The sequence below is a fragment of the Perognathus longimembris genome, chromosome 13 (assembly GCF_023159225.1).
Source record: "Perognathus longimembris pacificus isolate PPM17 chromosome 13, ASM2315922v1, whole genome shotgun sequence".
Taxonomy (NCBI): domain Eukaryota; kingdom Metazoa; phylum Chordata; class Mammalia; order Rodentia; family Heteromyidae; genus Perognathus; species Perognathus longimembris.
The window spans coordinates 51623428-51690205 of record NC_063173.1 but is presented as its reverse complement, the minus strand read 5'-3'; the positions used below and the strand labels follow the sequence as shown (position 1 = coordinate 51690205).

Below are 66778 nucleotides of genomic sequence, written 5' to 3'. Positions count from 1 at the left end.
ACTAAACTCACCAGACCAGCCAGATAAGAGCCCAGCATGAGAACAAAGCAGACACGGTTGGACATGAGAGTGGTATAGTAAAGGGGTCGGCAGATGGCCACAAAGCGGTCATAGGCCATGGCAGCCAGGACATAACATTCAGCATCCACGAAACCCACAAAGAAAGCAAACTGAGTAGCACAGCTGGAGAAGAAGATGACTTTGTGTTTTGTTAGAAAATCAGCCAACATCCTGGGAGCAATGGCTGAGGAGTAACCCAGGTCCACAAAGGAGAGGTTGCAGAGGAAAATATACATAGGAGTGTGAAGGTGAGTGTCTGTTACAATCAGGATGATCATGCCAATGTTTCCTACCACATTGACCAGGTAGACGATGAGGAAGACCACAAAAAAGATGATTTGCAGGTGAGGGTCTTGAGTGATACCCATAAAGATAAACTCAGTCACTGTTGAGTGGTTCTCTTTATTCATGGCTCCAACTATATATCTGTTTATCTCAATTCCTTGTCACTGGTAACAGTGAAGCTAAAGATAAGCAATCATAAACCTGTGATGTTATATGTGCTTCAATAATTGAAGAAGATGGTTCAGGGGGATTTTCAGAACTCTTTAAATTAGTTAGATCTGATGATTAATCAGGTGACTCAGATGACTCTGTTGGAGTTAATGGATTGGTGTCTTCTGCAGGTGCCCACATGCAATGTTGCTTGTTTGGAATGGCAAGTTATGCTTCTCTAAGACCTATGGTTCGAGGTTATTTATAATGTGGCAACAGATGTTTGACTGGGTCTGGCAATTACTTGTCTCATTCATTAGTTTTTATGTCCATTGTGATGTCCATTCTGTCTTTCTAAAGCAAAGTGAATATGAAAAAAGATAATGCACAGACATTAATTCTCAGGGTAAGATGAATGTGAAGAATGTGAGAAGATGTGAGATTCTTATATTTAAAGAGTGAAGAGTTACTATGTGCTAGAGCTTATTGGAATATTTTATATATTACATAATTTTGTTTACATAGTAGAGCTTATTTCAGAGTTTTATATGTTATATAATTTTGTTTTTGCAAACTCTCTGAGGAATGCTTCACTGCTATTTTCATTTTGTCTCCAAAAAGAGCAAGAATAGCCATTAAATAACTATAACAACGCCACAGACCAGTAATTGGCTAAGCATGGTTTGACTCTACAGTCTGTTTTACTTGGTCACTGCCTGACACATGTGATTTGATGAAAGGTAAATCTGGGGTTGTGTCTACCTTTCTGTTCTATATTATGCTTGTCATGCATGGACACAGACTAATACGTTCTCTGGTCTGGAGAAATCTTTAAGATTAAAGAACGGTGCACTGTGTGGGTGAAGTCACATCTATCTTCACTGGAGATTTCTATTCACTAGCCAATAGGCTAGTGAGTTAGTGTTAAAAAGGCAAGAATCCTTTCTAAGAGAAAATAGAAAAAAAGTGTCCAATTGGGAGTTCACATGGGTCAACAGTCATGAATCTGTTAAACATAGGTTTCTTGCTGGTTAGATGTATATCTCCTTAGTAGCAGAACTAAAGTCAACTACACCGAACCAAAGCAAATGAAACGTAAGGTAACTAAAAATTAAGTAGTATCACATACATAAAGCTGAAGGGAGAAGACAGGCTGTATCTGCTATAATTGGTTAACAGAACTGAAGAGAAAATAAAGCACTACAATGTGTCATTTATGGAAGTAGGGACCTTCCTAATGGGTTATTATAAAGCTTAAGTTTAGAAAGGATGGAAGTTGTGACCTTAGCTTTCAATTTTGCTATGGAATATAATTAGTCACAAAAAGAACAGGGATCTAATCAAACCAAATATTGTCTCAAGTATTTGCAATTTACAAAGCACACATCTTTCCCTATTTTCCAGAACTTTGTTATGAATGCATACATAATTTATTTCACAAATTAAGGCAATCAAACACAAAGAACAAAAATGTCAACCTGGGAGAAATGATTTGAAAATTTTCTTTCTGCTAAAAGTTTTCTGTCTGTCCAGTAAGAATGGCTCAGTCATTTTTATAAGTACTTGCCAAATATGATATGCAAATATCTATTAAAGAAATGAAAAGAAATACTCAAGTGTTCATAATGGGAGAAAGTAAATTCACAGTGAAATGCACACATATTAGAGTGACTGTTATCGTAAATACTGACAAGTGCTGACAAGAAAATGGAGTTGTCACTTTTATCACTGTTTGCAGCATCATGAAATACTATATCACCCTGGAAAACACTGACACTTTCTTGTCCAGTCAAATCCATGTGCACGAATTTAATCACTTACCCACTAAGAGCTAGAAAATGCAAATCCCCATTTATAGGTGACAGGAGAAATATATTGCAATATTTCTGTGAAAATGGAATATTACTTAACAATTTTTATGGATGTATCATGCCAGTTATGACAGAAAAATCTCAAAATAACTAAAAGAAAACATGTTTGTTAAGAAATGTATGCACTGCCTTACATATGAAAATATAACTGCTTTCACAATAAATAAATTTAAAAAGCACAAAAAAGGAAAAGAAGACACGAAAAATGATAACTTAGAAAATGTAAGAAAATCAACAATGACAGAAAACACATCAATGATTGCTTTTGTAGAGTTTTTGATGAGGAACCTGGGGAATGTAGGAAAGACTGAGGGCCAAGAGGTTCAAGGAAAATTTTTGGTGTGAGGAGTTATTTTTCAGTTATATTTATTTATGATTGATTCCTGCACATGATATACCAAAACATGTCAAAACTCCTTAAATGTGTTCTATTCATTCTACATAATTTATACTTCCATATAATTATCTAAAATGAACACTCCTTGCTTCTTTTTGAGCTCAGTTCATCCTTGCTACATGACAATACTTAGTATTTAGAGGAGAAAGAGATAACCTTGTAAGAACACAGCAGAAAGAGTTAGGACTCTGATCAACAACTGTGCATTTGCCACTCAATTTATGTTACTCAATTGAAAAAAAAGTTCTAGAAAATCATTTTTTCTCTTCTTACAGATTCAAGGTGTTGTTCAATAAGCCAGTGGATGACTAGGTGCTAGCTTCTTCTTCAGTCCTAAAGTACCCTACCTGTTCATTTATTAATTTATTTTTATTTTGTTTGTAGCAGAGAGAGAAACCCAGGTTGGCCATTTATTACCACTGACTTTCTACATCCCATTTATCTCCTTGAAGTGTGGGTTTTTATTCATGGATTGAGGTTTAGAACAACTTCCTTAAGAAAACTCAGCAAAATTTAGTTAGGCTACACATGAAATTCTGAACTCAATGACTGCTATGTGATAAGTACTTACTGGATTTCATAACTCATAAAATATTAAATTCTTATTGTATAGGAGTGATGTACACAAATTGTCATAAATTTAAGGAGGAATGGTATTTCTCTGAAATGATATTACAAGTAGATTCGAGGCTATCCTATTCCAAAGTAGAGCTTGACTGAGCCAAAATATAAGGGAAATAATACTACTTTTCAATCTCCTGTAGTTTAGGTATGACCTGTCTGACACAAGAAAATGGTAGAATATTGAGAAAATAAGTTTATTCCACAAACTGAAGTATTTAGCAGAAGCACAGCAAAGATATTATCTCATGGAAATAAAGAAAGCACAAACGTATGTTAGGTTCCTGGGCATCACCTGAAATTGATGCTTACAGGAAGAATGTTGGAGCAGTATATTCATTTCAACACTTCCAAATACTGGAGAGTTTAGCTATTTTCTTCTCTGTGAACTGTTGATTTTGATGCATTTTCCTTAGCTATGAATTGGATGGGATGGAGAATAAAATTTCAAGAACCCCTCAACTCTAGAATTTTCTGAATTCAGATTTCTGATAACTAAAACCACAAAAAGGTTACATTTCTTTCCCCTTCTGTCCCCTAACTGACCTGGCCTCTTCTTGTTTTTTACCTGCTGGTGACAGGTTGAATGGATCTTCCTATATGAGTAGGACTGTGGAAATATTCTTCAATGGTCCAAGTGGTTGTTTCAGAGCTACTGCTCATGCCAGCCATGCTCCTGAATTCAGGAGTCATTTAAATGTCAGAGTCACAAATAATTTCCCAGAAGAAATATGATGAAATTAGTCTCAGCATTCACTGGAGAATCAAAGACTGTCATTCCCTAAGGGATTTCCCTTGCTCTTCCTTCAATCTTAATGATTAAGAAAGGAAAAACAGGAATTTAAGTTACTAATGATAACTCAGTCTGTCATAGACAACACCTGGCTTGTTTATTCGAGCTTAAAGATGTGTACATGCTATGATTTGGGGAGTGATTGAGAGGTCCTATTGATTGTATCTATAGGCATTTTGAAAAAGGCTAGAAGTTGATATTCCAATATAGATATATTGGGATATAAAAGCTATAATAATATGAGATATATAAAATTTAAAATTGATAACAATAAAAATTAAAACAAAGTGAAGTAATGATCAAAAGAGTAAAAAAAGTACAACCAAAGATAGTTATAGTTTAAGTATTTCTTATCTGAATTATAATTGCTGGTGATAATGCATCTTATAAGTCTGTGTTCTAGCACTTAATAAAAATGCATTATTTAAATGATGCTAAGAGATTAATTATAGTGTTATGTAAGTAGTAAGCCATCAGAAAACACTGATTATCTTTTGATCAAGGTGTTTCAGACCTGGTGTCCTCTGCATGGAAGGTATCTTTAAACAGCAGAGCATTATATCAGTATTAATCTGGACTACCTAAACTGATAAAACTTTCTTACTCTTGATGCTGATGAAGTGTCATATGGTGAACTTATCTCTTACTAACAGAGTATTTGTACTGGATGTGGCAGTATCCTTTCACCCATTATGCTCACTCAAGAGTCACCCGGTGAAATAGGCCTTAAGGAGAAGTTGTGGAATATCCACAGCCACATAATCACTGATGAGAAGAGCCAGGGTTTCAAGCCCTGAAGCTTCCATTGTCCTACCTTCCTCTATCTACTTCACTGACAGGTAGCCCAACCTCTTATACATGCACAGCAATTGTGTGTAGAATGTGTGGCCAGAGGCAGAGCTAGCTTGCTATTGTGTGGGGAATCTCTTAACATTTTTCCCAAATAGAAGTAATCCCAGTTCTCAGGGGAAGCAGGAGAAAGATGATTCATGGTCCTAAGTAATTTGGGACTCAAACTTCATCCAACACTGTCTCAGCTATCCCAAGAGTAAAGCAAAAATAAAAATTAAAAAAATAAAACAAAACACCAAACAAACACGCATGAGACTGGTGATTTTCTTAATGTGAGAAGGGAAACCAAGTGGATTATAATAATGAGACTTGAAGGATAGTCCCCTGAGACCAAAGAACAAGAAGTATGTCTTACTTAAGGTAGGTCAGGATGCTCACTCTAGTCTGTTCTGAAGATTGACATAGGCAATAACAACCACAGTGCAGCTGCACTGACAGACCCTTTATTTTGAAAGGTATTTCATTTTCCTATGATGCATCTGGGTACTTATCCTTAGGAAAAGTGAAATGAAGTCAGACTTCTTTCTGTTGAATGTAGAGCGAGGCTTCAGTTTTCCTGATTCCATAATTCTGCCCCCTTCACCTAAAAGAGAACATGTCTTCTTTAACAGGAAGGATCCGTGTGGTTTTCTTTTCTGACTATTTTTTGCTGTATTTTTGTAAATTTAGTCATAGAACAAGAGCAGTCAAAAACATCACATAGGAGTCTTGAAGTTATATAAGGTAAGAGAAAGGTATAAAGAATTATTTTTATATACTTACTAAATGGAAGAAAAATGTACAATTCTGTTAATTTCTTTATTTACTCATTGGCCTAAATTTACTCAAGTCCCTGAGGGCTTAAGAAAATATAATAAATAAATAATACATCTATTTGTATTACTATATTTGTAAGTCATTAGGAGAATTATAAGCAGCTGCAAATAAGACAGATTGTAAGGCCCTTTGATCATCAGCAATATCTCAGTGAATAGTATTATTTTCAGAAATATGTAGAAATTTATAGTCCAGAGCAATCAATATTCTGTTGGATTGGAGCTTGACTGCCAAATCTGAACAACATGAGGGAACTATTGTAGAAAAATAGAGGATATTTTTTCCACAATAGAGAAAATTGGAGAACAGGTAGACTACATACCAAGACCCTCAAAAAATCGAGGAGACAGCGTATATAATGGTTGTCATGTAATGCAGAGCAAATAATATTTTGCTCATAATACTTATTAATAAATTAGAATTCTAAGAAAGACAAATTTCAGAAACTGTAATCACAATTTCTCAGCAGAAGTATTGTTGTTAATATTCTGAGCAGTACACTCTTTGTGTTATGTGTTTCAGTGTTCAAATCTATTATTATTGGTAGGGACAGTCTAAATGATGGCAAATGTTAAAAGAATATGAACTTCATTGACTTGGTATACATTTAAACTACATTAGGATAGTTCTGTAATTCTTGGTTAATTATTTATAATGTATTGAAAACCTTGTAAAGTATTTATCCCTGTAGGATTTGACGTGCTGCTATAAACATGCTTCTACAAGTATCTGCAGTATATGTTGACTTGGGTTTCTCGTGTACAGGGATACACTAGATCATATGGTGAATCTATCTTTAGTTTTTAAGGAACTTATTAATTTACATAGTGGCAATATTCAGTTAATCCTACCAACAGTGTGTAAGGGACCCCTTTACCCACAACCTTGTTGTTTGTTCCCTTAATGATAATCACTCTGACTGGGATGAGATGGAATCTCGATGCTTAGTAACTTCTTTATTTCTTTATTGAATATTTCTTGTTATCTTTATTGGGTGTTTGTGCTTCTTCCTTTGAAAGCTTTCTGTTAAATTAATTTGCCCATATCTTAACTGGATATACAGTGGTTTGGGTACATTTATATTGTAAAATGCTTAAATCAGATTAAGCAAATCTATCTCTGCACACATTTATCTTTTATGGTGAAGATATTCACTATCTTTTTAGAAGGTTTTGGAATGGCACATACATTGTGGCTATTATAATCAAACTACTATGTAAGAGTTTATGTTATGATCCTGTGAATCTGATTGTTAATGGCCTTTTCAGTACCATGGCTAATTATTTAATTTTTAAAATCAGAGATATTTATTCATCTTTAAGTCTTGATAATCTAGTTGTTGAAGTTAATTGTGAAAAATTCTAAATATTTAACTGACATAATTTTTTATTCAAGATGGTGAGTTAGGGAAATTTAGCATAAGGTCCGGACTCTTTAGGTTGCATGAGTGCCTATTTTATTTTGTTCCTGCACCATAATATTTTAAAATGCCTCACATTTGAAATTTAACTATTTCTCTTGGTTGATTCTAGAGATTTTTTTTTCTGCTAGCTCTCAGTATTGTTCATTATCCCATTAATTGAGAAAAGGTATATTCAATGGTATAATTTAATTGTGTCAACTTTCCCCCAAAGTAAAGAGTAGGTTAATTTGTCAGTTAAAATACTTATAAGATGGGTGCCAGTGGCTCATGCCTGTAATCCTAGCTACTCAGCAGGCTGAGATCTGAAGATCGTGGTTTGAAGCCAGTCCAGGTAGAAAAGTTCCTGTGCAACTCTTATCTCGAATTAACCACCCCAAAACCTGAAGTAGAGCTGTGACTCAAAGTGGCAGCCCAAATCTCAAAGACAGTGCCAAGGTGCTGAGAACAAGCTCCATGGCCCCCAAACCCCACAACTCTCCCCTTCCCCCAAATTCCAAAACCTTATCATGAAAAATGAGCCCAGTTTATTGGACATCAAATTCAACCCAGTTTTCCACTATGCTATTTACTTGCTTATATGTGTTAGTAAAATATTTCTATAGATCTACCCTGCATTGAGCTCACCAAAAGCATCGATCTATGTTTTCTTTTGCTGCAGCTTAAATGATCAGATACATGCAAGAGGTCCAGGGTCGAAATCAAACAGAAGTGGTGGAATTTATACTATTAGGACTCTCAGACAATCCAGATCTTCAAGGTATCCTGTTTGCCTTGTTTCTGTCCATCTATCTGGCCACCATGGTGGGTAATTTGGGAATGATTGTCCTGATTAAGATTGATCGCTGCCTCCACACCCCCATGTACTTCTTTCTCAGCAGCCTTTCCTTTGTGGATGCCTCTTACTCCTCTTCTGTCACTCCTAAGATGCTGGTGAACCTCATGGCTGAGAGGAAGTCCATTTCATTCAATGGGTGTGCTGCCCAGTTCTTCTTCTTTGGCTCCTTCCTGGGAACTGAGTGCTTCCTGTTGGCCATGATGGCCTATGATCGCTATGCAGCTATTTGGAATCCCCTCCTTTATCCTGTTCTTATGTCTGGGAGAACCTGCTTCTTTTTAGTCGCCACTTCCTTCCTAGCAGGTTTTGGAAATGCCGCCCTCCACACAGGGATGACATTCCGGTTGTCATTCTGTGGCTCAAACATGATCAACCACTTCTACTGTGATACCCCACCCTTGCTCAAACTCTCTTGCTCTGACACGCATATCAATGGCATTGTGATCATGGTTTCCTCCAGCTTTAATGTCATCAGTTGTGTGATGATTGTTCTCATTTCCTACCTGTGCATCCTCATTGCCATCCTGAAGATGCCTTCTGTAGAAGGGAGACACAAAGCTTTCTCTACCTGTGCCTCCCACCTCTTAGCTGTCACCATCTTCTTCGGGACTATTCTTTTCATGTACTTGAGACCTACATCCAGCTATTCAATGGAGCAGGATAAAGTTGTCTCAGTATTTTATACAGTAGTGATCCCCATGCTGAATCCACTCATTTATAGTCTAAAAAATAAAGATGTGAAAGAGGCCCTGAGGAAGATCTTACAGAAACCTGATCTATAAGGACAGGTTACCCATCCTTTTGTTTTGTGGGAGAAAAATATATGTCCACGTAGTTGGATTGTCTGATGACTTGAGTTCCTTTTCAATGTTAAAAAATTATAAAGGAATGTATACTTCTTAATTTCACAGTGTCTTTTTTCTACTGATTCTTATTTGACCTGAAATAAACATTAAAACAATACTTAAGTTGGGAAAAATTATTTCACATAGTTACATATCAATAGAAACAAAATCTTTATACAACTCTCATTGAAGTGACTAAGTAGTTGCTGGCAGAGGGCATAATCAGTGTAGAAGAATCTAGATATCTAAAACTGTGGCTTTAGGACCTACACAAATGGTTCATAAAATTAAGCAGAACAAGAAAGATACAAGCTCCTAAGAAAGGATAGGTTTGAGTTTTATAACTCTCCACATTATGTCTCAAAGTGCTTGCCCTAGTGAAAGAATGTATTTCAGTTAAAAACTGTCAGAAGAATCAGTAAATCACAAATAGAAGATTTTCATCATGTGATGAAACAGTCAGGGACAAGCCCATTCCATGAAGTTACTCACTCACTGAGCAGAAAAATTCAATGTATTTCTAGTAACTGTTAAAGTGGTTAGGACATACCTTGGAATATAAAACAAAGACAACTAAATTGTATATGTAACTTTAGTATGTACCTGTTTGTGTAATCTAATAATAAGTAGGGGCATTGTATTTTCAACTCATTATGAACATCCATATCTTCCTGTCAGAGTGGAGTTTTTGGTAAAATAAAACAGAGAAATTTCAATTTTCATTGTTTTCTTAATACGTCTACCTCAACTCTCTTTCAAAGCAACTATATTATGTCCCTGTATATTTACATATATTAATTTTGTGTGTGGGTATCTCTACTGTGCACTGACTGTTAACTTGGACCCAGGCATGGAAGCCATATACCACAACCATCTCCATTTATGTCCGAGAGAGTGACAGATATACCAACCCCTTTCCATAGTGTATAATGCAGTCCCTACACAAAGAACTTGAGTCTAATACATGTAAACATGGTAGGATAAAAAGAATCTTAAAAGTTAATAGTTGACTCATATGTATACTCACACAAACATATATGTTCATATAGAGACATTTATAACTTACACAATATGAACAATATTTATTGCACATATGACATCAGTGTTCTGCATATATATGCATAAATAAGAGGCTTAAAGAATGGGTGGAAAATTTTTAAAAAAGGTTTTTAAATTAAATTTAAAATTAATTAATTTTTTAAATTTCCAGTTCTGGGTATTGTCCTTGAGCTTCTTTGCACTCAAAGCTAGTGCTCCACCACTTGAGCCACAGTAATACTTCCTTAATCTGATTTTAGAAATAGGAACATCATTTTAAATGGCTACTAAAGTCATTATTTGAATCATGTAACCATAACCACTCTGTACATTGCCTTTACAATAAAATAAAAAAAATCAAAACTGTTCACTTTCCAGTTCAATGAAGTTCAAGGAGTGAGGAACAAATGTCTCCGTTCTGATTTCTTATGTTTCTCCCATGTCTCCCGTTTCATACTGCAGATGAGGCATAGGGTCTGAGCTGAGGTGGATATGGGATGGATTCACTTTGCCTCCTCTTTCTACACAGTCAGTGTAAGAATACAGCTGTGGTCAGTACCTGCAGGCCTCCATTCTGATTTTCAATAGTTTACTCCTTCTTACCCACTACAAATTCTGATCCATTAGTCACAAGCAACCTCACGTTTGTGTTTATAGAAAAAGGAAAACCAAGATTTCACACGAAAATTATTCCATCTTGACTACACAAAGTTTATCTACACAATGAAATTCTATGCTTCCACCAGAAAGAATGACATTGCCCCATTCATAAGAAAACGGAAAAAAAACAACTCTGAAAAAAATTACATTAAGCGAAGTAAGCCAGACTCAAAGAAACATAGGTTGCATACTTTCCCTCATTTGTTATCATTAGAATGTGGCTCTAAATCTACAAGTAAAACCAATGGATAATAAAAGACAAAAAAGGGGCTGGTAATATGGCCTAGTGGCAAGAGTGCTTGCCTCCTACACATGAGGCTCTAGGTTCGATTCCCCAGCACCACATATATGGAAAACGGCCAGAAGGGGCGCTGTGGCTCAGGTGGCAGAGTGCTAGCCTTGAGCGGGAAGAAGCCAGGGACAGTGCTCAGGCCCTGAGTCCAAGGCCCAGGACTGACCAAAAAAATAAATTAAAAAAATAATAATAAAAGACAAAAAAAATTACATTTGGGACATGTTAAATTAAATGGGACTCTACATATTCACGCAGGGAGACCAAAGGAGGAGGGAGCACAAAAGCTCAATAGGTATGTGCCTACGATCATATAAAGTCATGTTTATCGAAATGAGCTCCAAGAAACTAATGCAGCAGTGATACTAAATAGACATTATGTTGGAAATAAAATATACACATGGGGGGAGGGGGTTGGAGATCATCAGGGAAACCTGAGAGAAAATGAGGGAAGAGGTGACACTTTAAAAAGAAATGTATTCAGTTCCTGGTTTATATAACGGTAATTTATCTGTACATCACCTTTACAATAAAAAATTTTAAAAAACCTTATATTCGAATAATTAAAAACATGTTAGCTTGCATATTTATTGAAAGTGTTGGTTTCATTTACTATCTCTGTAGATCTCTCTCGTTCTCTCTCAAACACACCCCCCCCCCCCACACACAAAACAAGCTCTTCAGGCAAATGTAAGGTAAAGATTTTGGCCTCAAAGGAGATTCCAGCTCCTGAAAACATCAAATTAGGATTATTCTTTTGAGGATTAGTATAAACTTTAATTGTATCTTTGCAATTATTCTGAGAACTTGGGGAATTATGCAATATAAATACATCAAACTTTTCTACCTTGATTTAAGTACATGGTGGACCATTATTTACAGGTAAGTTAATTTCTGTACTGGTTAACTGAAAAAATACATCCTACAGTTTACATTGTGATTAGTGTCTTACAACCATGAAAAAATATTTTCATTTATTGGTCTTGAACATTTTATTTATATTGTTACTTTGATTATTAAAAATATTATGTAAACTCTTTTGATGTTTGAATGACAAAGAATAGTTTTAGGATTAAATGCTTGACATTGACTCTTGTATTTTAACAAAAATAGAAGCCACATCAAACTAGTAACATAATCACATTTAGAACTCTATGCAGCCTTATGCAAATTTTAAAATAAATTGGTATGTGATATCAAAGTTAGAAAAATCATTCTTTCCTCCCTCTGTCCCTCCCTTCCTCCCTCCCTCCTTCCCTTCCTCCCTCTGTCCTTCCCTTCTTCCATCTCTCCCTCCCTCTCTTCTTTCCTTATCCATATTTCATTTTCTTTCTTTCTTCTTTATTATTTTTACATAGTTGGACAGAGGAATTACCATTTAAGAATGCAATTTATGAATGCAATAGATCTTGATCAGTATCACCTCTTTCTACTTCCTCACCTATCCTTCCCCTACCCACCCCCTTCTCTCACTCTTCTTAATGTTGTAGGACATAGGTTCAAATTTATCTGAACTTTCTCCCTGTCCTTGATCCCACCCCACCATTCAAGTACCCACTTCCTGGTGTTTTATTTTGCTGAACTTTGATTTTGGCTTTCTAAGGAATTACAATATTTGAGATCTCCCTTGAATCCTACCATATTTTAGTTAATATACACTGCTTTACCACCAAATGTATTGACTTATGACTTTTTAAGCTAAATCTATCTTCCACATATAAGGGAAAACATACTTATTTTCACCCCACGTATGGCAATTAATTAATGTAGCATTATTTTAGTACCTGAAACTCAGTCTGTGGTGGGGTCAATGACAGAGTATGGAATTTGTTTATTGTTGTAAACACATATTGTAGAAAAGAAAAAAAATATAGCTGTGCAATACATCCTAATAAATGAATGATTTAATTTCCAGAGAAGAGAAAACAGTTCCTGTTTTCTGTTTTTTGTTGTTTTCTGGTTGGGCTTCTTTTCCTTTTCTCTGTAGAATTTTTGGTCCACGTAACATAGAATTTACTATGTAATCCACACTGGCTACAACTTCCAGTTCTTCTAATTCCACCTGTCGTGAATTGGAATTAAAGGCATATGTCATTATACCTAAGAGAAAACAAGACTTCATTCTGAATTTATACTGTAACATATCTACATACAAATTTACGAAATGCATTGTGCTGTTAACGAAGTAAACTCAGGAAAACAATGATTTTTAAGGGAAAACAGGATATTTTATATTCAACTTTAATTCTGCTTCTGAAACAGTAGGATATTATATCTGAACAGGTCCTAGAAATACAAGTTCATTTGTCCAAATACATGATTGAGATGTCCTATTATTGTTCACTTTAAATTATTTTCTTAACATCAGTTCTACTTGTCAAAAATTTGGAAAAACACTCAGCATAGAAATTGGTGTGTAATCAAAAAGACATTTTTGAAAATATGTAAAAAGTAAGTGTATGTAAGTGTACATCAGTGAGAGATAAAACGTGTGAGTATGTGTGTGTGTGTGTGTGATGTTTGGGATAGGGAGAACAGAAAGGTAAGTAAAGATGTAGTGTAAAGATGGACTGTTTTAATTCACCTTCACTTCTGGGAAAGGATAGGAATTATAGCATAGATAATAAGAGAAAGAGATGAAAGTATGAGTGATAATATGAATGGAATAAAAGCAGAATTTGGATTAATTAATACTCCCAACATTCTCATTTTCATTTTTCCAGGGATAAGAGGATGTCCTCTCAAAACCACACAACAGTAACAGAATTTATCCTGCTGGGACTCACAGACAACCCAGTGCTGGAGAAGGTCCTGTTCGGGGTGTTCCTGGCCATCTACCTGATCACACTGGCAGGAAACCTGTGCATGATTGTGCTGATCAGAACAAATTCCCACCTCCAAACACCCATGTACTTCTTCCTGGGCCACTTGTCCTTTGTGGACATCTGCTACTCCTCCAACGTTACCCCGAATATGCTGTACAGCTTCCTGTCAGACCACAAGACCATTTCCTATGCTGGGTGCTTCACGCAGTGTCTGCTCTTCATTGCCCTGGTGATCACTGAGTTTTACATGCTGGCTTCCATGGCTCTGGATCGCTATGTAGCCATCTGCAGCCCTTTGCATTATAGCACCAGAATGTCCAAGGACGTGTGTGTGTCTTTAGTCACCTTCCCTTACGTGTTTGGCTTCCTTAATGGTCTCTCTCAGGCCTTGCTGACTTTTCGCTTGTCTTTCTGTGGGTCCCTTGAAATCAATCATTTCTACTGTGCAGACCCACCTCTCATAATGCTGGCTTGTTCTGACGCCCATGTCAAAAAGATGGCGATGTTCATCGTTGCTGGCTTCACTCTGTCAAGTTCGCTCTTCATTATCCTCCTGTCCTATGTTTTCATCTTTGCAGCTATCTTGAGAATGCGCTCTGCTGAAGGCAGGCACAAAGCCTTTTCTACTTGTGGTTCGCACCTGACCACAGTCACCTTATTTTATGGGACCCTCTTCTGTATGTACTTGAGATCTCCTTCAGAAACTTCTGTTGGAATGTCCAAACTAATTGCAGTGTTTTATACCTTTTTGAGTCCCATGCTGAACCCTTTGATCTATAGTCTGAGGAACAAGGATGTCATCCGTGCTCTGCAGCACTTGATCAAGAGCATTTTCTTTCCAAGAACTATAGTTTAGTGCTTGGGATAACTTAGTGAATTCATCTCTGGAGTGATGACTTTTTTCTTATTGGGAAATCTCACTGACAATGTTATTTCTTTCTTCGTGAAATCATCGTCTTCAAGACATTGATTTAATAAAATCTACAGCAGCAGCAGAAGTTGAAATTGAACCACGTTGTAGAGTAATCTTGAATAGGAAGCCATTAATATATATTTCCTATAAGCACTCAGTGTCTTGATTTACATAGATGTTTATATTGTAGCTAATTTACTTTCAAGGGAATAATGTAATCCCAAATGTTTTTTAGGCTTTGATAGTATTCTTACAGTTATTTTTTTCATAATAAAATTATTTCTCTTGTATTGTCTAGTCCCAAATATCGGCTCTGTTTGTTGATTATGATTGGATCTACCTTGCAGAACATTTATATTTACAGATACTTTATGACTTCAGTTCTTGGTTACATGTTCTCATGTAACCATCATTTTGTACTAATGAATTTTGAATATATTATTTAATTTGAGCAAGAAATGAGTCCAATTGATCATAAACATACTTGTCTACTTTTCAGTGGTGAATTCCAGCTACTTTATTATTATCAATATTTTTTTACCATTAATGATTGTAAACCCAAGAAAATCCTGAAGAGTGGGTACAAAAGATGAAAGGTGTTCACATCATTGTGGGAGAAAAATCGCCAAGCTAGAATTGTTTAAAAGGTTTTATTTTAATGCATATGGATCATACCATACATTTACTTTTGGCAAATATTTAGATCAACACCAATTGGGAAGAAAAATCCAGACGTAACTTCAGAGTCCCTCAAAGTAGCAAATTTTCTGTTTCTCTTTCAATTTGAGGACCCATATCATTTAAACTTTGAGACTTGTATAGATCAGATAACAATTTTGCTTTGGGTTGGGAAAGGATATTCTGTTTCACACAGCCAAAATGTTATCATATCAGAGGCATATCATCCCAACCAGAAAAATCTGTTTTATAATATAGGCTTTCCTGCATTTACTATATATGCTTCTTTCAATTTTCTAAGCTTGGTGGCCTATGGAAACTCTCTCAACATTGGCCTTGGGTCTTTTCTTTATTCCAATTATGTCCCAGTTGAATTTGGTCTTTTGTTACTTGCATTTTTGTGTCTTTTAATTTTTAAGTTAAAATTGTTATAAATGTGCTGTATAGATGGGGTTACAGTTACATGAATCAGGTACTGAGTACATTTCTTTTTTTTTTTTTTTTTTTTTTTTTGGCCAGTCCTGGGCCTTGGACTCAGGGCCTGAGCACTGTCCCTGGCTTCTTCCTGCTCAAGGCTAGCACTCTGCCACTTGAGCCACAGGACCGCTTCTGGCCGTTTTCTGTATATGTGGTGCTGGGGAATCGAACCTAGGGCCTCGTGTATCCAAGGCAGGCACTCTTGCCACTAGGCTATATCCCCAGCCCCAGTACATTTCTTTTTGAAGTGTCACCCCTTCCTTATTTTCTTCCAGTTTTTTCCGTTTGTCACCTCTCTACCCCATGTTGTATAGTTCATTTCCATATAGTGTCCAGAGAGTATCACTGGTAAATTAAATCACCCTTTGTCTCACAATTTCTTTGCTTCCCCTTCCCCTCCCCAAATCAGATAAACTTATATACAAGACAAAGTATACAGATATAAAAAACAGTGAAAAAGACAAAAAATAAACCAGAAAAAGGAAAAAAAAAAGAACTGTAAACAGTACAGTAAAAAGCCTCCTGTTTTAATTTCTTGGAGTTCATTTCAATAAACATCATTTTATATGATCATGTGCACATAACCATTTGAACGCATGTGATCCTTTCCTAAGAATGTCCTCCTTTGGTCTCACTGTGTGACTGTGCTGAGTCTTGTTTAATTTATCACATCCAAGTGTGACTTTTTTTGTCTTTTACTATCGATTGGGTTTACTTGTAGATTTATAGGTACATTCTAATTATTATAAATGAGAGAAGCTATGCAACCTATGTTTCTTTTGGTTTGGCTTACTTCACTTAATATAGTTTTGTCAGAGTCTTTCCGTTTCCTTATGAATAGGGTCATGTCATACTTTTTGATGGGAGTGTAGAATTCACATATCCATATCTATATCTATATCTCATTTTCTAGATCCATTTGTCCATTGAGGGGCATCTAGGTTGATTCCATATCTTAGCTATGGTCAACAATGCTGTGATGAACATGATTGTACTGGTAGCTTTAGTGTAGCCTGATTCGTGGTCATTTGGATAAATGCTCAGGACTGGAATTGCTGGGTCACAGGGACAATAACCCAATAAATAAATGGGCTAAAGTCTGAAAGAGAGACTTCTCAGAAAAAGTAGGAATGACCAATTGGTATAAGAAGAGATGTTCAGCATCTCTGGCCCTAAAATAAATGCAAACCAAGACACCATTGAGATTCCACCTCACCCGTTTAAATGGACATTATCAAGAAAATTAACAATAACAAATGCTGGTGGGGATGTGGCCAAAAGGATTCAACCAGAATGCAGTATAGAAGGTCTTCAAAAGGCTAAACATAGAATTTTAAAAATTCTAAAAAGTTTTAAATTTCTTAACTTTTATTGTTATGAGTATTTTTCTTTTTTAACAATGTCATCCCTTCCCTTGCTCCCTCCCAGTTTATCCTTCCCATCCCCAACCACAAGCTGTAAAGTTCACTTTCCATATCGCATCTAATGAGATTCACTGCTGACAGGTCTTCCCACTTCTTCTCCCTAAGGCAAGTAAACGAACACCATAGACCAAATAAAAAGACATCTAAAACAGCAACAAAAACAAAATAAACCTCATTTTTCCATTTCCTGGTGTTTATTTTGACAAATATCATTTTATATGATCACATTAATATTATGGTGCAACTCTGGTGAATTTATAAAAGGCACCTCATTTTGAAAAATAAATAAGAACATAAATGATCAGATACAAAAATAATTATGAAAATGTTCTAATAGGTTACTGCCATCTTTAATCATTAAAAAGAAAAAAGTGAGAGCGTTATCTCTAGGACATGTGAAGTATTTGGCACAGAAATCAAATTACTTATGCTAAATAATTCATGCACAAAATACCACAAAGGCAAATCTTTTCATTCCAAAAAATTTTAACAGCAAAACTATTTTATTTGTTTTTCCAATGATAATTAGAAACAGGAGACATCACATGATTCACTACCCAGAAAAATAAAGTTGGGTACATTACTACAATTATAAGTGTAACCATGATATAACATGCATATATATATATATATATATATATATATATATATATATAAATATTCTGTTTTTCAGATTTGTACTGCACTACCAATTAAATGTGCCACACACTCTGCAAGTTCTGGATGGGGGTTGATAGTGAAGAACTGTGAAGGTTACTACTCCAGATGATATGATAATAACTCTGGTGCCCAAGATATGCATCATAAGAATGGTATCTAGAGTTAATTTTTATGCATTGTAAATAGAATTATTGTTTCAGGTAGAAGGAAACTTAATATATGGCAATTCTATTTAGACTTCACTTTGTTACTATATTTTACAAAATTTAAATGTACATAAAATTAAATGCATGCTCTACAAATTCAGAAAATTGAGAGTAGAGGTTGGGTTGGGAGGGACTGGAGACAATTAGTGACATTGATCAAGAAGCACTGTATTTATAAACTGCTTTATTGAATAACTACTCCTTTGTACTACTTAAAGGTAATACAAATATATTAAAAATAAAACATAAGTGTACATTCATTAGTTATTATAACTAGAAATGAAGAATGGGTATGAAGACATAAAATTGATCACTCTTATGATCTAAAGCATGGACACACTATATCATAGTTTTTTAAATATATTTTTATTATCAAACTGAATTACAGAGAGGTGACAGTTTCAAACATTAGGCACTGGATACATTTCTTGTACTGTTATCTCGTCCCTCATTCCCCCCTCCTTCTTTCCCTTCCCCCTCCCCCCCACGAGTTGTTCAGTTGTTCAGTTCATTTTCATCAAACAGTCTGTAAGTATTGCTTTTGTAGTTGTTTGTCTTTTTTTTACCCTGGGTCTCTCGTTTTTGGTATTCACTTCCAATTTCCTGGTTCTAATACCAGTATACACGGTGTCCAATATACTCAGATAAGATACAGAGATAGTGTGGGAAGGTGATACAGGAATATCATCAATAATAGAGGCTAAAGTTACATATGGCACGTTGAAAGTAGTTACAACTGTGATATAACAATTGTTTCCCTAACATGGAGTTCATTTCACTTAGCATTATCTTATGTGTTCCTAAGGGTATAGCTATTGGGCTCCTGTGATCCTTTGCTGTGACTTGCCTAAACCTGTGCTAATTATTCCCTATAAGAGCGACCATAGAGTCCATGTTTCTTTGGGTCTGGCTCATTTCACTTAGTATAACTTTTTCCAAGTCCTTCCATTTCCTTACAAATGGGGTAATGTCATTCTTTCTGATAGAGGCATAAAATTCCATTGTGTATATGTACCACATTTTCCTGATCCACTCATCTACTGAGGGGCATCTGGGTTGGTTCCAGATTCTAGCTGTGACACATTGTGCTGCGATGAACATTGTTGTGCTGCTGGCTTTTGTGTGATTATGTTTGTTGTCTATTGGATCATTATCTCTAAATGCATACACCAACAAACTGGAGAAACAGCAACTCAATCATTTAAGGAAGCACCTTAATTTCCTTGAAAGAGAACAACAAGCCAAACGCCAAGTCAATAGACAGAAGCAAATAATTAAAATCAAATTAGAATTAAATCAATTAGAGATGAAAAAAACCATCGAACAAATCAACAAAACAAAGAGTTGGTTCTTTGAAAAAATCAATAAGATAGACAGACCCCTAGCAAACCTGACCAAAAAACGAAGGCAGCACACTCAAATAAACAAGATAAGAGATGAAACAGGTAACATCACCACAGAAACAACCAAAATTCAGACCATAATAAGGGACTATTTTGCAAACCTTTACGCCAACACATTCTAGAACTTGGAAGAAATGGATGATTTCCTAGAAAAAATTCATATCCCCAAACTCAACCATGAAGACTTAAACCTTCTAAACAGACCCATATCCAGTATTGAAACAGAAAAGGCAGTAAGTGATCTCCCAGCCAAGAAAAGCCCAGGTCCAGACGGATTCACAGCAGAATTCTACAAGGCCTTCAAAACAGAATTGACACCAATATTTCTCAAACTCTCCAATGAAATTGAAAGAGAACGTGCACTACCAGACACATTCTATGAAGCCACTATAACGCTCATCCCAAAACCAGGCAGGGATGCATCACAGAAAGAGGAATATAGACTGAATTCCCTGATGAATATAGACTAAAAAATTCTCAACAAAATTCTGGCCAATCGACTTCAACAGGTCATCAAAAAAATCATACATCACAATCAAAGTGTATTCATCCCAGGGATGCAAAGTTGGTTCAATATACACAAGTCAATTAATGTAATCCACCACATCAACTTGAGCAAGGTAAAGAACCACATGGGTATATCAGTCGATGTGGAGAAAGCGTTTGATAAAATCCAGCATCAATTCATAGTTTTTATATTTCTTCTTTTGTGCAAATTTCTGTGCAAAAATGCTACAGAAATAATAAAATCAGAACCCTTGATGTATACATAGCTAAGTCAATATTTATTTTCACATCCAAGTATCATTCTTCTTTGTATATGTAGGTTATATAATTCAGTGGATATCATTTAATGTGGTGATTCCACCTGTAATATTAAACCATACTGTTCTTACTTGCAAATATAATGCCCACTAGTTGTAGAAAGAAATAGTTGAAAAAATAATTAAATATGTATGGAAGAGAATCAAAGATCACCTGTATTCTGTCACTGGAGAGCTACCCTCAGAATTGTGATATGTTTGGTTATATATTTGGTTTCTCCTGAAACTCCTTAAGCCATTACATCAATATAACCAATATTTTAATGGCTGGCTTGTATGCTTTTGTTTTTTACATAATCAGATATTTTGTACATCATCAGATTTTTCTTTTCCTTTAGAATACATTTCTGGAAGCAGAAAGTTGATTTAAATATTAAAGTTATTTATTCTCTTGTTGAATTTTACTATGGATATTTTTGCTTCTAAATGAATGATTTATTCTTATATTACCCATGTTGAAAACTAAGCAGTCTAGTGTACATTTGTCATTATCAGAAATATTTAACATAATTTTCTATCCTTTCCTTTCAAATGAAATTCTTAGGAAAGGAACCTATTTCAATGTCAACAGAGGAGTTGGAATATATATTTAAGAAACAAAGAATTGATGTATATATTTATATATACCAGTTTTTATTGTTTATGTTATTCCCAACAACTTATAGATTATAATATGTTATATGAAAAGTTTTTAGCTTTTGCTTGCTAATCATTCCACCTTCTAAAATTGAATAGATAAGCACTTAAATATTCTTTTTTTTTTTTTAGCTTGGGAAGTTCACATATCTATTTATTTAATGAAAAAGAATGTGAGACAAACTGTTTAGATTTGCTAGGGCTTCACAAGACAAATTATTTCCTCGGGACAACTTTTCTGTTTTAAAAGCTGAACATAATAATGACTTTATCATGTACTTGTCACTACTAATTAATATATTGTTAAAAGGATCAAGCATAGCATACACTTATTCTTTACTTTTCTTTCCCTCAGAAACATTTTCCTGTGATTCTATCATAAGATTTGGGGAACCATCTAGGTATGTGATCCAGATTTTTTTTTGTATTTATTATCAAACTGAATTACAGGGAGGTTACAGTTTTATACAATAGGCATTGGATACATTTCTTGTACTGTTTGTTACCTCATCCCTCATTCCCCCTCCCCCTCCCCCTTTCCCTTCCCCCCCATGAGTTGTTCAGTTCATTTACACCAAACAGTTTTGCAAGTATTGCTTTCGTAGTTATTTGTCTTTTTTTACCCTGTGTCTCTCGAATTTTGTATTCTCTTTCAATTTCCTAGTTCTAATACCAGTATACATGGTTTCCAATATACTCAGATAAGATACAGAAATAGTGTAGGTACAACCACAGGAGGGTGATACAAGGAGATCATCAATAATTGAAGGTACAGTTACACATGGCATATTGAAAAATTCTTGAAATAATCTAGACATAATATTCTCATTCTTTGTAACATTGTATATAGCTTTCTATCTTACTATTTTTTGTATGTGCCTTACAGTTTACTTGAACTCAAGACCTCTTTCTCTTGCTTGCCTTTTGGCTCAAAACTGGTGCTCTACCACCCGAGACACTCCTGTGCCTCATATCTGAACTAATTTCCTTTCAGTGTTCATTGAGCATGGCATTGTTTCTTAAAAGTTAGTGAAATTAACTTTATTGTTCAATAAATAACTATTTCTGGCCAATTTTACCCCGCTGGCCACATTGCACTTTGATTTTTCAGTCTGTTTCTTGAGCAGTTTTATTAAGGAAAAATGTATAGGCATAAGTCGAATAAAATACACTAATTTTAAACATACAGTGCTTTCATTATTAATCATTCTGTATTATTATTTTGGGGGAGGTACGGTGGCTTGAATTGAGGGCTTGACTGAACTCTGTCCCTGAGCTTCTTTTTTTCTCAAAGTTAGTGCTCTACCACTTGAGCTACAGCTCTACTTTCAGCTTTTGAATAGTTTATTGAAGATAAGACTCTCATGGATTTTTCTGCCCTGGGTATAGGTTAAAAGTGTGATCTTCTGATCTCAGCTTTTTGAGTATGTAGGATTTCAAGTGTGAGCTAATAGTGCATACCAATTATTCTGTATTTTGAGAGAAATAGAATAATTTGCTTCCTTCCTGCTTAATTAAACAATGCACATTTCTTTCAATATGCCTTAATTTGGGTTAAAAAAATTCCATGGTCATTATTTTCTCCTCCAAATTTTTCTTAGGGAAATGCAAACTACATGCGTCTAGCAATTCAGTATATCTAACCCAGAAGTTATACATTACATGTTTTGAACTAGATGTAATATATATTCAGGGCTGTGAATAGTAGAACAATAATAAACACAGATGCACAGGTAACTCTACAGCAAGGTGACTTTGTGCCTGTATGTGTGTGTTTACACTTGGCTTCACAGAATTCACAATTTACTGCTTTCTGTGCCATGTAGAATATAGTACCCTGTGGGCACCACCAAAAATGAGGTCAGAGGTGTTTGAATAAAGTTCTTCTACTGGTTTGGAATGCCATCCAATTTTCAAATTCATCAAATCAAACTAAACAGTAAAAAGGTACTTTTATTATTATTACAATTATTATTAATTATTGTTTAACAAACCATTCCCTATTTCCATTTTCACATATGTATATTGAGCATTATTGCTGTCTTTGGCCACCATTAGTCTCCCTATTTGTCTATTCTCCTCCTATTAGGCTTCTAATGCCACCACCCCCAGTCAAGGCAGATCTTAGTTCTGATTTTCATTTTATTAGCCAACTAACTATTTGGTGGGGCATACCATACTTCAGTCAGTTTGATTTTATATATATATATATACATATATATGAACATATATATGCATGTGTGTACATATGCATCTATATCCATATCTATATATCCATCTGTGTGTATGAATATCTATGTACCTATGTATCTATCTAAATATCTATATTTTTGAAACCAATATCCTATCTCTCTCTTTATTAAAGATCCTGACATATACGTTTAAAATATTGTGCATATAAATTTCAGTTGAAGATTCTGGTCTCCAGGGTGACTTAGCTCCTTAAAGCATCAAATTAAGGGCATGCCTTAGAGAATTAAAAAAAATAATTGGAACTTGAGCATTATTTTTAAAAACTGAAGAGACTGGGTAAAATGAAAGTATTATAAAGCTCCTTTGCCTACTATGTAGGTGGTTTCACATTTTCAGGTAGGTTACTTTTTACATTTGTGATCTTATCAGGAATATCTAAAAGCAGTTTTCTTCATTACAAATTGATTTTATTTAAAGACACATTAATCAGTGTTTTGTTTATGTGTGAAAGATTTGCTCTTTCTACAGTTAAATGTGTGCTTTAAACATATTATATGACACAGAAAAAAATCCAGCTCTGCACTACCATTGAACAAATGGGTGGATCAATGAAGAGAGAGAAAACTCTTGATTCAGAAGCTGGCATCATAATGTAAATTAATGTACATACTTTCATAATTCTCTGAATGACAAGTATGGGTTTTAAGTAAAATGTGATGCTAAATGTAAATATTTTATTCTGCATTCCAAATATAGGATAATGGAGCTGGGAGGACTGTGGAAATCCAACATCCTTCCTCATTTTCACCATGGAAATAACCTGGTAAATGAATTTTAAAAATTTATCTTCATGATAGGCATTTTAGGGATATTTGAAAGAAACATCAAATACATAGGTTATTAAAAAGACATAACAATGTGTGCATAGACATAAAACACACTTGCATATTCATATGTACATACTAAAGTATGGAAGAAAAACAATGTGTGTATATATGTGCATATGTGTGTGTGTGTATGTGTGTGTGTCTGTGTCTGTTTGAGCCAAAAAGCAGAGAGATAACTGTAATGGAGGGTGAAATTTTTATATAAAAATCCAGTACGTTTGCTGAGACTAGGAAATTAATTGTATACAGATCAATAACTATAAAGGTGGGATTCAAAGCATGAAACAAATGCAGAAACAGCATCAGAACGCTTTCCTTTGCAGTGCTGCTAACGTTTTTAAAGGATAAGAGGATGACCTCTCAAAACCACACAACAGTAACAGAATTCATCCTGCTGGGACTCACAGACAACCCAGTGCTGGAGAAGGTCCTGTTCGGGGTGTTCCTGGCCATCTACCTGATCACACTGGCAGGAAACCTGTGCATGATTGTGCTGATCAGAACAAATTCCCACCTCCAAACACCCATGTACTTCTTCCTGGGCCACTTGTCCTTTGTGGACATCTGCTACTCCTCCAACGTTACCCCGAATATGCTGTACAGCTTCCTGTCAGACCACAAGACCATTTCCTATGCTGGGTGCTTCACGCAGTGTCTGCTCTTCATTGCCCTGGTGATCACTGAGTTTTACATGCTGGCTTCCATGGCTCTGGATCGCTATGTAGCCATCTGCAGCCCTTTGCATTATAGCACCAGAATGTCCAAGGACGTGTGTGTGTCTTTAGTCACCTTCCCTTACGTGTTTGGCTTCCTTAATGGTCTCTCTCAGGCCTTGCTGACTTTTCGCTTGTCTTTCTGTGGGTCCCTTGAAATCAATCATTTCTACTGTGCAGACCCACCTCTCATAATGCTGGCTTGTTCTGACGCCCATGTCAAAAAGATGGCGATGTTCATCGTTGCTGGCTTCACTCTGTCAAGTTCGCTCTTCATTATCCTCCTGTCCTATGTTTTCATCTTTGCAGCTATCTTGAGAATGCGCTCTGCTGAAGGCAGGCACAAAGCCTTTTCTACTTGTGGTTCGCACCTGACCACAGTCACCTTATTTTATGGGACCCTCTTCTGTATGTACTTAAGACCTCCTTCAGAGAAATCTGTGGAGGAATCCAAAGTAATTGCAGTGTTTTATACCTTTTTGAGCCCCATGCTGAACCCTTTGATCTATAGTCTGAGGAACAAGGATGTCATCCGTGCTATGCAGCAACTGATCAAGGGCAAGTTCTTTCAGATAATTGTTGTTTAATTCTGTGTTCTTGGTAATCACTGGGGTACTACACAGTAGTCATCTTCAAAAACATTTGTCTAGTCAATAATACTGTATATATGTATTCATATATATCTGTATATACATTTGAATTAATCTGCCTATACTTTCTTAAGAGTTCTTAAATTTATATGTTTAACTCAGTCAATATAATCTTTATGTATGTCATTTATTCCTTTGAAGTAATACATAATAAGGGCAATTTGGGCTTATTCATTTGCTTTAGTATGCTAAAGTATACAATGATCAGTAAATAGGTATACACATGTCCTTCTTTATATGAAGATCTGCTGATCACTTTGAGCAACAAAATTGTTAGAAAAACATAAATCCATATACTTATCATCAAAATTACAGGTGAGGGATTCAATATCAAGGAAGGCTCTGTGAAGATATAAGTACTCCATTCATCCTAATGAATGTCTTACTACTCATTTAAATGGCTATATAATTGGTCATATTTTACTCATTTTTAACTTATATACATTTATTTAAGTATGGATTATAAGCAGTAATGCTTTACTGTATGTATAAAATCTAAAGTGTTATTATTCTGAAATGTAAGAACAGAAAATAAGATCCACATTAGGATTCGTAGTAACTATTATTTTACTAATTATATATATTTTAGAAATGTGATAAGTGTTTTTTCTTTTATTGTCATCTTGAAAAAGTTGTACACGTAGTTTCTCATAGCATGTCAATTTAATGTACATGTCATCTTCAATAGAATCACCCCTTCCATCACTCTTTCCTTCCCAATTATTCTTTTCCCTCCACTCTTCATTAAACTTCCTCATTTTATTTGCAAAATGTTCATTGAGTATTCAAACTATATTCACTATCATTCCTCTTACCATCAGTCAAAATATGTTTCCGTTTTCTGATACTCATTTTGTGAAATTCTATGCTTAAATATACTTTTTCTTACATTTTCATAAATTACTGGTACTTGGCTATTTTGTGCCTCAACTGTAACTATCTGCTATAAAAAATGCTCATGTGAATTTCTATCTTTATTGCATCAGTTTTGAAGTATTTTTCCAAAAAATCCCAGGCCTGTAGTTTTCATAAAACTGTCTTTCATCTGGACATTTTGATTTATTTAACAAGTAAGTTATACCAAATAATATTTCAGAAAGTACTGAAAAAGAAATGGCAATCTCTGTTACTGGACTACACTATTTAAATTTAAAATGTGTTTATTTGCCTGTATTTTATCTCTATACTTTATTATCTTTAAGTAGTTGCACAAAGGTGTTGCTGTTTAACCAAGTTCATGAATATAATTCATTTTAATCCAAATTCTGTTCTATATAAAATTGGATTTTCCTTTATTGTATTTCATTCATTTATGTATTTTATAAATTGTAAAGCAAGCACACCTATCTCCATAACTCGAATACACATACACATAATAAATTAATATAGGAATGTATTATTAATACACATATTAATATAGTCATCTATATGAATATATATGAAAAAGCAAACTTTAATAATAACAAGCTGCTTAAGCCAGTGAGTAACTTTAATTTATCTTGTGCTAACTAATTTCCCTATGTATGTGCTTTAATAATTTATAGAAAGAGTGTAAATCATGTACCAAACATGAATTTGTACATGGAACTTCACTTGATAGTAAAATGTGTAGGTTTTTAATCAGATTAAAAATTTCAATGAATATTGTTACTAAGTGCAATATGATGAAATGTGATCTTAGCATTAAATGATCCACACATATACATTCTAGAAATTGATGAGTCATTTTGGCTACCTTGTATTCCTACCCACTTTTATGCCCAAATATCTTCCCAGGCACTTGGTAAATATCTCAAGAATAAAGTTTACTGAAGTCATGGAAAGAAGAGCAAAATTGTCACAATACTCACAAAGCTGTAGAGTTGTTTTTTTGTTGTTGTTGTTTTTTTTTCCCCCAGTCCTGGGGCTTGAACTTAGCACCTGGGTGTTGCCTCTGAGCTTCATTTGCTCAAAGCTAGCACTCTACCACTTGAGCCACAGCTCCGCTCTGGCCTTTTTTGTTTTTGTGGTACTGAAGAATCGAACCCAGGGCTTCGTGCATGCTAAGCGAGCACTTTACTACTAAGCCACATTCCCAGCCCTGCTGTAGAACTTAGAGGAAGATATCCCTATTGTCTTTGAAAATATTGGGGAAACTTTCTCATAAAATTGTACAGAATTTCCTAAATCATTTCCTGAATAGAATTACAGTTGGGGAGTGTTGTGAAGTCAAGTTTATGACAGCAAAAGCCAGTATTGGTTCTGGTGTCCTTTATTTTCAGGAAATACTCTCAGTCTTGTGGTAAACTCTGTGCTTTTTAGCCTGAGAACTAGAATTGTTCTGAGTGAACTCCTCCACAGTGCTTCCAGAAATGACAGACTTGAAATCCAGGTTTTCTTTGTTCCTTTGAATACTTCTTGTAATTGCAACATCTGACTTGTATTTGTATTCCTCAATTGAGGAAGGGTCCATAGGACAGCCTTCTGAAGCTCCAACAATAACAAAACCACACATATTACAAGTCTCTCTCTCTCCCTCTCTCTCTCTCTCTCTCTCTCTCTCTGTTTGGAGACTGGAACTCAGGGCCTATAAACATCGTCCCTGACTGAACTTTTTGCTTAAGACTATAACTGTACCATTTGAGCCACAGGGCCTATAAACACTGTCCCTGGCTGAACTTTTTGCTTAAGACTAGAACTGTACCATTTGAGCTGCAGCTCAACTTTCAGGTTTTTTGGTGGTTAATTGGATATGAGTCTCACAATCCAAAATAGGCTAGCTTTGAACCCCCATCCCCAGATGTCAGCTTCCTGGGTTACCAGGTTTACAGGTGTGAGCCACCAGCTCCCAGCTATATCTCAGATCTCTAAAACTTATTATGACTGTTACTATATCCACCAGTTCATTAGGTGGTTAAATGTTGAGTCTCTATCTTGGGACAGAGAGGATATACAAAAAAAATTTTTCTTTGGACAAGGAAAAGGCGAGGGTGGGGAGAATGCAGTCAAGAATTCATTGTGTGAACCACAAAATTTAAAAAATGTAAAAGGAGGAGTTGGGTGCAAGGGTGATGACATTGTTGAAGGGGCTGACACAGATGAAGATGTATTGTATTCACATACTGCTTTGTTAAGTGACACCTCCCATGGACAACTACTTAAAAATAATAAGAAAAATGTAAAAGAAAGTTCTACTCAGATGGCCTATCTTAATGGAATCCAACTGGGTTAAGAAACAAACAAATAGGCAATCCAGACAAGAACAAAGGCATCATCCAAAAAAGTTGAAGTAGTGGCTAATGGCAGAAATCAGCCCTGATGCTTGAAAAGGTAAGGAAGTTGTTGTGCTTACCAGACCCAGTAAGAACTGGAGTCACAAACCAAATTCCTGTTACCTTCTTTCCCAGTGAATACTACGGAAGGGTCCTCAAATGAGAATGTGACCTTTGTAAGCACGTCCATATTAAATCCTGAAGAGAATGAGACAGAAATGGAGCTCCTTCTCCCTTCCCACCCCTTACTTCTGGTTGGTTTCTCCCACTGGCCAATTGCCAAGGTGCAATTTCTAGGTCCATAACTTCAGGTAGACAAAACAAGACAGGACAAAAGGCAATGCCTCTCCTTCCATGTATAAAGGAAAAGAAACAAAACTGAGTACAACTATCTCTAAAGCAACAATGACCCTGCAGATCTGAATGATTGATCATGTCAAAAAGATAAAATGCAGAAACCTCAAAATCAGTTGCTACCCTGAGTTTATGAAAAGTTAAATATTTACCAGTCTACAAAACTTTGTACCTCTGCTCTATGTGATTCTATTTTAGAGGTCGTAAATAAGAGAAATAACTATTCCCTCAGTTAAAAAATATTATTGGTGTTCATCATAAACTAAAATAGATAATGACTCCCACTGCACCATGGTTCTTGGGAGACTTAATTCCTGGTGGTGGTAGGGAGTGAGAGAAACTTCTTTTCTTCAATGAACTTATCATCTTCTGAATGGGAAGACATTGGCTGCTCATAATGAACATTGTTTTCTGGAAGAAATAATTGGACCACAGGGATTTGCTTCCTAAGAGAAATTCTTCTATAAACTGTTTAAGCTTTTCTTCTCAGTGCTGTCATGGTGAATTTGCTTTCTTGTCTCAGGTAGGATGAACCGTCGATCTTTGAGAAAATAGAGGATCCTTGAGAAATGCAGAAACAAATATTGCAACCGAGCTGATTCTAATGTGATTGATTAGTGTTTAGTAAAATAATATTTTTTTCTCATTCAATATCAATAATGAATGGAAATGAATGTCCAGTTAGAGTGTTTTTTTCATAGTGGAAAGGGAGATGAACCACAGAGAACCTCAATTCCTTTGACAAAGTTTACTGAGGATTAGGAAAGAACTTAAGTACTGCTGGATCTAATCCATGGATTAGCTATCATTTTTAACAGTGTATTCATTGATTTAATACTTATTCTCTACTAGACTTGAAACTTGCTCTGTAATTCCAGTGGATAACCTTATTATATGGCAATACATTTTTTAAAGATTACATTGAATTAATTTCCTCACATAGAAGCAACTGCTATTACCACTCAAATTTTGAGAAATGCAAAATATAAAGCAGAGACATTGGTAATTTACCCAAGCCACACAAGTGGAATTCAAAGGAACTAGATTTCTACCTAGGAAATGGAAGTGCAGATATGGAGGAATTATTAGACTCTACTGACTTGAATTGAGTCCCCATGAGTTCATAAGAAGAGGAATAAAATAAAATGTGGTATTAAGCATATTATCAGATGCACATAGATGTTGAGCCCTTGTGTTTGATCCTCTCCTAAGAATATCCTCCTTTGGTCTCACTGTGTGAACGTTAGAGTCCTGTTCAACTTATCATGTCCAAGTATGATTTTTGTCTTTTATTATAGAGTGGCTTTACTTGTAGGTTTGTAGGCATATTATAATGATTATAAATAAGGGAAACTATGCAACCTATGTTTCTTTGAATCTGGCTTCCTTTGCTTAATAATTTTTTTTCAGAATCTTTCCATTTTTTTTTTTACAGTGGGGCAAAGTCATTCTTTCTGATGGAAGCATAGAATTCCATTGTGTATATGTATTGCATTTTCTTGATCCAGAAATAGTAGGACCAGGGCTGGGCATATGGCCTAGTGGCAAGAGTGCCTGCCTTGTATACATGAGGCCCTGGGTTCAATTCCCCAGCACCACATATACAGAAAACGGCTAGAAGTGGTGCTGTGGCTCAAGTGGCAGAGTGCTAGCCTTGAGCAAAAGGAAGCCAGGGACAGTGCTCAGGCCCTGCGTCCAAGCCCCTGGAATGGCCAAAAAAAAAAAAAAAAGAAATGGTAGGACCAAGGGTGAACTGATTTAGCAATGATACTCATTAGATACTATGTTGAATAAGAACTGTACAACTTGTGAGGGAGGAACTCTGGGAAGGAAAAACTGGGACTAAATGAGGGAAGTGGTAACACCTCTGTTTATCATCTTTATAATAATTAAACAAATGAACAGACACTAATAGAAACACCATTGAGGAATTATTCTTCAGTGTTTTTCATTATTGCCTCTACTGAAGTACAACACAGCTTTCTGGAACACTACTCACCTTGCTATATGTCTTGCGATGACCATGTCATAAATATTCATTAACAGAATTGTGCATATTCTTCTATAAAGAGGCATCTATCAATTTATCCATCTGTCTATAATCTCCCAATTTTCTCATGTCTTATCGAGCTTTCATCTACAGATCCATATGACTTGTGATGTTGAAAAGATTAAATTTGTGCTTTGTGGTCCTGTGTGTCTTCACAAGATGGAAAGAAGAAGAGGAAATCCCAGAGTATACGATAAAGGTAATGAATGAAGGACAAAGCTGTAAGCATTTGTTTCCACTTCTTTAGGTCTCATTGGGAGGACAAACCAACATAATGTTAAAGAAAAATCACACAGTGGTAACTGAGTTTATCCTCCTGGGACTGACAGATCGAGCAGAATTGCAACCAGTCCTATTCGTGGTGTTCTTGCTCATCTACCTCATTACAGTTATCGGCAATGTGACCATGATTTGCTTAATCAGAGGTGACTCTAAGCTTCACACACCAATGTACTTCTTCCTCAGTCATCTCTCCTTTGTCGATCTCTGCTATGCTACCACTGTCACCCCCCAGATGCTGGTTAATTTTTTGTCCAAGAGAAAAACGATTTCTTTTGTTGGATGCTTCATCCAATTCAACTTTTTCATTGCTCTGGTAATCACAGACTATTATATGCTCACAGTGATGGCCTATGACCGCTACATGGCCATCTGTAATCCCTTGTTATATGCTAGCAAAATGTCCAGGCGTGTCTGCCTGTCCCTTGTTGCTGCTCCTTATATTTATGGCTTTGCAAATGGTCTGGCACAAACTATCCTGATGCTTCGCCTGACTTTCTGTGGACCCAATGAGATCAATCACTTCTATTGTGCAGACCCTCCCCTCATGGTCCTTGCTTGCTCTGATACCTATGTTAAAGAAACTGCCATGTTTGTGGTGGCGGGTTCCAACCTCAGCTGCTCTCTCACCATCATCCTCATCTCCTACGTTTTCATCTTCACCACCATTCTGCGTATGCGCTCTGCGGAGGGGAGACGCAAGGCCTTCTCTACCTGTGGGTCCCATCTGACAGCGGTCACTGTGTTCTATGGGACCCTATTCTGTATGTACCTGAGGCCCCCTTCTGAGACGTCTGTAGAACAGGGAAAAATTGTAGCTGTGTTTTATATCTTTGTGAGTCCCATGTTAAACCCTTTGATCTATAGCCTGAGAAACAAAGATGTGAAAAGTGCAATAAGAAAAATTGTTAAAAAGGAATTATTTATCAAATAAGATCAATGTGGTCACATGTATGAAAGGGATCTCTATTCTCTGTCACGATAATGAAAATAACAAATTAACAAATCACTGTCTTATTATGTGTTGTCCTTTTTAATTCACCTATGAGACTTAAAATATGTGCTACATCATTCAACAGCTTTTAGTTCTGTCTGCACTGATATAGAAATATTTGAAATAATAAAATATATAGATATATACACTAAGATTATATAGACATATAATTCTATAGAAACAGAAAATATGCATTTTCATTGTTCCAAAATTAATATAGACCAAATAATTCCACTGAAAGTATCAAGTGCTATTTTTGGCTGTTCTTTGGACATTTACTGTATTTCATATCCTTCAAATTGTTTTCCAGAAACTTTTTGTCATAGTAGGTAATTTTTAAAAAAATTTTATTCTGATCATATAATTAGTAAAAATTTAGGATCTAGCTCAGATCATTACTCTTTGATATATCTTACAAGTGATATACTGATCCATTTTGGTATAGATGGAAGTGTCAAATTTCTGTTTCAATTTCTTTTCACCATGTCTCTTTTTACTTGCACCTTCTCATTGCTTGCTCTTTTAAAATAGAATGCAGTTATAATAATGAATGGACATATATGTTGATAAAAGTTACTGAAATAAACTATTTTTAATTGCTTATTCAATTCTTCTAGGATCCATCCACATCTTTACCTTTGCCTATTTTATAACTATCATGTTTATTTTTCTGTATGTTTTTCACTTTTATCTTTTTTATTTATCTATCTATCTATCTATCTATCTATTTATTTATTTATTTATTTATTTGTTTGTTTATTGGTTGTGCCTGAGCTCTGTCCCTGAGCTTTTTTGGTCAAGGTTAGTCCTCTACCACTTTGTACCACAACATCACTTCCATTTTCTGATGGTTAATTGGAGATGAGTCCCATTGATTTTACTGCCCTGGCTGGCTTTGCTTTGACTTGTGTCTTAAAGATGTAAACCCTTTCTGTTTATACATATAGACATATAATTGTGGAGATTTTTCCATTGTATTTTCCTTTATTGTCATATTTTTCAAAATACTAATTCTTCCATTTATATTTTTTGAAATGATTAATACTTTACTTTCATTTGTTGTTTGATTTTAGAAATTGATATATTTCCACAAGTCATTATATTGGTACTTATCTACCTGATCAAATTTCAGAACTCACTTCTTAAATTCTTTGATAAGATATTTTTATAACACCCCCCCCAACAAACCAAATATAGTCACTTCATAAACAAAATAAATATCAGACCTTAATACCATGTCACTATTACTTTAGATATTTCTAATGTTCAGACACTATGAAGTTTATTCTGCTGGACTACATTCTTTTGTTAGTAATTTTTTTTCTTATCCTGTGCTTATTTAAATTTAATATTCACTATTTCTTATCCCTGCATAGTGTTGTTTTTATCATTTACTGTGTGATTATAGTTATGAATTCAAATAATTATATAGCAATGTTTTAATGAATTTGACTTGATCTAAATAAAATCAATCTAAATTTTAAATTAATTTTTCCTAACATTTTTTAAAAGAAAACCCAGAATTTTATTTTATTTTTTGCAGTGCTGATGACCAAACCCAGGGCCTCTTGCATACTAGGCAAATGCTTTACCACTGAATTACACCTCCAGCTCCAATTTTTTTTTTTAGAATAATGATTTATTGTCAAAGTGATGTACAGAGGGGTTACAGTTTCATATGTAAGGCAGTGGGTACATTTCTTGTACTATTTGTTACCTCCTCCTTCAATTCCCCTTTCCCTCTTCCCCAGTTCCCTTTCACCCCATGAGTTGTTCAGTTAGTTTACAACAAATAGTTTTGTAAGTATTGCTTTTGGAGTCATTTGTCTTTTTATCCTTTGTCTCTCGATTTTTATATTCCCTTTCCCTTCCCTAGTTCTAATCCCAGTATATACAGTATCCAGGGTAATCAGATGAAATACAGTGATAGTGTGGGGCAACCACAGGAAGGGGATACAAGAGGATTATCAATAACAAAAAAAAAGCTACAGTTTCGCATGGCATGTTGAAAGTAATTACTACAGTGATATAAAAGTTGTTTCCACAACATGGAGTTCATTTCACTTAGCATCATCTTATGTGTTCATAAGGGTATAGCTATTGGGTTCTTGTGATCCTCTGCTGTGACTAGCCTAAACCTATACTAATTATTCCCTATGAGGGAAACCATAGAGCCCATGTTTCTTTGGGTCTGACTCACATTACTCAGTATAATTTTTCCAAGTCCTTCCATTTCCTTACAAATGGGGCAATGCCATTCTTTCTGATAGTAGCATATGTACCACATTTTCCTGATCCATTCATCTACTGCGGGGCATCTGGGTTGGTTCCATATTTTAGCAATGACAAATGGTGCTGCAATGACCATTGTTGTGCTGGTGGCTTTAGTTTGTTCTTGTTTGTAATCTTTTGGTTAGATGCCCAAGAGTAGAGCTGCTGGGTGGTAGGGGAGCTCTATGTTTAGCCTTCTGAGGAATCTCCACACCACTTTCCAGAATGGCTGAACAAGTTTACATTCACACCAAAAATGTATTAGGGTTCCCTTTTGGCCACATCCCTTCCAACATTTGTTATTATCCTAACATTCTTAAACTGTTTTTCTTTCCCTCTCCTACTAATGGAAGCACAGAAATAAATTTTCTTCTGGAATTTTAAAGACATACCATTGGTCTAATTCTTGGATGTAACTTCATGCATGGTAGGAAAATCTGTTCTATTGAGCTGAATATAAATGTATCAATTTGCTAATAGTTCTTTGTATGTGGTGTCTAACGAATTATTTTCTTAAATAAACATAGTCTTGAATTTTCTACATATGTTTTGGAATTTTGATTTGCAACATGAACCCTTTATTCTTTCTGGTACTACAAATGCTGCAGAACAGATTTATATTCTGTATTTTAAAGTTGTTTCATTTTTATTTTTACTTTTGTGTGTGTGTGTGTGTGTGTGAGTGTGTGCCTGGGAACTGTCCTTAACATTTTTGCTCAAGTCTAGCACCCTGCCACTTTCAGCCATGGCTTCACTTCCAGATTTTTTGGTACTTATTGGACATACCTGTCTCAGGACTTTTCTGCCTGGTTTGGCTGTGAATCACAATCCTTAGATTGAGATCCTTTGATCCCAGTCTCTTGAATAGAAAGGATTACAGATGTGAGCTTGACTTAAGTTTTATGCCTTATCATAGTTATCAAAGTTGGGCACTGGTGGTATCCAACTACAATTCCAGGCTTTGAGAGGCAGAAGCAGGAGAATTTCATTTTCAACCTAGACTAGGCTACAGATAAAGACCCTTTCACAGAGAAGAGAGTGATACAGAGACAAATTGGGATGAAAGAGAATGAAACTAATCAAATTTCCATTACTGTATGAAGTGTTATCTGTTAAATTTTTATGTGTGGATCAATCTAGTCATAGAATCTTTAAGATCCATTTGTCAGATGCTTTATCGTTAAATATCTTGATAAAATAATTCGACCAACCTTTTCATTTTCAAAGATAGTTTTATTTTCAAAGATATAAAAACTAGGCTATTATCCTCTTAGTTCAGGACTGGTACTTAATACACATCACACTATAAAATTTTTAAGAGGTATCATGGTAGTTATATTTGTGGATAAGTACATTCTAATAAATCATACATGTTTCTGAATAGGTAAAGTATATGTAAAGTTATATATGTATTTTTTGTATGGATATTATTCGTAGGAAAAATAAAAAATTATTACTCTTTTCAGATCAAAATGATGGTGGTATGTGCCACATTGAACAAGTTTCATGATATACAATTTGGCCAGAGATTTATCTTACTTTGCACTCATAGGTCCTCAAAAGTTGTAATCTTTCTGAGGATAATTAATTAAATAATAACTTAAGTTCAAGGAGAAAATGCATCTTGCATTATTTTCAAAAGCATCATCCAAGTTTCTTTGAAGTTTCTTACATTTACAGCGATCTCTACCTTTATCTTTAGAATAGGGTCATTTGATGTGGGACTATTAAAATCACAGAGATGGTATTTGACACTGGGATGTGCTAGGGATAACAATAGGAATTCATGTTTCCGGACATATTTCTAGGATAGATAAGGCAAGAGAATTCTGAGGTCGATATAAAGGAATAGGGTAGAGGACTAAATGACTTTGTATAGAAGGCGCTTTAAAAAAAATTTTTTTTTGCCAGTCCTGGGCCTTGAACTCAGAGCCTGAGCACTCTCCTTGGCTTCTTTTTGCTCAAGGCTAGCACTCTGCCACTTGAGCCACAGCACCACGTCTGGCTATTTTCTATATATGTGGTGCTGAGGAATTGAACCCAGGGCTTCATGTATATGAGGCGAGAACTCTTGCCACTAAGCCATATTCCCAGCCCAAGAGAAGGCTTTTGAAGGAGGCTGTGGGATCCTCTCCCTGCATATGCCATGTATCTACTTCACTGGAGTAAAAGGAGATTGATGTTACATCTTTTTTCTTTTGAATTTTTAGTGTAATCTTTATATATTTGTATATTTTTTCTGAACTTCAGAAGATTGGACAACAGGTTTAAAATTTACCACTTCTGTCTAAGAATCCAGGCATTCCTTTTCAGTGATACATTCTGTCTCTTGATGCTTCTGAACATTTATGGAAGACAACTGGTTGGTAATGCATAGCAGACTGCTCTCCTAGGTGCCACTATGGATACTGAGGTTATCACAGTATGGAAAGGGAAGGAGAGAGCAGGAGTTACTCCAAACCTCTGCTGTATCTAGGTTACAGCAATTCAGAGGAAAGAAGCACAAAATCCTAAATTATGTGGTCAAACTCAATTTTTCCTTTTTACTGCCAATAATTTGGACATCTGACTCCTTTGTGTAGGTTTCCATTGAGTCAATATCTAGAACAAAAGTGGGTCAATCTCCCATCTAAATTTCAACAAGAGCGAACGCAGAAATACCGAAATTCAACAGTGGTTATTATGACTACTGCCCCATTGTAATATTACTTGAATAGGATGACTGTCACTCTGGCCTGGATCAGAGATGATACATAAGAGACAGGTTCTGTTCCGAGGTCTTAGGTCAAGGGAAGAAAACAGAGAATCTGGGCCATACTGAGAGCATCATTCAAGGAAGCTGAAGCATCAAAACTTGATAACAAAATGCAATCTCTGACCTGAGGTCTGGGGATGGAAATTCAATGGCCACTGCTGTGACAGTTCAGTGATAGCTAGATCCAGAAAGAAAGACCCTTGTCAGTAATTCCCTAGGAAGTACCCCAACCAGAAATTCCCCCACTGGCATCATCCATGGGCTGAATGGAACCCTGAAATGTGTCAATATGAAACCACAATTTGCATGAGAGAAACAAATCCACTTATCTCAGATTCTCCACTAATATGTTGTTGATGACTCCAGTAATTGTATTGATATGCATTACTATAGGTGAGGGAAAAGGCAGCAAAAAGACAATGCATGCAGATAAGAGTAGAGCAGGAAAATGAGAAACAAAAAGCTGGGCACCAGTGGCTCACACTTATAAACCTAGCTACTCAGGAAAAGCATCTGGATGTCATAACTTGAGGCCACCCCACCTGAAATGTCTATTGCCAATTAACCAGAAAAAAAGCGTGGTAGAACCCCAGCCATGAGCATGAAAGCCAAGTGTAAGGCCCTGAATTCAAACCCTCTTACTGGAAGAAACAGTACCCAGTGAGAGAGACAGAGAGAGAAAGAGAGAGAGAGAGGAACAGAAAGAGAGAAGGAGAAACACACCTGTAGTATCTGAAGAGATATTGCTGTAGCTATTATTATTTCCCATAGTTATGAATTATTATTGGCATTAAAAATCCAATAGTCAAGGCTCAGAATAAGTATATAGGTAGTTCAAGGAATGCTAAATGATTTCAGTGTTTTCCAAACTCAAAAACATTTTCCTTCTATCATGTGAGATTCTATTTCATAGGTTGTAACCATCTAAAGCTTAAAAATTTCAATATTCAGCGTAGAGTAAATAATGAGTCCCACTGTTTATAATTCTTGTGAGATTTGGTTCCCTGGTGACACAAGGTAATGGGTAAAATCTCTTGCACTCTGTTCATTTAGGATTTACAAAATACAGAGACAGTGGTTTGTTTTTATATAACAGTTTCTGAGAGGGATGGCTGAATCAAAATGATTTACTTGCAATGAGACAATTCTGTTATAAACTACTCAAGGTCTTCATACCAGTGTTATCATTGTGAAATCACTCTCCTGTCTCAGGTAGGATGAACCAGAGTTCTTTGAAATTTTAAAATCCAGTGATAAATATTGTTATTGACAAAGTATAAATTACTCCAGATCTTAACCAGATGAATCAGGAAATGTCTCTAATAAAATGCTCTGATTCCAAGTATGATGCTCATGAAGGAATGTTCAAAAGTGATATTTATATTGGGAACAGGGAACTAGACTAAAGAGTATAATGCGACAATCAAAGTTACTAACTGCTTCCCATCAAAGAAACATTCACGTATAACACCGCTCTGTCTGTAACTGTAGATTACACACAATTCCTGTCCCCACTTCAAAGCTCATGTTCCTACATCTTTTTACTCCTTTCCTAGACCTATTTATTTCATCATTTGCTTGAGTTAACTTTCTCCTGTGGCTGTCTTATGGTTATTAGCCAAATTTCATAAATGAGAAAGATTCATATGCCCCCAGAATCACTTATATCCCTTGCAAATGCTTCTTTGTGAGAGACTCTTGCTGAAGAGTATCTTTCAGGATGGGATATATTGGTTATTTCCTTAAAAAAAAAATCGCCGCCACAGAACACTCAGCTATATATGTATATGCTCTTTCTTTCCTTACCTATTTCCCAGAGTGAACAATGAGTGGAGACACTAGTCATATTAACTCTTGATTAATATCCCATGAATAAGTCTGAGATCTGAGGGTCACAGTTTATATCCAGTCTGGACAAGAAAGTCTCTTTGAGAATCTTTTCTCCAATTAACCACCATGAAATAAAAAATGGAGCTGCAGCACAAGTGGTAGAGTGCCCTGGCTTCTTTTTGTTCAAGGCTAGCACTCTGCCACTTGAGCCACAGTGCCACTTCTGGCCATTTTCATATATATGGTGCTGAGGAATCAAACCCAGGGCTTCCTGTATACGAGGCAAACACTCTTGACACTAGGCAATATTCCCAGCCCAGCAGAGTGAATCTTGAGCCCCAAATCTCAGAGACAGTGCCAAAGCCTTGAGTTAAATCACCAGGCCTAGTAACCACGCGCGCGCGCACGCACACACACACACACATCACAACAAAACCTACTTCAGCACCAAGAGTACTACTTACTGGCAATAGTCTTAGAAAATTCAGCCAAATCTTGTAAGATTACAAAAAACACATAAAATAACTTCATTTAGCTTGATGATTTGTTGTTAATTTTATTTTGGCAATAAATCCAATGTCTTTATGGGCAAAATGAACAAGAAACTTTGGTTGACAGAGGTATAACATGCCTTTCAAACTAACTTTTTCTGTTATTGGTACTTGGGTATTGCAATATATGTAATATATATAGTGCATATATATATATATATATATATACTTATGCTTATTTTAATAAGATACTCTCCTGTTAATATTTCTTACATTATGGAATAGTTATATATCTATGTGTACATATATGTATGCATATATGTGCATATATGCTATCCTCCTTTTATCATATATTATATACTATATATATAGTAAACAATAATAACTTGACTATACATAATGTATAATATTTCATATATTTTTCATGTAGTTTCCATGATCACTTTTGTTTTTCTCAGATGTTATGTTGTTCACTTCATAGTGCTTTCCCAGTAATCAAGATTGATCACAGTGTATTGTGTGGACATTGTGAGGACTCAATCCCTGAAATTTTTAACTTTTTTTGTTTTTGAGGTTGAATCTCTCTAACTTAGACCAGGTTTATCTCCTATTCATTACTCTCTTGCCACACATATAGCTGCAATTACAGGCAAGTACTACTTACTGTACCAATCTTAATATCTAAATAATATCTTATCTACAGTCTCAATTGTATGTTATGTATTATTTTAATTGACTGAATGTTAACTATTATTTTAGCATGACATAAATCTTATTTCCTGCTTTAAGAAACATGCAGTGAATTTGTGCCTTAGCATCCAAAAATATTGCTAGTGTTAGAAGAGAGATATAGGAAATAATGTGTCTGTTTTTTCCCAGTTTTCATTATCTACTGTAATATAAGACTTTTTTTTTATAATAAAACAAACCTATGAAGCTTCACTTCCAATACAAATGTGTTTATACAAAAGTATATATGCCTCTCACATATGTCCTTTGTACATATATAGAGATGTGTAACTATTCCTATTATGTAAAAATATGTACAATATCTTATTACAATATATGCAGCATACGTATATATGTACATATATGTGCATAATATATATAGTACAGGGATTGTATATATCAAGTACATGTGTAAGTATGATATCATATATTATATGATACATTATTTGTAACTGATTTGTTCTAGCCAAACCAAAACCAATTATTTGTCCTTTTAAGCAAATAAAGAAAAAAGAAAAACACACATAGTGACACTTATTCTGCAAAGTGAAGCCATATCTGTGAGCATGAGCCTCCTGATGTGGACAGCGGCGTCTAAAGAGTATCTTCTACAAGGGAGGGAAGGATGCAGGGTTAGCTCTCTTTAAAGGGCCAGAGAAACACACATTGTTACAGAGGTGTTCTGGAAAATTCAGCTTAAGTTTCTCCAACTTCAGACAGTTGAGATAAGTTCAAACTGTGATAGAAGGAATGACACTTCAAGAGCTACCTTGTAAAAGGGAAACATTACAGCTGCAAAGAATAGTTTTTTGTATCTCCATATTCAGAGAAAATGTAAATGAGTAAAGATGTTAAAGACTTGAACAAAGGTATACACTCCTCAAATGTGAAAAGCTAGAACACTGACATGAAACCATTTAAGGTATGATTGCCTAAATGTATCTACATCATATATTATATAGTATATGTTATATTTCATATGCACATATATGTAATACACATGAATATATATACATTATCAATACATAATACACATTTTATTTTATATAATGCATATAAAGTACATAAAGGAATATACAAAATGGAACTTCACATTAGTCTACCAATTAAATCTCATTAATGTAATGTTCTCTAGGCCATGATTTTATGTATTTACAAGTTTGAGAGTGAAGGAAGATATGTCAGATGACTTGGTCCAGGTAGTGAATGAATGATATAAGCCACATGCATTTTACTCCCTTTTCTTTAGGTGTCATTGGAAGACAAACCAACATAATGTTAAAGGAAAACCACACAGAGGTAACTGAGTTCATTTTTCTGGGACTGACAGATCGAGCAGAATTGCAACCAGTCCTATTCGTGGTGTTCTTGCTCATCTACCTCATCACAGTTATCGGCAATGTGACAATGATTTGCTTAATCAGAAGTGACTCTAAGCTTCACACACCAATGTACTTCTTCCTCAGTCATCTCTCCTTTGTCGATCTCTGCTATGCTACCACTGTCACTCCCCAGATGCTGGTTAATTTCTTGTCCAAGAGAAAAACGATTTCATTTGTTGGATGCTTCATCCAATTCAACTTCTTCATTTCTCTGGGGATCACAGACTATTATATGCTCACAGTGATGGCTTATGACCGCTACATGGCCATCTGCAAGCCCTTGTTATATGCTAGCAAAATGTCCAGGCGTGTCTGCCTGTCCCTTGTTGCTGCTCCTTATATTTATGGCTTTGCAAATGGTCTGGCACAAACTATCCTGATGCTTCGCCTGACTTTCTGTGGACCCAATGAGATCAATCACTTCTATTGTGCAGACCCTCCCCTCATGGTCCTTGCTTGCTCTGATACCTATGTAAAAGAAACTGCCATGTTTGTGGTGGCAGGTTCCAACCTCAGCTGCTCTCTCACCATCATCCTCATCTCCTACATTTTCATCTTCACCACCATTCTGCGCATGCGCTCTGCGGAGGGGAGACGCAAGGCCTTCTCTACCTGTGGGTCCCATCTGACAGCGGTCACTGTGTTCTATGGGACCCTATTCTGTATGTACCTGAGGCCCCCTTCTGAGACGTCTGTAGAACAGGGAAAAATTGTAGCTGTATTTTATATCTTTGTGAGTCCTATGTTAAACCCTTTCATCTACAGTCTGAGAAACAAAGATGTGAAAAGTGCAATAAAGAAAATAATGCCAAAGGAATTGCTTATTAAGTAAGGTTATGGGCATAGGTACAGATGGCACCCCTTGTTTTCTGACAAGTTAACAAACATTTCAAATTACCAATACAATTCTATCTGAGATTGGTTTATGGCTCTTCTACTTCAAATCGGAAACTATCAATATGTTGTAAGTTATGACCTAGTGGTTATAGTTCTTTTTCAGTGAACAGGTTCTTTTCTTGTCATAATGACAGTAAGTGAAAGTAAGTGAATGACAGTTTTTGAAAGCAAAGAAGTCTTGACCAGATGTATTATTATTCCTCTACAAATTGAATATGGAATAGATGATTTGTCAATGTTTCTCATGTTATTTCCCTTGTTATTTGGGTGGGATCCCAAGATCTTCTTTCTCCTGATGATCCATTAGGTTTTTTTGTGCTTAATAAATTATGAATAATTTTCCGGAAAAATCAACCAGAAGGGGTGAGATTTTTGTCCATTTGCAAATGATATATAATTTAAATATTTTGCTTTATATTTCAGTATACTTTTGACAACATGTTTCTTTTTGATATATTTATTTATTGTCATTGTAGACTTGACATTCAGAGTGGTTACAGTGATATGAATCATGTAATGAGTATAATAATTTTTAAACCATGTCTCCCCTGCCATAGCTCTCTTCCAGTTTTTCCTTCCCATCCCTACTCAATAGTGTCTAGTGAGCACCACTGTGGTACTTTTTTACCCTTGTTCCACCTTTTCTGTGCCTCCTTTGCCCTCACAAATACAAACAAACAAGATAAAATGAAAAGAAAAAAACCCCAGCAACAATAGCAACTAAAAAATGTCTTTTGTTTCTTGTCTCTTAAATTGATCCAATGGTATCCTCACACATTTGGCATTGATGGGTATACCAAATTTGTTAGGAGAGATTTTATATTTTTTTTTCACAAGCATCATTCCCATCAATAAACTACCTCTTATTATACTCTTCGTTCATAATTTCCTGTTGTTTTGGGACAGACTATATTGATATTTTATCCATATTGATGGATGGGTATTCACATATATGGAATTTACTGCAATAATGCTTTTGAACTCAGGGCCTTGCTTTCCCTTAGCTTTTCTGCTCAAGGCTGATGCTCTACTACTTGAGCCACAACTTTACTTCTAGCTATTTTTCCCCTGATTAGTTGGAGATTAAGGTCTCTTGAACTTCCAAGGCAGATTTCAGATCTAATTCCTCAAATCTCAGTCTTTCAAGTAGTTAGGATTTCAATCCTGAGCTACGAGAACCCCGACGTCTCTTGCTGATATTTTAGCCATAATAGACAGGCTCGTCTCCCCAAAGAGGTCAGATTATAGGAGTGCACCACCATGCCTGGATTTCACTTTGTCTCATAAAATAGTGACTATGAATATTGTACCAGGCTCAATTTTACTATACACAATATAAATACCATTAACATCTTCAGAATTTCTGTTACTATGGTTACTATAAATCATGTGTGCATGATTTATCTGAGAATGTGAAAGATTTTCATTTGAAACTAGCATATATAATACCTAGATTTACCAGCTTATGTGGTGCTGAGTAGTGAATGCAGGTACACGTGCATGTTAAACCATCCAATGAGCAACATTTTGAGAACTAAAAGTTCAAATTTATTAATATTTTTGCAACTGTCATACCAGAACTCAATGGAGGATAAAAGAGTGAGATGAGCCTTACACAATGAGACTCAATCTCAGAAAGCCAAAATAATAATACTGATCACAAATAACAATAAAATCATAACATTATTTGATTCCATCTACCTTCCTCAGTGAATTTGTAGTGTTAAAACTGCCATGTGTCAATTCCTCATGCAATGTGCCAGTCTGTTCATAAAATCCTCACCCTAGGATTGATAACTTAGTTTTACCACCCTCTGTTAGAAGATTAAATTGTGTTCTTGATGTGTCACTGAGGAAAACAATATCTCTTCACACTGAGCAGAAACACTTGAATTCCTTCAAAAGTTTCTATCCATCATTTCTATCAAAGGCTATTAAAACCTACTCCTCTTGGAATAGAGACAAAACTTTAAGCAAAGAAAGAGTATCACTTGGGAAAGGGTAGAGAATGAATGGCGGATCTTGCAGATCTTTGTCATAGCTTATTGCCCAGCAGTAACTGTCTTGCTCCAACTCCAGATTAAAATGCTGCATGAAAGAACTAAGGATATTGGTTTTGTTGGCTTTCCACTGCACCCATGATGTTGTTAGTTTCATAAAGTGAATACATCAATATTTATTGGACACATGCATAAAGAGAATGAATAAGTGAGAGCCACTATGTAGCAGAAATAAGTAAAATCGTATTTTAACAGGAATGCTAGCTGTGCTCTGTCAAATCTCAGAAAGATGACATGATTTTTGTTCCTTTGGTTCCAAGTTGCTTTTAGCCATATGTAGTTCATTTGAAAGAATACATGCCAATTACTTCAATAGAAGACATTCCTTTTAATTGTACGTTCAAATATTTAGTACTAGACATTTTGAGTTTTTACAGAGGTGAAATCATAAGAGAATCATCATGGTCTTAATAAAGCATTGTGCACAAGCACACACATATACACACATATTCATGTATAAATACACATATAACTGTCAGGAGCCAAACTTGCAGCTAAATTCATTCCCACCTCTGGCTGTGCTGTTATCGCCAAGATATGCTAGATGCAAGGACATTTGTTCACAGCCACTATCCAGAATTGCTTTGTTATGTCCGCACCTTGCTATGTCCACAGGAGTAGATTCCTATGTTAATCAACCTTATCCTGTGTTTACTGTAATCAAATGTTGCAAACTTCAAGTCCTCTTTGTGTTCTTGAATTTTAACAACCCTATGCTATTCCCTGGTTCCAAAACTGCATATAAGCTGGGAGTTAAGAATAAACTTGGCTGCAGTCTTGAGTTACAATCTCAAGGTGCAGACCTCCTGAACCCCATCTTTTGTCTCTTGTCTTCTTTTTCTCTCATCTATCTTTCTTTTTCTTTAGTCCTTGCCCCCTCAATCAGGATTTCCTCTTCGCTGCCGACTGGCTCGGCAGATATAACCAATAGAATATGATTCTATTTATGAAAAGTATATTTCCATAATGTAGGTAACATTACTTTTTAATGTGTGTATAGATATATGCACACACATAAAGCAAAATAATGTTATAGCTACAAATGGTTAAGTGATTATTTTGTACACAAAGAAACCATTTAGCTGATTCAAGAGATAAAAATGTCAGTTTGAAATACAGTTTCAGTAATCTAATAGAGTGATAACATTGCTCTGGTAACTAGCAAAACAGAAACAAAGCAGGTAGGGGGTAACTGATTTGCAGATACAGATAATTCTAGAGGTGAAGTAAACAAAATTATCTAATGGACTGGTTACAGAGTATGTGAAAAGAAGCAATTGCCTCAACACCATCGAATTCAGACTTAAATATAATACTGCTAGTGAGTGACCACTGATGCTTGTATGTAGCCCTCTGTTGACTTAGGATTCCAAAGGAAAGTTAGACTGTGGCTCTCGTCAGTGTTAGAATGGCTACATTTTAGTTCTATGAGGCTCAAAATCATGAACTGACTAGGTCAACTAAATTAACTGACTGCTACAATTTTAGAGATTCCACTATCTTTTTTTATTTACAATGAATGGGTTTGAAATAGCAACAGAAGTAAAAAATAAATAAGGCATTTAGCACCAACAAATGATAGTTTCCACTGCTCTATCATATTCTTGGGAGATTTGATTCCTGTATGACAATAGGGAGCAAAAATCATGGTCTCAATAAACTTTGGGATTTCAGGATAAGAATATAGCTGTTCCACATGATACAAATTACTTCCTGAGAGGAATAATTGATCCCTGGTGGGTTTATTTCCTATGAGATAGTTCTCTTATAAAAGCTTCAGGTTCTTCATGTCCATGCTGTCATTATGAAATTGCTTTTCTGTCTCAGGTAGGATTAAACTATCATCTTCTTGAATTTTGCAGTCCAGTAATCTGCATTCTAATTGAGAAAATCCCCAATTAATCTGAATCCTAATTGAGTTAATGAGGAACGGTTTATTGAAATCTTATGAAGCTCCTCAAGTACAATTCCCACGAGGGAATTTGCAAAAGACTGGTACCTACATAAAGTAAAGAGAAGTCACATTATTTCAATCAATGTTATTGACTGCTTCCAATCAAAGGAGCACTGATTTCCAACATCTGTGCATCAGAACCATAAATTGGGCATAGTTCTTCTCCCTCAGAAGGTCCTCTTCTGCTGTAGACACTTGTTCCTTCCTAGACCTGTGTCTTTCTCCATAACAGCACTGATTGCAACTTGTAAGTGTGGTCTTCATGCCCAAATTAGCTTCTTTCCATGGAAAGACTGCTACTGCCAGCCAAGTTTTATGCACGAGAAAAACTGAGATTCCCTGATATCCACTTACATCCCTGCAAGATGATTGTGACAGTTTCTGGCCTCAGAGGTGTATGTGGTGGATTTTTCTCAAAAGGAAGACCACTGTCATAATGCATTTGTAAAGGCATATCTATCTGTGTGCTCAGTGGTTGTATCACTTCATTCCCCAGAGTGAAAAGTTAATAGAAATGTTGTTAGTTATTTTAAATCTTGGTGAATATTTCACTAAATCAAGTTAATACAGAGGCATTGGAGCACCAAGAGTTAGTTGCTTGTTTGGTTATATTAAGAGGAAATTCAGATAAATCTTGTGAGTATAAAAAATAAGAAATGCATATACCAATTTCATGAAGTTTGGAGACTCTGTTTCTTTTCTTTCTTTGTTGATTCTGGGACTCAAATTTTGGGCTTGGGCTTCTATTTGCTGAGGCCTAGCACTTTACCACTTGAGTCACAGTGCCATTTCCAGCTTTTTCTGGGATTAATTGAAGAGTCTCACAGACTTTCCTGCCTGAGCTGGCTTTGAACCATGATGCTCTGATTCCAGACTCCTAAGTAGCTAGGATTACATGTGTGAGCCACCAGAGCCCAGCTGAGACTTATCTGTATTTTTATCTTAGGAAAAAATGTCCAAAGTTCTCATGGGAAAATGCAAAAACCCAGTAGACAAGAACCCCAGCCGGATGACTTTATAAAATATAAATTTCTGAGTGCTCTGGGATGTCACTGCTCTCCAGGTCCTTAAGGAGGGAGTGTATGACATAATCTTAGCAGTGTATAATATGTCACCAAAAGATAATATCAAAGTTTCATTTCCATGTTCATGGTCATTATTTTTTCCACATGTTGGGTGATGTGCTTCATTGTATTTTCTTTCTCTTTTGTTGTGGTGTTGGCTATTAGAATCTCACAGAGAATAATAAGCTTTTTAACAAGTCTGAGTACTGCTTTAAGCCCTTCTGTTTGGTGCATTGTTTTCTTCTGTACTTAACCCAGGCTTGCAATCTTCTTGATTCTGACTGCTGTGTGGCTGGGATTCTGGGAATATATTATGGTCTCCTGATCCAGGCATCTTCAGCAGTCTAGTTATAGTAGTATAGAACTGATATCAGTATTATTTCACTAAGATCTCAAAGAAATAATATATATCTTATTTTGAAAGGAACCTCAGTTCAATTTAATCCATAATTTTATTAATTTTTTGAATGTTAGAAACTTTAGAAAGAAGTAGAAACACTGAAAATCAATTGGACTGAGAATTTGGTTCTAAGGGTTTTTTTTTGTTATTTTACTGTCATACAATGGAATTTGACACCATGTTTTCCATAAGCAATGCCACCTAATGAATACTTACACCAGTTTCTCTGTACATGTATGTCTATGTACACTTGCATACCTATATCATTTATGTCCTTTGCATATAAATATATCCATGGTATAGACAGACATCTTTGTATGAACAAACCATATTTAAAAATAGCTAAAGTTTACTTTCATTTCCCCAAGCCAATTAGGCAATTCTGGACAAAAATATTCCAATAAATGAGATCCTGACCTGGTTTTGAAAAGTGGAAATGAGTTTTGAGGACCCTCTGGAATGGATAAGAGTAGGGGACATAAAAACATATTACTGAGTAAAGGAACAGCTGGAAAACTATCTTGGGTTCACAGTGGCTGGGAAAGATATTCTCATTACATGGGGAGAGGCAACCTTTCCCAAGTCAATTTCACTGTGGAAAAAATAGGTAAATTTCAATGATGATACTTTGCTAAACACATCCAAACTGCATTACCAAAAAGACAAATAAAATTATAAATGAAATTAATTCTTATATTAATATTTTCAACTAAAAGGCAAAGATGAACCATAGAAAAGACTTGTAAGGCAACTTCAAGTATTGTTAAGCTTGTATAACAAAATTGCATGTTATAAATTCCTTTAGAGTGAGAAAAAGATGATAGGTAGATGATAGATGAGAGATAGATAACAAATGATAGAAAAATCGATAGATGGTAGAAAGATGCATAGATAGGTGATACATTATACAAACACACACACACACACATATATATGTGTATATATATATATACATATACACACAGGCATAGATAACTTCATATTAATTTACCTGTTTAAAATCCTAATGTGGGCTGGGAACATGGCTTAGCGGTAAAGTGTTGCCTAGCATGCATGAAGCCCTGGGTTTGATTCCTCAGCACCACATAAACAGAAAAGGACAGAAGTGGTGCTGTGGCTCAAGTGGTAGAGTGGTAGCCTTGAGCACACAGTAGCCAGGGACAGTGCTCCGACCCTGAGTCCCAAGCTCCAGGACTGGCAAAAACAAGTTTAAAATCCTAACTTAAGTTTTCTGTGCCAATTATGTATGCCATATATATTTACAAGTTTCAAAGAGGAGAGGAGAATCTTAGATCAGGGTAATGAATGAAGGATAAAGTCATATTAATTTTATTTCTCTTTCTTTAGATGTCTTTGGAAGACAACTCAATACAATGCTAAAGAAAAACCACACAGTGGTAACTGAGTTCATTTTTCTGGGACTGACAGATCGAGCAGAATTGCAGCCAGTCCTATTCGTGGTGTTCTTGCTCATCTACCTCATTACAATAATAGGCAATGTCACAATGATTTGCTTAATCAGAAGTGACTCTAAGCTTCATACCCCAATGTACTTTTTCCTCAGTCATCTCTCCTTTGTCGATCTCTGCTATGCTACCACTGTCACCCCCCAGATGCTGGTTAATTTCTTGTCCAAGAGAAAAACGATTTCCTTCATCGGCTGCATTATACAATTCAACTTTTTCATTGCACTGATCATCACAGACTATTATATGCTTGCAGTGATGGCTTATGATCGCTACATGGCCATCTGTAAACCCTTGTTATATGCTAGCAAAATGTCCAGGCGTGTCTGCCTGTCCCTTGTTGCTGCTCCTTATGTTTATGGATTTGCAAATGGTCTGGTACAAACCATTCTGATGCTTCGCCTGACTTTCTGTGGACCCAATGAGATCAATCACTTCTATTGTGCAGACCCTCCCCTCATGGTCCTTAGTTGCTCTGATACCTATGTCAAAAAGACTGCCATGTTTGTGGTGGCGGGTTCCAACCTTATTTGCTCTCTCACCATCGTTCTCATCTCCTATATTTTCATCTTCACCGCCATTCTGCGTATGCGCTCTGCAGAGGGGAGACGCAAGGCTTTCTCTACCTGTGGGTCCCATCTGACAGCGGTCACTGTGTTCTATGGGACCCTATTCTGCATGCACCTGAGGCCCCCTTCTGAGACGTCTGTAGAACAGGGGAAAATTGTAGCTGTGTTTTATATCTTTGTGAGTCCTATGCTGAACCCTTTCATTTATAGCCTGAGGAACAAAGATGTTAAAAATGCAATAAGAAAATTTATCAGAAAGTAGGTATCAGAATCATTAGGTATGTTAGAGTTTGTCATAGTTGTATGCAGTGCCCTTCCTATTTGATCATTATGGTGCATTACCATTCATAAAACATTTTCTTTATAATTTTATCTGTCACTTACATATATAACATACCACTGTGTGTTTCTATTTTCTAGAATTTTACTGTACCATATTTGAAGATTTAAAAGGCACAGAAAATTAATGACTTACCTAGAGCCAAGGTGTTCTGAAGTATTAATTAATAAAGATTCTATTTATAGAATTTAGCTAAGCACAAGGTGATGAAATACAAAATTACTAAAAGTTCTGATAATGATGATCATTTGATTGTTGTAAAATTAAAGAACTTTCAAAGTATGATAAAAAATATTTGACCTTATTTGGTAGGCTTTTCTACTTCTGAAAGCTTTATACAAATTATATAGTGAATAAATATTTGGATATACTTGAAATAATTTCTCTAATATCTTCTTATCAACTGATATTATTAGCCTGATACAATTTTTGTATAGATATTTGATAGAAATGTCAAATTTCTTTTGAGAACGTTTGCTTCTGTTTGGTTACAAAGCATATTTCCCATCCATATGCCACTTGTCCTCTATCCTTATTTTCATTGCCAGTTCTTTGTAAGTAGATTGAATTTGGTGTTATAGCCCATCAATGTATGGTTATTTATTTATATATTTATATTTTTATTTATTTTATTTTATTTTTTGCAAGTCCTGGGTCCTTGGACTCAGGGCCTGAGCACTGTCCCTGGCTTCTTTTTGCTCAAGGCTAGCACTCTGCCACTTGAGCCACAGCACCATCTCTGGCTGTTTTCTATACAAGTGGGGAACTGATCTCAGGACTTCATGTATATGAGGCAAACACTCTTGCCACTAGGCCATATTCCCAGCCCCTGTATGGTTATTTATAATTATATGGACAGTGCAAAATTCTTCCCAAGGCATTATTACATTTACTTGGCTTTGTTTATTCATGGGTCTCTTGTGATAAACCATCTCTTTCATCTGATTTTCAATATAATTTTTGGGTGCTTTCTTATTCACATTGACTCATTCTTCTTAGACACAGTCATCAGTTGTTTGGTTATGAGTGACAGATCAAATAGACATTTACTACTTTGTATCACCCTGTAATGGTTATCTCACTCCTGCTCCGATCTGCAAGGAATGGGAAGGACCTGATGGCATATATTTGTTGGCTACTCTACAAGCCCAAGTCATAGTGTCTCCATTCCATAAAATATCCTTATGAAGTAGTTTGGGGTGAACACATCAATTAATGGAGTGAGAGCCATAATATACTTCATATTTCAAGAATAATTATGAAGTTGGTAGATTCCAGAATATTTTGACAACTCACATCATTTCAGTATTCCATGAAATATTTTTGGCTCTCCATTACATTCTTAAATTATTTTTCCAGATATCAGTAGTTCATCAGTCACTAAGGGTGCATGGTTTCCCTCATTTTAGAATGTGCCTATAAAACTGTACCTAAACATAATAGATGACAAAAGACAAAATATTATACTTGGTCATGATATGTTAAACAGGACTCTAAACATGCACACAGTGAGACCAAAGGAGAGTATTCTTAGGAGAGGATCACAAAGGCTAAATTGCTATGCACATATGGTCATATAAAATGATATTTATTGAAATGAATTCCAAGAAATGGAAACAAGAGGTTTTTTGTTATTTTGCTTTTTGTGGGGCTTCCTGCCTTTGTCGCTGTTTTTGACTTCTATACATTAAAATATATATTCTATAGTTGATGTGCAGGAGGGTTAAATTTTGTCTTGTATGCAAGAATATCTGTTTGGGAGCGTGTAAGGGGAGCACATTAATGGTGGGCAAAGGGTGAACTAATTCATCAGTGATATTCATTAGACACTGTGTTGAAAATGAACTGTACAACTTTGGGTGGGGCTTGGGAGGTAAATACTGGGAGAAAACAAGGGAAGAGGTGATGCTGTAACTGTAACCTATCTGTACATCTCCTTTACAATAAACATTCAAAAAAATAAGACAATAAATGATTCTGTTCTATCTGATTGTGACTGAACTCAGAGTATATTTTGAACTAGCCAGTCATGGAAGAACCAGTATTACAAGGTTCTGTTTATCAGAGATATCTTTAACAGTTAAACTCAGAAATGGAGTAGAAAGATAGCTAGCAGGGGCATAGGAAAGGAAAAATATGGGTGCTATATATGTTTATAACTTCTAATTGTGTAAGATAATTAGTCTTCAGGAATCTATTATAAAATATGTCCCTGAAGTTGAGATGTATACTTTTATACTTAATATGTTAAGTAGGTAGATCTCATGTTAAGGTGTGTGTGTATGTGTGTGTGTGTGTGTGTGTGTGTGTGTGTGTTTACCATAGTACAGAAGGATTAATCTCTGTATGCCTTCTAAGAGCTCTGGGAAAGGCACAGATACATTTGAAATTACAGAAAATACAACTGAGGCAACCTGTTAACTTCCTGTCCCAAGGTATTCCAATTAAAACCAAGGAAGATAGAAAGGTGATTTCCCAGTATACAACTCATTGCTATTACTTCTCAGTTCCTTTGAGAATTGCTTTAAGAGGGTGCCCACCTCCCTCATGCTGGGATAAATGAGACTATATTTTACAGTTTCACAGGCATGAAGGAACTTGTACAATCCCAGGCTGAGAAAATACTTGAATGTCAGAACTGGAAGTAAGTCCATTTGTTTTACCACTCTAATTGAGGCAAGTAGTCATCATAGCATAATTTCATATATTTGCAATCTATATCAATCAGAAGTTTCTTGCTTAATTTTACATTTTACTTAAAAAATCATTTGTGACCAATTTAAATTAGTGGAGAGCAGGGATCTTGACTTTTAGTTCTAAAAATGACGATCTTTTTTCTCAGGAGTTGTTCATAGCAAGTAAGAGAGAATATAGATTATATTTCTATTAACAACATTCCCATTTGATTCAGATTTTAAGTCAATTTGAGTGTTTGTTGGTAAAAAGAAACTATTTGTGGTGTTTCTACCTGTTCATTTCAAGCACATTACTTATCTCTACTTTCAAAAGCACACATTAGGGAAAAAAGTATTCCCAACTACAAGGCTTTAGAATAAATTACTGGTGCACTCTATTTTTTTTTTTTAAAAAAATGTATATATGCAGCCCTTGCTGCTTTTAACAGCAAAATTTGAAGTTCAATTCATTTCTGTCTTATTTACATATGATTTGATCTTCTTAGTTGATACTTTTCAGAAAGATAACTAGGAACAGAACTTCTCTCACTGCAGCAAATGTGAGGCCAAGTTCAGATCAATGGTGGGCTTATTCTAATAGGAACACTCATAGATTCAATCCACAGGACATGCGAGTTCCTTAGATTTGGGGGGTAAGATTTCAAACATAGGCATTCATCTCTGATGAAGACTAATTATTTCATTGGAATTTTCTCTTTTTTCCACATTGTTTTTTATTTTTCTATTAATTTCAAATACAAAGAATACAAAACAAAATTTTCCCAGTTTGAACACTAGATAAACAGAGTTAGCTACTTGTAATTCTTCACTTTCTCTGAATTCAAAGAACACAATTGCAAGATACTTAAAGTTAAGTCCAGGTTGTTTCTTTTTATAATTTTTCTAAAATTTTTATTGTCAAGTTGATGTACAGAGGGGTTACAGTTACATATGTAAGGTAGTGAGTACAGTTCTTGTCAAACTTGTTTTTTTAATCATAGTTTTTGACATAGCAATTTACTTAGAATGTAGCTAAAAGGAATTGATAGAAACAGAGAAATTTAAAAATTCCAAAACTAAAAGACAATTCTAAAAGTTAATTCTTAGTAATAACTTTTCTTTAACACTTCTGTTTTTCTCTGACACTTTCCTTATTCATTTGTAAGCCTACAGAATTTATATTCATAAGCAGCTCTTAGAAATTGTTTACCTGTAGGCCATCTTCATACATGCTGAATCACTTTCTTTTGGAAGTCTTCATGTACACACATACATACACACACACACACACACACACACACACACACACACACACACCATACATGTGTATATATGGGCTGAAGACAGAGCCTGGGCACTGTCCTTGATTTGTCAAGGCTAAGGTGCTACCACTTCATCCAGAGCTTTACTTTCTGTCTTTTTGTTGTTGATGTTAGTTTATTGGCTACTCTCATGGACTTTCCTACTGGGGCAGGCTTCCAGCTCCAATCCTCAGACCTCAGCCTCCTGATTATCCAGGATTACAGGTATGAGCCCAGGGTGCCCAACTTATTTACTCTTATTTTTATGTGAACAAAGAACTCAGTTCTTACTTCTCCATCCTTATCCTCACTGTCAGTGCTGGCAGTCTGTGTTCTCCATGAATAAGCAATCCTTACAAGAGAAAAATACTCTACTCAGAAGATAACCAGACTTGATTTCACACTCAACTTCCCCAGGCTTGAAATTTGAAATTCATAGAACAAGAAGCCTTATATTTCTATTTTGTACTAGACTCTGTATCTCATATATATGGTCCCAGTTTCAGGTTTAATAATTTCTGTCTTTCTTCTGTCCTAGAACTACCCCATGTTTGATTTTCCCTTTGCTATGAGAAGGCTCACCTGCTAAGACCTAGCAAGCCCAGAAGCTCTGTGTTCAGGGGCCCCCTTCCTCCTCTGCAAAAAGGAAGTCAGCCTGACTCACAGTTTCCTCTGTTTGTGCAGCTATTGTAATCTTACGTTGCCTTTTTTCATTCTAATGTCTGATCTACTTTATGTTTTGTAAGGATTTCACTGAGGACACAAAGTCCTGGTGGTTAAAAAAAAACATGTTGGAAGATTCTTTAAGTTGCATAAAACAAATTACATTCAAATACAATTTCTGGTTGTATTTCTCTATCATGGGAATAAAATCTGTTCTTTAAAGGGAACTCTCAGCTAGAATATTTTAAAGAATTGTTATATTTGGGCCCAGATAACCACTACCACTTCCTAAAAGGACTCATTCAGTATTTTTTCATCTTATTTTCTTCACTTCATCACTAAAGGAAAAAAGTCAACCTTCAGGTAAAGTCTTTCCTGACCTTCATATTTATGATTAAAAATATTTATTCACTTTATTTACTTAAATTCTATCCATTCTTACCCACTTGAAAGAAGGCAGGAGAGGGGATATTCATTTCTGTATTTATACTGCATAGTCACACAATAGATTGAGTAGCACATAAGATTTGTTTTATGCTTAATTAACGTGATGTACACAATCACTTGAGACACAACAGAGGGCAGGTATTAAAAGCACCCCTTTCGAATGTAATGGCTCATTCAGATACAAGTGAAATGTGGCTGATTATTCATTCTTTTATGCTGCTCTGTGCTTTCATTTTTTAGAAAACTCAGCACACCCTCCACACCAAAAAAAAAAAAAAAAGAAGAAAAAAAAACTCAGCCCATAAACATATTCTGCCACACATGAAATAATTATTAGCTGGACTTTGGTTCAGCTTCCTTGAGGAACTAATATAGCAGGTATGAATGGGAGAAACATTTCTGAGATGGCATGTTCTAAGAATAAATGAGTCACATTGAGTATACTAAAAGCAAAGATCATAAAGATCAAAACAGACTCAAAGGTGAAAGCAATAGAAAGGAATAGGTTGTGGAATGATTCACAGAGCCTTGAAGGGTATGTAGGTTGAAAGGCAAAAAAAAATTAGGGACATAATAACATAACAAAAAAATCTAGCTTAGTTTTACTTGTGGCCATACATATGTGACTATAGGTATTGAAATAATAGAATAGTAATTTAACACAAAGATAATGTAATGATATAGTAAAAAATATTAAACAAGAGCCCAGTAAATTCTAAGTAAACTATGACTTTGAATGCAACTTATTAGTATCCTTATCTCTGCTTGATTTTTCATACCTTCAAGGTCAGACCCTGAGTCTCAGGAAATGGCCATCACAAATGGCAGTACCATAACAGAATTCATTTTGCTAGGGCTCACGGATCGCCCAGAACTCCAGCCTGTCCTCTTTGTGCTGTTCCTGGTGGTCTACCTTGTCACTCTCTTCGGTAACCTAGGCCTGATAACATTAATCAGACTAGACTCTCGTCTTCACACACCCATGTACTTCTTTCTCACTAACCTGGCCTTCGTGGACTTGTGCTACACATGCAATGCAACCCCACAGATGCTGACCAATTTCTTATCAGCCAAGAAGACCATTTCCTTTGCAGGCTGCTTTATCCAGTGTTACATATTCATCGCACTTCTCCTCACTGAGTTTTATATGCTGGCAGCCATGGCCTATGACCGCTACGTGGCCATATGCAACCCTCTACGCTACAGTGTGAAAATGTCAAGGGGAGTTTGCATTGGCTTGGCCACATATCCTTATGTCTATGGCTTCTCAGACGGCCTCTTCCAGGCCATCTTGACCTTCCGCCTGACCTTCTGCAGATCCAATGTGATCAACCATTTCTACTGTGCTGATCCGCCTCTCATTAAGCTCTCCTGCTCTGACACTTACATCAAAGAACATGCCATGCTCATATCAGCTGGTTTCAACCTTTCCACTTCCCTCACCATCATCCTTGTGTCCTATGCCTTCATTATTGCTGCCATCCTCCGGATCAAATCGGCAGAGGGAAGGCGCAAGGCCTTCTCCACCTGTGGTTCTCACATGATGGCGGTGACCTTATTTTACGGGACACTCTTCTGCATGTATGTCAGGCCACCAACTGATAAGACTGTTGATGAGTCAAAAATCATAGCTGTCTTCTACACGTTTGTGAGTCCTGTGCTTAACCCGTTGATCTACAGTCTGAGGAACAAAGATGTAAAGCAGGCCTTGAGGACTGTACTCAGAAGAAATACTATCAGGACAATGTCATTGCCCCCATTTTTCATTAAACAATAACTGTAATTTTAGCCCAAATGCATGTGTGTATGTGGATTTTGGTTTTAGTGTTCTCTATAAATATATCTTGATTATACTAGTTAAAAAGGCTCAGCAAAAAATGAGCTTTTTATTTTGGTGTTGTTATTGGGCTAAAATTCAGGGACTGAAAAGTTTTCATGTGGCTGTTTTTGCTCATGGCTAGTGCTCAACTACTTGAGCCACACTTCTACTTCTGGCTTTTATTGATTAATCCGAGGTTAGAATCTCATGGTCTGTCTGTCCAGCCTGGCATTGAACCACAATCCTTAGAACTCAGCCACCAGAGTAGCTAGGATTACAGGTGTGAGCCACCAATGCTTGGCTCTCTCTTTCTTTTTTGTTTTATTCTAAATCTTTCCCTTATGTGATTCAATGCATCAGCAACATAGCCTTGGATATTGTTAGAAATGAAGATTCACAATTTGCACATCAAGTAGATCATAATTCCACTTTCCATCAGATTCATAGGAATTTCTCACAAATTGACCATTTTCTTTTGCAGTATTGGAGTCATGAGGCAAGTGTCTTACCCTTTGAATCATACCTATGTGGCACACCTAACTTTTAGAAGAAGTGACTTAAATAAAAACTCCCAAGAGATAAGCATGTAAGACTACACTTACTGATTACAACAGCAAATGGGATAAACATAATTTAGTATTAGATCCTTCCATTCCTATTGTCAATTGTCTTTTTGTTGAAAGATCTTTATTATAAAAGTCTTGTATCACTGAGTAAAATCAAAAATTATGTATAATGACCAGGGATGTAGCTCTGTGGCAAAGCACTTGCCTAGCAAGTGCAACATCCTGGGTTCGATCCCCAGTACCAAAAAAGAAAAGACAAAAAATTATGTATAATGATAGTAATTTTCTGTTTCTTGTGAGTTTTCTTTTGTAATAAAGGAGGTGGTGGATGAGATGGATTGTATTTTTTGTAGATATGAACTCGTGTGTGTATGAGTGTGTAAGGCCTCATATTCTTGGTCAGCTTTTTCCACTATGGCTGGTACTCTATCACTTGAGCCATACCTCCACTTCCAACTTTTTGCAAGTTAATTCATGGAACATCTGCACCCAGATAATTCAAGAGAACTTTAAAATAATTATTTCATTTTTTATTTTACAATTACAAAGTCTTTTCCATGACATGAATATTTATAGTCTAACCTTGAGTCGATTTTTTTTCTTCTTTCAGAAAAAATATTTGCCACTGGATTCCATTTTTCTCCTTCTCTAGGTTTGGTATTTCTACTAGTAGGATACAGTAGTATAAAGAAGACATTGTGATTTTCAGCTTGGCTCATTTATAAAAATGATGTATAATATTTGGGATGTTAATACTGATGGCTTGAAAGGATAATCAGTCACATTATGTAAATCCTATGATTTTGTTGACTTGCATGACAAAATGAATCACTCAATTTTAATGATTACCCAGGATCACTTCTTTGAATGAATTAATATGTACGATATAAAGAATCACTTCTTGTTGTTGTTTTCTGAATTCACATACTTCCTACTTGCTTGATGAGATAACTATCACTTTATCACTTGAGCTATACATCCATTTTTGTTACTTAGTTGGTTATCTTGGAGATAGAACCTCATGGACTTTTCTGCCTGGGCTGACTTGGAACCATAACGCCTATTGATCTCAGGCTCAGGATTACAAGTGAGAACCAGCAGTGTATGGGTGGAAATCACTTTTTAAATTCAGATCTAATGAGAAATTAGTTCAAGTGAAATTAATTCAGGTATTCAGCATGGACCACTTAAACAAAAATGTTTGAGTGTTTCATTCCAGAGATATGGGAATGCCTACATTTTCCCAATTCAAAGTATTTATATTAGCATTTGCAGCCAGAGTAATTCTGAGCCAAGTATACTATAGTTCTGTTATGAATAATAGTACAATAGTGTAATAGTTATATGAAGACATCAGGTTTGAGTCTAAAGCTTAGTGAACTTATTTATTTTGATTTTTGTAAGACTTTCCTGATATAATTACTGTGTTAAATTTGAAATGTATTGCGAACAAATTTAAAACATTTGTGTATGAACACCAGGTACATTTTGATTTGCATTGAATTTATTCAGCAAGTATTTATGGATCACTTGCAATTTTCCATACTATAGTAAGTGCTCTATTTATAGTATGTTTAAAATTTCAATTTTTTCTTAGATAATATGTCCTAAAACAAAATAAATTCTGACTTAGATAAATGATATGACACAATAAACTAGCTCAACATGAGTAAATAACAATTGGGGGTGGTTTATATAAGCTCTAATGTATAAACGCATGTATTTCTTTTAGATCTCTTTTTTGCATGTAAATATAAACTGATGTCTAAAAGATAGTCTATAAATGAGGAAATTTAGGAGAAATAGAATCCAAAGCAGTGGCTAAGGCTTTGGAGGTACTGAGCTTGGAATGAGATTGACATGAATGAGAGAAACAGAGGCCAAGAATTAGGACATATATAAAAGCTACCTAAAGAGCTGTGGTTCTGATAGTCCTTTGGAGAATGTTTCTCTGATGAAGAATATATGTATCTCTTTTGCTTTCACAATGAACTATTATTTGAACACATATACTATACCTTCCTAGCTGCAGGTTTTTCTTCATATAAAGTTTTTTTTAATTATCTTAAAGTAATTGTATAGTCTGTCATTTAACAAACCAGTGTATGAATACAATGTATCTTGATCAATGTCACTACTTTCAACTCCTTTCCAACTCCAATCCTTCTCTCAATTTTCTTAATTTTTGAGGCTATGCATTGAATTTTCTGACTGCATTCTCAAGTCCTTCTCCTCTTCTCTTCATTTGTCTACTCCTTTCCCCTGTACTCCACCTATCCCCCTTTTGAGTACCTGCTTCCTGGTGTTTTATTTTGTTGACTGTTGACTTTGCCTAAGAAATTGCACTATTAGAGTTCTCCCGTGAATTTGCCATATTTCAGTTAGTACATTAGCATACACTTGCATATCAAACAGTGCATTTACTCATTAGTTTGTATGGTAAATCTAGCTTCCACGTAAAGGGTAAACCATGCATCCCTTGTCTGATTTGCTTCACTTACAGTTTTTTCCAGGTCTTTCCATTTCTTTACAAATGCTACAGTATCATTCCTTTTAGTGGATGAACAAAATTACATTATATGTATCATATTTTTGATCCATTTGTCCATGGTGAGGCATCTGGCTCATAAATGTACATGCACAGAGTAAGGAATGGCATTATGAAACAACTATGTATATAATAGACCTTGATCATATTCACCCCATTATTGACATTTTTATTCCCCTTTATGTCATTCCCTAGTTTTGTTCCAAATCCCTAATAAAGTTAATTTTGCTCTCATATCATTTAATTTTTTTCTAGAGCTCACACCTGAAAGGAAACATGTGACACTTGTCTTTGAGAGACTAGTTTATTTCATTTTGCTTGATAAACTCAGTACCATGTATTTTCCTTCAGACAACAAAATAGTTGAGTAAAACTTCATTTTGGGGCTGGGGATATGGCCTAGTGGCAAGAGAGCTTGCCTCGTATGCATAAGGCCCTGGGTTCGATTCCCCAGCACCACATATACAGAAAACGGCCAGAAGTGGCACTGTGGCTCAAGTGGCAGAGTGCTAGCCTTGAGCAAAAGGAAGCCAGGGACAGTGCTCAGGCCCTGAGTCCAAGGCCCAGGACTGGCCAAAAAAAAAAACACAAAAACCTTCATTTTGTATGTGGGCCATATTTTCCTTGTCCATTGTCTTAATGGTTTGCATGTATTGGCAAATAAATAATACATTGCTACATTACATATTTTTCTAGGGGTTTCCATATCCTATTTTCCAATTGAAGGAATAAAATAATCCATATTTATATAAAATTATGATATAATTTATATAGGTTGATATTTCTGTGACTCCTTCTCAAGTTTGAATTGTGTGTGCAGTATCACCCTTACAAAACTACTGTAAAAATGGCTGTTTACAAATTCCTTTGATTAAAGTATTTTAGATAACATAAAATGGTAGATTGTGGAAAATCTACTTCAAGGTGCTTTTTATTACTCAAGTTGGGAAAAAATGGTAGTTAGTATTAAAAAAAAAATCCCATAAGGATCAACTTATGCCATCCTAAACAATAAACTTAAAGTGATCACTAATTTTGCAGTTACATAGCACAAATCCCTAGATTCTAGTGAGTTATAAATCTATTCCAATTATTTCTTTTCCCTGGAGTTATTATTTGTGTAATGTTGTAATTATTTCTTTAGGGCTCGTTGAAATATACATTAGGGAAATCATCTTGAAATTATACATTGGATATAAATTGTTTTTATCAGATTTTTCCCTGGACCACTCAGGTCTCTGCGAAGATCTTTCCTGGTGTCAGGTAGGAGGGAAAATTTTGACTTGACTTCTCATGTTTTATGTTGTATATTCATGGGAGGAATCAGGTGACAATAAAAACAAGTCTAGTTCTTAGGCAATTAAATCTGTCTGTATCAGTGATTGAGATTAAGATTTCAAACATATTGGAATTCTGCACTAACAATAATCATTTTACTATACAAATAGCATTTCTTCTTTGTTAAAAGTGGATACTAAATAGACACAGAGGAATAAACACTTCATTGGATCATCTAATATTTCTAGAGTAATTTTGGTTGAAAGGGCAATCTCCCGATCCACAAAAATTCCTGTATAAAAAATTCAGAAGTGAGATGAATTAATTTGGAATTGTACCCATTCTAGCAATAATGAAATGCTTGTAGAATTTCAAGACATCTGTTTAAATTATGAGAGAGAAACTTAAGACAATTTAACATTAGCTTTGAGGTTCATAACTAGTAATCACCATAAGATTGATAAGCATGTAAGTCAATAACGAGCATACTAGAAATGTTAAAATCCAGTTGAAATTTAAGATTGAATAGATGACAACAGCAATAACAACAACAACAACAACAACAACACCCCAAAGTGTTACTTTTCTAAATGAAGACTCAAAGTAATTGTTACTGACAACATAGGTGAGTATAAAATCATCATGCATAGCATGATCTAGAATTGATGATTATTCAATGTAATAAGTAATGTCCCTTGCTTGCTTTTATATCTGGGAGACACAGGCATGGAAACAGAGAGATGAAGCTGCTGGACTTTATTATAATAGACTCCACACATGGAAAAAGCTCCTTCCTGGAATGGTAGTATTTGCATGAGCTCTGGGTGCCAGCAATTACATAACTTAGATCCCTTAGTCTTCATTTCTTGTCTTAAAATGTCAGTTTTTTTTCTAGTTGATCTCATAGGCTTTGCTATATGTGAAGTCCTACTTGAAATACTTGGGGTTCAGTTGCTGAATTAAACTTCAACAACCCTCACTTCTTTTTGCTCTGGCCTTTTTCTTAATGTCAATCCCATTAAATCTTCCAATTGATGAAACCACATCATACACTGAGTACATGCAACCCAACCACAGGCACATGCTACCTTGCTAGGCCAGGCATTTAAACATTATATACATCTGAAAAGGCAAAATGTATATTTTAACAAGCAGTATTTTGGCTACTGACATGCCTACTCAGCTCTTTAAGAACTAGTAGAAGTTAGTTTTGCAGATTGTAGCTTGTGCTAATGGCTAATTATTCATTATTAATTCATGATCATTCTGTGTCACTTGGGATCACACTAGGACATTTTGGATACTAAGCAAGTACTTGACCACTTGAGCAATGCCTATAATTTTTCCATCAATGTCCCACTACTTATGCCTGTCCAGCCCTGATCCTGTGATCCTTTTAACTGTACATCTGGATAATTGGGATTTCAACAATATGCCACTGCAACTGGCTTGGTTATTTTGTATTCACATTTTATCTTTTGCAGTGCAGAGGAAAGAAAACATTCCTTTTTAACCCACAACTTCCAACCTCTCTCAGTTTTTCTCATTCAGCCAGATTTTCTCCCCACATTTTGAAACTAGCATCAAGTAGTTGTACAAGAGGTTTTTATTTGGACATACCCATGTATGCAGAGGATATACTCTAATTGGATATTAAAGGATAGGAAATTCTTGAAACTTAAGTTTTTCCTAAGTATTGATTATGTTTACCAATTGACTGTTGTTCTACCCATTCACTGACAGAAGTTAACACACTCAATGAGAAATACAGTAAGATTACCTTATACATAAATTTATTACATGTCTAGTAGATAGATAATTAACTGAAAACACAAAACATAATTTTCTCAATTTAAGTGATAAACTCAAAAATTTTACACCTGTTGAAAGGCACCAAGCATCTGCAGCACCCATGGTAAAAAGCATAATAAAAATAAGTGTATATGCTCAGGATTTGGTGGTGTGTGGCTATAAACCTAGAACACAGGAGAGCTAAGGAGAGGTGACAGGAAATAAAAAGTCATTGAGTGATGATCAGATAACATTATGAACTAAGATTGGAGGATTCTCTTACCTATATTCATGTCTCGGTTGCTTTATTCACATCAACTTCTCCAATTAAATTTTTCTTCCCTAATTCTTTCTATAGGTCCCTATTATTCCAAAAATTGGGAGGTTTGTCATTGGTGTATTTCCATAGAAATCTTATTGCTAAGGCTGAAAACACCCCTCTGGGTCAGAACTTTCTAATATAGTGCTAATATTACATAGCATTATTAGTAATAATGTGTTCGTATTACTTAGTGTTATTAGTTAGTGTTACTTTCTAATCACACAGTGTTTGTGATTGGAAAATATATTTTCTAAGCATGTATTATCATTTTATCTAGGACTAGGTCAGTGCACACAGTTTAGACTTAGTTTATTATTTTAGAGCAAGCTTAAGAAACCAATGGAGATTCAATCTACTTTTAGATGAAACATAGGTCACAATTCCTCCATTGTAAACCAAGCTGGTGTCTCAGGCACCTCTCCCGTTTGGAATCATCTGCACAACATATTCGCAACTAATTCACATGATGATATTCCTCAGCACATTTGGCTTTAATGTGCCTACAGTCTCAGAACCTCTTGGGTAATAACTGTGTGAGGGTCAGTGAGAGAGGAGAGGAGGAGGGAGGGCAGAAAAGAGGAGAGGAAAATAAACATCTAATGGGTATCTCCTTCCCTCTTCTCCATTCATTTTTAATTCATCTAAGCAAATATGCTGGTACCTAAGAAAATGGTCCGAGGAAATTTCACCTTGGTGACTGAATTTATTCTCTTGGGATTAACCGATCGTCCGGAGCTGCAACCTGTCCTCTTTGTGCTGTTCCTGGTGATCTACCTGATCACTGTCGGGGGGAACTTAGGGATGGTGTTGTTGATCCGGATAGATTCACGCCTACATACCCCCATGTACTTCTTTCTTGCCAGCTTGTCCTGCTTGGATTTGTGCTACTCCACTAATGTGACTCCCAAGATGCTGGTGAACTTTTTATCCGAGAAGAAAACCATTTCCTACGCTGCTTGTCTGGTCCAGTGTTACTTTTTCATTGCCATGGTGATAACTGAATACTACATGCTAGCTGTCATGGCCTATGATAGATATATGGCAATCTGTAACCCTTTGCTTTACAGCAGCAAGATGTCCAAGGGGGTATGTATCCGCCTGATTGCTGGCCCATACATCTACGGGTTTTTAAGTGGGCTGATGGAAACCATGTGGACCTACCGCTTGATCTTCTGCGGCTCCAATGTCATTAACCACTTCTACTGTGCGGACCCTCCTCTCATCAGACTCTCCTGTTCTGACACTTCCATCAAGGAGACATCCATGTTCGTGGTGGCGGGATTTAACTTGTCCAACTCTCTCCTCATCATTCTCATTTCCTACCTGTTCATTCTCATCGCCATCCTGAGGATGCGATCTGCTGAAGGCAGGCGCAAAGCTTTCTCCACCTGTGGATCCCATCTGGTGGCCGTGACCGTGTTTTACGGGACCCTGTTCTGCATGTACGTCAGACCTCCCACCGACAAGTCGGTGGAGCAGTCCAAAATAATTGCTGTCTTCTACACGTTTGTAAGTCCCATGCTGAACCCCATCATCTATAGCCTAAGGAACAAGGATGTGAAACAAGCTTTTCGGAAGTTGATCCAAAGAAATGTGATTTTGAAGTAAAATAGTACAGGACTTCTTTTTACAAATGAAATCTCAGATGCATTCATGAAAACCCTCTTGGACTTCAGTAGAACTTTCTGCAAAGTTGATTTGTATCTATGATGCATTGTAATGAGCAAAAGAAACATTAAAATACATGGGGACAAAAGATGAATAGTCAACATGCAAAAGATGAATAGTCCAGGGGAGTGCAATGTGCATGTGAAGGCAGAATTAAATACTTTTACATTACTTTATAAATACTTCTATGTTATTAACATTGATAGCATTATACATTATTTAAATTAATTATATAAATGGTTGTGTTTGACCAAATTAACTCCTTCTTATAACCATTTCTAGTCTTTCCTCGCTCCCATTTTTGAAGTTATTCATGAGTTTCAATTAGAAATTTTTACTCATATATGTAATGTACTTTAATAATAGTCACCATATCACTTCTCCCACATCATTTTCTCCACTCGCTTCCCACCAGAAAAGAATACCTCATTCTCAATCATACCATTTTATTGTTATTATTATTGAAAATCTAGACCTATACATTACTCTTTATTACAACATACATATTTTACAATAAAGCAGTCAGTCTCTAAAGTAAAGGTAAAATACTTTTATTATACTGAGTGATCTTTCATTGCCACTTTCCTGAGTCGTACTGTTAACAATCTCTTAAGTTTCCAGAAAAAAATGATACATCCCTGCAATAAATATGATTCTATATGGTACACATATACACAAAATTGTTTTTAAAAAGTATTGCCATGTCTAGTAACTTATAATTGGGTAGCAGTTTCTGTGCAGGGCTTTTTAATCCAATGTTTTATGTGTTTACTGTTGAGACTTCCCATTCTGTCTTGAACTTTTATAATAACACCATTGTGGCCATTCCTCACTTCTAAGAATTACCTCTGCTGGTAATCAATGGCTCATGCCTGTTAGGCTACCTAGTCAGAAAGCTGAAACCTGAGGAGCAAGGTTCAAAGCCAGCCCAGGCAGGAAAGTATGTGAGACTCTTTTCTGCAGTTGGAGTTGTGGCTTAAGCACAAAGGTTTAGTGATGGCACCCAGTCCTTGAGATCAAGATCCAGGGCTGGCACCAAACAAAGAAGCAAGTAAAAGACACCTTCCTTCATCTGCTTTAACAGAATGCAAGAATCTCCAAGTATTTATTGGTAGGTACTAACTCATGGAGATAGCA

General features: G+C 35.7%; 9 protein-coding genes and 1 non-coding gene across 10 annotated transcripts in view; 8 read left to right on the top strand and 2 right to left on the bottom strand.

The window, feature by feature from the left end:
* The window catches only part of LOC125362565 (olfactory receptor 1019), a 930-nt gene extending 460 nt beyond the window's left edge, over positions 1-470 (bottom strand). The window contains exon 1 of the mRNA XM_048361384.1: positions 1-470. This exon is cut by the window's left edge and continues 460 nt beyond it. Coding sequence (XP_048217341.1) covers positions 1-470 — 470 coding nt within the window.
* Positions 471-7931: 7461 nt separating this feature from the next.
* LOC125361851 (olfactory receptor 5AP2) lies at positions 7932-8885 on the top strand. Its single transcript, XM_048360449.1, has one exon. The coding sequence runs from the start codon at positions 7932-7934 to the stop codon at positions 8883-8885; it is 954 nt and encodes a 317-aa protein (XP_048216406.1).
* A 1538-nt stretch (positions 8886-10423) lies between these two features.
* Positions 10424-10554, bottom strand: LOC125362789. The gene has a single exon (XR_007213101.1). It is a non-coding gene; the product is annotated as a small nucleolar RNA SNORA51 (small nucleolar RNA).
* Positions 10555-13671: 3117 nt separating this feature from the next.
* On the top strand, positions 13672-14619 carry LOC125362564 (olfactory receptor 5M10-like). Its single transcript, XM_048361383.1, has one exon. It carries the CDS (start codon positions 13672-13674, stop codon positions 14617-14619), a length of 948 nt encoding a protein of 315 aa, XP_048217340.1.
* A 9797-nt stretch (positions 14620-24416) lies between these two features.
* Positions 24417-25364, top strand: LOC125361810 (olfactory receptor 5M10). Its single transcript, XM_048360411.1, has one exon. The coding sequence runs from the start codon at positions 24417-24419 to the stop codon at positions 25362-25364; it is 948 nt and encodes a 315-aa protein (XP_048216368.1).
* A 5992-nt stretch (positions 25365-31356) lies between these two features.
* On the top strand, positions 31357-32295 carry LOC125361758 (olfactory receptor 1030-like). Its single transcript, XM_048360361.1, has one exon. The coding sequence runs from the start codon at positions 31357-31359 to the stop codon at positions 32293-32295; it is 939 nt and encodes a 312-aa protein (XP_048216318.1).
* Positions 32296-41706: 9411 nt separating this feature from the next.
* LOC125361710 (olfactory receptor 1030-like) lies at positions 41707-42645 on the top strand. The gene has a single exon (XM_048360289.1). It carries the CDS (start codon positions 41707-41709, stop codon positions 42643-42645), a length of 939 nt encoding a protein of 312 aa, XP_048216246.1.
* A 6916-nt stretch (positions 42646-49561) lies between these two features.
* On the top strand, positions 49562-50485 carry LOC125361452 (olfactory receptor 1030-like). Its single transcript, XM_048359938.1, has one exon. It carries the CDS (start codon positions 49562-49564, stop codon positions 50483-50485), a length of 924 nt encoding a protein of 307 aa, XP_048215895.1.
* A 5972-nt stretch (positions 50486-56457) lies between these two features.
* LOC125362563 (olfactory receptor 5M11) lies at positions 56458-57426 on the top strand. The gene has a single exon (XM_048361382.1). It carries the CDS (start codon positions 56458-56460, stop codon positions 57424-57426), a length of 969 nt encoding a protein of 322 aa, XP_048217339.1.
* Positions 57427-64624: 7198 nt separating this feature from the next.
* On the top strand, positions 64625-65581 carry LOC125361628 (olfactory receptor 1030). The gene has a single exon (XM_048360194.1). The coding sequence runs from the start codon at positions 64625-64627 to the stop codon at positions 65579-65581; it is 957 nt and encodes a 318-aa protein (XP_048216151.1).
* The last annotated feature ends 1197 nt before the right edge of the window (positions 65582-66778 follow it).

What these genes read in the sequence shown, in the direction of transcription:
- LOC125361851 (XM_048360449.1), top strand. Translation starts at nt 7,932, where the DNA reads ATGATCAGATACATGCAAGAGGTCCAGGGTCGAAATCAAACAGAAGTG.
- LOC125362564 (XM_048361383.1), top strand. Translation starts at nt 13,672, where the DNA reads ATGTCCTCTCAAAACCACACAACAGTAACAGAATTTATCCTGCTGGGA.
- LOC125361810 (XM_048360411.1), top strand. Translation starts at nt 24,417, where the DNA reads ATGACCTCTCAAAACCACACAACAGTAACAGAATTCATCCTGCTGGGA.
- LOC125361758 (XM_048360361.1), top strand. Translation starts at nt 31,357, where the DNA reads ATGTTAAAGAAAAATCACACAGTGGTAACTGAGTTTATCCTCCTGGGA.
- LOC125361710 (XM_048360289.1), top strand. Translation starts at nt 41,707, where the DNA reads ATGTTAAAGGAAAACCACACAGAGGTAACTGAGTTCATTTTTCTGGGA.
- LOC125361452 (XM_048359938.1), top strand. Translation starts at nt 49,562, where the DNA reads ATGCTAAAGAAAAACCACACAGTGGTAACTGAGTTCATTTTTCTGGGA.
- LOC125362563 (XM_048361382.1), top strand. Translation starts at nt 56,458, where the DNA reads ATGGCCATCACAAATGGCAGTACCATAACAGAATTCATTTTGCTAGGG.
- LOC125361628 (XM_048360194.1), top strand. Translation starts at nt 64,625, where the DNA reads ATGCTGGTACCTAAGAAAATGGTCCGAGGAAATTTCACCTTGGTGACT.